This window comes from Gossypium raimondii, chromosome 1 (assembly GCF_025698545.1).
Source record: "Gossypium raimondii isolate GPD5lz chromosome 1, ASM2569854v1, whole genome shotgun sequence".
Lineage (NCBI taxonomy): Eukaryota > Viridiplantae > Streptophyta > Magnoliopsida > Malvales > Malvaceae > Gossypium > Gossypium raimondii.
Genome location: NC_068565.1, coordinates 27,215,707 through 27,287,795, shown reverse-complemented (window position 1 = coordinate 27,287,795; position 72,089 = coordinate 27,215,707). Strand labels below are relative to the sequence as shown.

The window sequence follows — 72,089 nt, the reverse complement described above, 5'->3', positions numbered from 1 at the left end:
GGCAATCTAGTAGTGGCGGTTCATCGACGGCACGATGTTGGTCCAGTGACGAAGGAGCGGTGGTCCAGCTATGAGTGAAGGGAAGAAACTAGAGGGGTTCAGCACAAAGGGAATGAGTAAAAAAATTAAAATTAAGGTGGAGAGAAATCCACGGTTTTCATAGTGGCAATCGATGATGGTGATGGAAAAAGAAAGAGGAGAGAAGGGGTAGTGTGACGGTGGCCAATGGTGTGGTGATATGTGATGCTAAGGTTGGTTGTGGTGTAAAAAGGGAACAAAAGAAGAAAAATAGAGAAGGTGGTCGTTAGAAAAAGGGAGAAAAATAGATGAGTATGGAGATAAAATGTGGAGGAGAGGATTTGGAACACCCCAAAATTTGAATGTCCAACCGTTAAGTTTCATTGTAATTAGGTCTCTGTATCTATGGTGTAACACCCCTTACCCGTATTCCTTACCGGAACAGAGTATGAGGTATTACTAAATTTATTTAAAAAAATTTCGACAGCATTCCTACTTATTTTTGCTTAAACCTCCTGCAAATTTACAACACATTCCAATATACCAACCAATTTCATTTGTATAAACACACATACAATTTAACTATTAATAAACACTACATTTAAAAGGGACCATAACATATATTTACATGATGATCCCACATTACATAAGTCGTCTATACATACCATAAAATTTCGGAACACTAGTAGTAAAATACCCCAAATGTGAAGGATAGTGTAGATGATTGTCTGACTTCGTTCCAATTTCCGAGTTGTTGGAAGTCACTAAAATCAAGAGAAAAATAAAAATCGAGTAAGCATATAGCTTAGTAAGTAAACACATGATAAATAAGTAATTACTCCCATAACTACACCAAAATATAAACTTATTCATGAATAACTTTACTGTTTAGGCAATTTCCAGCAAGCTGTTTTTCTGCATCATAGTCGCTAATTTATTTTTATCTGGAGCTACAGGGCTCCAAATTGAGTTCCGTAAATTTTCCCTGAAACCAGACTCATATACCATTTCACCAGAAAAATTTCAGAATTTTTTACCTAGCCAATTAGTACAGTTTATTCATTAAACCTTCCCCTGTTTCACTGCCCAACGGTTCTGACCCTTCCTCACTAAAATTCACTTAACTCTCTGTAAAAAATTTGAAAAATGGTTTTGCTTGTTTCTAATAAAAATACACTCAACAAGGATTCCAGGGATATAAATTTCATGCCATAATTATTTTTGTACAATTTTTGGTAATTTTCCAAAGTTAGAATAGGGGATCTCGAAATCAATCCAGCCCTGTTTCAGTAAAATTCAGATATCTCCAAAAATACAACTCTTTTGCTTATTCTATTTCTTTTATATGAGAATAGATACATTCAACTTCAATTTCATATATTATTCAGCTTCCCATTCATTTTCCACCATTTATGGTGATTTTCAAAGTTACCCAATTGCTGTTGTTCAACACCGTTTATAATTAAATCGTTCCTTTATGCTTTTGATATTTTCTCCCATCTCATACATGGGTCGATTTAGTATTCAACTCAATATTTACCCCATAAAATTTTCCACCATATGGCAATATTCACCTTCCACACTTTTTCGTTGAACACTGAATGTTAACCGTTATCGGTGGATCCCGCACTTAGCACCACCATTGAATCGGGAATCAGACACAACAACCCTTTTATATACAACATACTCCGCTTATTCCAGTGTTCAACCCATAAACCATATATTGCAACCCTTTATCACCTTTCCCGATTTAACAACATTTTTAGGATATTGCCAAACATTTATTTTAATTCCAAATAAATCTCAACATATATCAAATAATATCAAAATAATACATTAAGTCACGTGTTTACTTACCTCGGTGCAAAATATCGTAATTTTGCACTTTACTCTACTATCTTTTCTTTTCCCCGTTTGATATACTCTTCACGTCTTTCTTGATCTATAATAGCAAATTTAACTCGTTTAATATTCACATTTATTAAAATAACCCACCACCCAACTTTTTGAAAAATTATAATTTTGCCCCCAAACTTTTGCATAATTACACTTTTGTCCCCAAGCTCGGAAATTAAACTTCATCACTTATTCTTAAGTTTTATACTGAACATTTTTCCCTTCTATGGCAACATCAAATTCCCACTCCAACACATACTTTTAAATATTAATTATTTTTACCGATTATGTCTATTTACCCGTTTTCGCTTAAAATTGTTTAGCAAAAGTTGTTTAACATAATCTCTAGCTTCATATTCCACCATAAAACAGCAAAATAAACACATTTCACCTATGGGTATTTTTCCAAATATGAACCCTAACACGAATTAATGGTAGAATAAGCTAAACCAAGTTACCGGGATTCCAAAAATGCGAAGAACATTGAAAACGGGGCTTGGAATCACTTACTATGGAGCTTGAAAGCTTAAAAACCCTAAATATGGCTTCCCCCTTACTGATTTCGTTCACCATGAAGAAGATGAGCATATTTTGCCATCTTTTTCCCATTTAATTCTATTTAATAACCAAATGACTAAAATGCCCCCATTTAAAAAAAATCTATTTCACCCATTTCTTATGTCTATTTTTGTCCATCAACTAACTAATGGTCTAATTACCACATAAAGACCTCCAATTTAAAATTTCATAACAATTAGACACCTCAAAGATGTAGAACTCAACTTTTGACTATTTACAATTTAGTCCTTTTGACTAAATTGAGTGCCCAAACGTCGAAATTTTTGAACGAAATTTTACGAAAATTTTCCGTGAAATTGTAGACCATAAAATATAATAATAACCATATTTTCCTCGTCGGATTTGTGGTCCCGAAACCACTATTCCGACTAGACCCGAATCAGTCATTATAACTCTCCCCCTTAGGGATTTTCGTCCCCAAAAATCTTACCGGAAAAGAGGTTTGGGTACTGTTTCCTCATAATTTCCTCCGGTTCCCACGTAGCCTCTTCCATTCCATGTTTTTGCCACAACACTTTCACTAAGGCTACACTTTTATTCCTTAACTGTCTGACTTCTCGAGCCAAAATCTTTATTGGTTCTTCCTCATAAGTCATATCTGGTCGAACCTCAATCTCTGTAGGAGAAACTATATGTGAAGGATCCAAACGATAACGTCGCAACATCGACACATGAAATACATTATGTATCTTTTCCAACTCTGGCGGTAAAGCTAACCGATATGCTACAGGGCCAACTCTCTCGGTAACTTCATATGGTCCAATAAAACGTGGACTTAGTTTGCCTTTACGACCAAATCTCAAATCTTCTTCCATGGGGATACTTTCAAGAACACTTTATCACCCACTTGAAACTCAATTTCTTCTCTCTTTAAATCCGCATACGACTTTTGCCGATCTGAGGCAGCTTTTAGGCAATCACGGATTATTTTCACCTTTTTTTCAGTTTCTTTCACCAGGTCGACTCCATGAATCTGATTCTCACCGAGTTCAGTCCAATATAAAGGGGTTCTACATTTACGCCCATATAATGCTTCATACGGTGCCATTTGTATACTTGACTGATAACTATTATTATAAGCAAATTCAATCAGTGGTAGATATTTCTCCCAACTGCCCTTCATTTCTAAAATACAACACCGGAGCATGTCTTCAAGAACTTGAATCACCCTTTCTGATTGCCCGTCAGTTTGCGGATGAAATGCAGTACTGAAATTCAATTTTGTACCCAAAGCTTCCTGTAACTTTATCCAAAACCTCGAAGTAAATCTCAGATCTCTATCCGATATAATAGATTTAGGCACCCCATGTAATCTCACTATTTCAACAACATATAATTCCGCCAACCTGTCAAGTGAATAATCAATGCGTATCGGAATAAAATGAGCTGACTTTGTCAATCTATCAACAATTACCCAAATAGCATCTTTCTTCTTTGGAGTTAAAGGCAATCCTATCACAAAATCCATCGTAATACTGTCCCACTTCCATTCTAGAATCGTTATCGGTTGAAGTAAACCCGATGGCACTTGATGCTCAGCCTTCACTTGTTGATAGATTAAACACTTTGATACAAATTCCGAGATATCCTTTTTCATGCCCGGCCACCAATACAATTTCTTCAAATCATTATACATTTTCACACTACCCGGATGGACTGATAAATCACCACTGTGTGCCTCACCTAAAATAGTCCGAATTAGCTCATCATTTCTCGGTACGCATATCCTGTCCCTGAACATCAGGCAATCATCTGAGCCAATTTGAAAATCTGAGTCAACACCTACTTCACACTGAGCTCTCTTGGCTTGCAATTTACTATCATTCTTTTGAGATTCCCGAATTTGCTGAAGAAATAACGGACTAGCTCTCAATTCAACCAACATTGAGCCATCATCAGATAAAGTTAACATCGTACCCATAGCTCTCAAAGCAAATAAAGATTTTCTGCTCAAGGCATCAGCAACCACATTAGCTTTCCCGGGGTGATAATCAATCATCAGCTCATAGTCTTTGACTAGCTCGAGCCATCTTCGTTGCCGCAAATTCAAGTCTTTTTGACTCATCAAATATTTCAAACTCTTATGATCAGTGAAGATTCGGCACTTTTCACCATACAAATAATGACGCCAAATTTTTAAAGCAAAAACAATGGCACCAATTCTAAATCATGCGTCGATAATTCTTCTCATGCGGTTTCAACTGTCTCAAGCATAAGCTATTACTTTTCCCTCTTGCATTAACACACACCCAAGGCCATTCAACGATGCATCATCAGAATTACAAACTCCTTCCGGACTCAAAGTTGCACCAACACTGGCGCCTCGATCAATAATGCCTTCAACTTTTCAAAACTCGTTGACATTTATCGGTCCATTCAAACTTGACATTCTTCTGCAAGAACTTAGTCATAGGAGAAGCAATCATCGAGAATCCCTTGACAAACCGTCTGTAATACCCAGCTAAGCCCAGAAAGCTTCTAACTTCAGTCACATTCTTTGGTGGCTCCCAATCAACAATTGCTGAAATTTTACTTGGATCAACCCGAATACCTTCACTTGAAACTATATGTCCCAAGAATCCAACCTCACGAAGCCAAAACTAACTTTTGCTGAATTTAGCATACAATTTCTTTTCTCTCAGAATCTGCAACACAGTTCTCAAATGTTCTGCATGTTCCGATTCATCCCGAGAATAGATTAAAATATCATCTATGAACACTACCATGAACTTGTCTAAGTACGGTCGAAAAATTCGGTTCATCAAGTCCATAAAAATAGCTGGCGCATTTGTTAACCCAAAAGGCATTACCAGAAATTCATAGTGTCCATACCTCATTCTAAAGGCGGTTTTCGGCACATCAGACTCTTTAACTCTCAACTGATAGTAACCAGACCTCAGATCGATCTTGGAGAACATTGTTGCCCCTTTTAATTGATCAAAAAAATCATCAATTCTCGGCAAAGGATACTTGTTCTTTATGGTCACCTTATTGAGCTGACGATAGTCAATACAAAGTCTCATAGAGCCGTCCTTCTTTTTCACAAATAACACAGGAGCACCCCAAGGAGAAAAACTCGGTCTTACAAATCTTTTATCTGTCAACTCTTGTAATCGAGCTTTTAATTCCTTCAACTCGATCGAGCCATTCGACACGGTGCAATAGAAATCGGTGCGATGTAATGCAGATCAATAGAAAACTCAACTTCTCTAATCGGAGGTAACCTGCAATTCCTCCGAAATACATCCGAAATTCACAGACTATCTAAGACCGATTCAAGCTTCGACCCGCTTATATCAAGATTCAACACATAAGCAAGATAAACTTCACATCCCTTTCTCAAGTATTTACGAAAGACATGTGCGAAATCACCATAGGCAACTTATTCGCTCCTCTGTTTCAATCCAAGAATTTCACCATTTTCACACTTTAATTCAAGAATTTTCGTCTACAATTCACCTTGGCATCATGCAAGATCAACCAATCCATCCCCAAAATAACATCGAACTCATCAAATGGTAACAACATCAAATTAGCCAGGAAACAGTGACCTTGAATCATCGGGGACAATTCTCGCAAATCTTATCAACTAAGACATATTTGCCTAAAGGATTTGATACTTTAACTACATATTCAGTGTTTTCAACAGGCAATTTCTTACTAGATACCAATTTCATGCATACATATGAATGAGTAGAGCCGGGATTAATCAAAGCAATAACATCAATATCATGAAGAGAAAATGTACCAGTAATCACATCGGGAGATGAGGCATCCTCTCGAGCACGTATGGCATAAGTCCTGGCAGGCGCTCTAATTTCTGATCCTCCAGTTGCATCTTTTATCACACTTTTACCATCGACTTTGCTTCCCACATTTCTCGCGGTCTCCTCTACTAACAATATCACCCGATCCACTCTTGGCAAATTTTCTTCTCTCTCTCTCGTGGCAATCTCTTACATAATGCTCTTGGGAACCACACGAAACAAGCTTGTTTAAATCCCCAACACTCACCAATATGTCGCCGCCACACCTTTGTTGACATTCAGGTAGGGTGTTTCCTACATTGCCCACACTTGCTACAGAGGTAGCTCGAGTTGTAGCTCGAATCGACCTCCTCGGTCTCTGCGTGAATACCCAATCGAACCAGTTGGTCGTGGATCCATCCTTTAAACTTCTTGAATGAGATTGAAATGTTCGCCCATTGTCCTCTTCCTTACATCTCGAGATTCCATCTCTGTCCTTCTCTTTCTCTACTCGGTTCTTGACTTTTACAGGCCGATCAACTAACACCACAAATTCTTTTAACTCTAAAATCCCAACATGCAACTGATGTCTTCATTTAGCCCTCTTCAAATCTTTTACACATAATAGCCTCCAGAGGCACACATTCTGGGCACATTTACTAAGCCGAACAAACTCCCGCTCATATTCTCGCTACGGACATTCGCCCTGTTTCAACCCGAGAAACTCTTTGCGTTTTTATCAATAAATCGTTGGCTTACATATTTCTTTCTAAATTCTTCTGAAAGAATTCCCAAGTAACTCTTTCTTTTGGAACCACCGATATCAATGTTTTCCACCAACGATATGCGAATCCTTCAATAAAGACACAAGACATTTCAAACATTCTTCAGGGTGCAAGATAATTCATCAAATACCGAATAGTATTTTCAAGCCAAAACTCACTTTTTCCGGATCATCATCAACATTGGCCTCAAATCTTCAGCCCCATGCTTTCAATTCTATCAACAGTGGCTTACTTGATCTCACCAATTCGGCACTGTGGAGCTACGGGACCGGTTGAGGAATAGGAGGGTGGAGGAGGAGGAACATTCGGATTTTACGGACATATTCTATATACCAATCACTCATCATTCGGAGGAAGGCTTCCGAGCCTCATCCCGTCCATGTGTCTTATGTCTACTCTCTTCTGCGCGGTCCCTTGCGCGAGAGCCAAGCGTTACTTTCAACATCATCGCCACACTTGATCAGATCCATTTACTATATAAAACAAAATTTTAAATTGTCAGAAATCATCACACTATCACAATAATTTTATGGCATGTATAGACTGACTTCCACACGTATTTTATTGGTCCGAGAACCGACTAAACCGTAGCTCTGATACCACTAAAATGTAACACCCCTTACCCATATTCCTTACCGGAACAGAGTATGAGGTATTACTAAATTTTTTTAAAAAAATTTCGACAGCATTCCTACTTATTTTTGCTTAAACCTCCTGCAAATTTACAACACATTCCAATATACCAACCAATTTCATTTGTATAAACACACATACAATTTAACTATTAATAAACACTACATTTAAAAGGGAACCATAACATATATTTACATGATGATCCCACATTACATAAGTCGTCTATACATGCCATAAAATTTCGGAACACTAGTAGTAAAATACCCCAAATGTGAAGGATAGTGTAGATGATTGTCTGACTTCGTTCCAATTTCCGAGTTGTTGGAAGTCACTATAATCAAGAGAAAAATAAAAATCGAGTAAGCATATAGCTTAGTAAGTAAACACATGATAAATAAGTAATTACTCCCATAACTACACCAAAATATAAACTTATTCATGAATAACTTTATTGTTTAGGCAATTTCCAGCAAGTTGTTTTTCTGTGTCATAGTCGCTAATTTATTTTTATCTGGAGCTACAGGGCTCCAAATTGAGTTCCGTAAATTTTCCCTGAAACCAGACTCATATACCATTTCACCATAAAAATTTCAGAATTTTTTACCCAGCCAATTAGTAAAGTTTATTCATTAAACCTTCCCCTATTTCACTGCCCAATGGTTCTGACCCTTCCTCACTAAAATTCGCTTAACTCTCTGTACAAAATTTGAAAAATGGTTTTGCTTGTTTCTAATAAAAATAGACTCAATAAGGATTCCAGGGATATAAATTTCATGCCATAATTATTTTTGTAAAATTTTTCGTAATTTTCCAAAGTTAGAACAGGGGATCTCGAAATCAATCCAGCCCTGTTTCAGTAAAATTCAGATATCTCCAAAAATACAACTCTTTTGCTTATTCTATTTCTTTTATATGAGAATAGATACATTCAACTTCAATTTCATATATTATTCAGCTTCCCATTCATTTTCCACCATTTATGGTGATTTTTCAAAGTTACCCAATTGCTGTTGTTCAACACAATTTATAATTAAATCGTTCCTTTTGCGTTTTTGATATTTTCTCCCATCTCATACATGGGTCGATTTAGTATTCAACTCAATATTTACCCCATAAAATTTTCCACCATATGGAAATATTCACCTTCCACACTTTTTCGTTGAACACTCGGAATGTTAACCGTTATCGGTGGATCCCGCACTTAGCACCACCACTGAATCGGGGAATCAGCACACAGCAACCCCTTTTATATACATCACACTCCGGCTTATTCCGAGTGTTCAACCCATAAACCATATATTGCAACCCTTTATCACCTTTCCCGATTTAACAACATTTTTAGGATATTGCCAAACATTTATTTTAATTCCAAATAAATCTCAACATATATCAAATAATATCAAAATAATACATTAAGTCACGTGTTTACTTACCTCGGTGCAAAATATCGTAATTTTGCACTTTACTCCACTATCTTTTCTTTTCCCCGTTTGATATACTCTTCACGTCTTTCTTGATCTATAATAGTAAATTTAACTCGTTTAATATTCACATTTATTAAAATAACCCACCACCCAACTTTTTGAAAAATTACAATTTTGCCCCCAAACTTTTGCATAATTATACTTTTGTCCCCAAGCTCGGAAATTAAACTTCATCACTTATTCTTAAGTTTTATAACATGCTGAACATTTTTCCTTCTATGGCAACATCAAATTCCCACTCCAACACATACTTTTAAATATTAATTATTTTACCGATTATGTCTATTTACCTTTTAAGCTTAAAATTGTTTAGCCAAAGTTGTTTAACATAATCTCTAGCTTCATATTCCACCATAAAACAGAAAAATAAACACATTTCACCTATGGGTATTTTTCCAAATATGAACCCTAACACAATTCTTGGTAGAATAAGCTAAACCAAGTTCTTGGGATTCCAAAATGCGAAGAACATTAAAAGCGGGCTTGGAATCACTTACTATGGAGCTTGAAAGCTTAAAACCCTAAATATGGCTTCCCCTTGCTGATTTCGTTCACCATGAAGAAGATGAGCATATTTTGCCATCTTTTTCCCATTTAATTCTATTTAATAACCAAATGACTAAAATGCCCCCATTTAAAAAAATCTATTTCACCCATTTCTTATGTCTATTTTTGTCCATCAACTAACTAATGGTCTAATTACCACATAAAGACCTCCAATTTAAAATTTCATAACAATTAGACATCTCTAAGATGTAGAACTCAACTTTTGACTATTTACAATTTAGTCCTTTTGACTAAATTGAGTGCCCAAACGTCGAAATTTTCGAACGAAATTTTTACAAAAATTTTCCGTGAAATTGTAGACCATAAAAATATAATAATAACCATATTTTCCCTCGTCGGATTTGTGGTCCCGAAACCACTATTCCGACTAGACCTAGAATCGGGCTGTTACATATGGTTAAGGGGTTCTGCATAGGTGTTTGGGTAGTGTTTTCAGGAAGTTTTCCTAATTTATTTTAGATTAACCTCTAATCTTGAGCCACTGACTTAAATTTAATTATGTGTGAATCTGTGTCAATGATGAGCCAAGTGGTTCAATGGTTAAGCTTCTATAATTTCTCTGGTCCTGTGTTCGAGTGTAAGCGTATGCGTTACAAAAATTTTGCTAAATCTTAAAAGCTTGATTGGTGGTTAAAATAAAAGTTAACGTATTCCTTTCCTTCTTCATTTCTCCTTTCTTTCTTTTTCTTTCCTGTTTCTCTGTTCTTTTTATTTTTCTTTTTGATTGCATTAGTGAAGTGGCTATCGAAACTAATTGAGGGTTTAAGTTGTTCATTGTGTTGTTGGAAGATCTCTATGTAAGTTCTGTCATAAATTCTTGTGTTACCATGAAGTTTCTATTCATTTTTCATTTATGTGTAAAAATAAGGTTTCTAGGATTGTTCACTTGAAATCTATGCTAAGTTGTTCGTTGATCTCTTTTCTTTAGGTGAGAATACCAAGGGAAGTGATCCTCCTCGTGATGATTCAATTTAGTTCTATCGAGTTGTCGGTAAGCATCAGTTTTGTTAGAAGTTCGCGTTGAAGTTTCGACATAATTGGTTGAGTATTAGTTTGTGTGATTTTTGTTGTTTTAGTTGTTTGATTGGTTATTGGATGTTTGTTTTAGTCCTCAGGAGTCCTCTACGTTGATCCTACTCTGAAACTAATTTAGGTGCATATTGAAAACCAGACTTTCTACGAATCTCAGACACCAAAAAACATGGTTGGCGAAGGCTCACGCCCGTGTGCCAGGCCATGTGAACCATGGGCTAGGGACACGGGTATGTGTCCAGACCGTGTGTAGGAATAATTAGACAAAGGTTCACATGGGCAAGGGACACAGGCATGTGTCCAGGCAGTGTAACTCACTGTTTATGACTTAGAGACACATGGGTGTGTGTCCAGGCCGTGTGACTCACTGTTTACGTGTTAGGACCACACGGGCCACCGACATGGGCGTGTGTCAGGCTGTGTGAGACACATGGGCAAACACATGAGCATGTGCCACACCGTGTGAGGTCATACGGGCCATCTGTACAGGTCGTGTGAAACCATAGGGACATGTCGATCAAGAACTTAATTTTTCCCTTGGGATGTATACGTCGTTTTGAAATGAATTTCGGTCCTCTGTGGGGTTTGTATGAACTATATTGAATTGTGTAAATTGTTACTCTATGCTCCTAGATTGGGTATTCGATATCTATATGTGTATTACATGTGAAAATCGCTAGTGATGTTGATATATATATTTTGTATGAGCTTGATCTGTATCTGAATGGTTATATAAACTTTTTCATTAACCGTCACTTGAATTATGTATTTGCATTAGGTTGGGAACTATATATTGGAGGTTGTGATTTGCTATGAATCAGTGGCTAAGCCACGGAGATTGTAATTGAATTTGGTGTTTGACGCAATCTATACAACAACTAGGCTGCAAATATTCTAAAATGTGTCATACCAACACTATCTGGTGTGTAGGGCTTGATAGGTACTAAATATCTATTGCGGTGTGTTGGGTTGGACGGAGACGGTGTGTAGTAGATGGGGCTAGGAAACTACATTTGAATATGGTCTGTCCTGTATCTGAAATTGGTGACTCTGCTAAACATCTGTTCTGTTAAGTTGAATCGTACATTCTATTTCTGATTATGTATATGGTTGAGAAGTTATTTTTGCAGACATAATTCTATTGATTGTATTTGAGTTCGTTTGTTGAGTTAGGTTCTCATTTTGACTATTGATTGAGTTGTAGGTAACCCACAAGGTTGATCAGGTTGGCGAATCGGGAGCTTGGTCGTTCTACTTATTATCTTTTACGTTATTAGTAGTTTAATATGCTTTTCATAAATTCAATTTCCTGGGATGTTTAATCATGGATTGAACTTTATGTTTGTTATATTCCTTTGATTCTGAATGGTTTTAATAAAAAAACTAAACCCTAGAATTCGTGTTTTTGAGAAATCATCGATGTAATTCTCCAGACTTTGCCTTGTCGTCTAGGCCGGGTATGGGGCATTACATTTAATGGTATGAGAGCCAGGTTTATTTGCACTCAAGCTGTGTTCTGGGCTCTTAATTTAGGCAATAAAGTGTTTAAGAGAAAATAAGGTATTCGAGTAACTCTTAAGCCAATTTTGTAAAAAATTGAGTCTCCGACGCCGAACCTGTGAGTATTTTTGTTCGATTTTGTGATTGATTGAGAAACCGTAGTGACTGAATTGTTGTATGCTTACGTATTCTGAAATAAAATGGCATGAGATCTATGATAAAGACTCTAAACCGATCTGTGCACTTCTGATATTGTAGATAATCTAGTAGTATGAGTTCGCGCGGTAGTCATGGACATCGCAAGCGTTGAGGAGAAGCTCGGGCAGAGTAATCCTCTATGGGTAGTATGCCCAATCTAGAGACTAGTGATACTACTGGTACTCCAACTATTGGGACTAGGTCTCAGACTCTGACGGTTGGGGATGATGCACTATCCTAGGCCATGATTCGAGCATTAGAGAAGGTCATTGGGACCCATTCTGGACCTGGAGGCTGAGGGCCAGTTACTGAGCGGCTCCGGTCGAATGATGTTGAACTATTCAAGGGTGTCATTTGAGTCACCCCTACCGTGGCCGAGTATTGGTTAGAGGCCACTCAGCGTATTATGACCGATATTGGCTGCACTCCTACTCCGAAATCTAGGGGTGTTATATCCCTACTCTGGGATGAAGCCTATCAGTGGTCGCTGACGGTTGAGCAAGGTGCTTAGCCCGAATAGGTTAATTGGGACTACTTCAACAATGCTTTCTAGAGTAAGTATGTGGGGGTGAGTTGCATAGAGGCTCACCGACACTAGTTTATGAGTCTAGTTCAGGTCGATCGATCTGTGGTCGAGATAAGGTCAAGTTTCTAAAATTGAGCAGGTATGCACGGACTCTGGTAGCATCTAGTTATGACAAGTGTGTTAGATTCAAGCAAGGTTTGCGCTATGATCTGTAAGTCCTGATAGCTCCTCAGAGGGAACGGGTTTTTGCAATATTGGTTGATAAGGCTTAGATAGCGGAGGAGGTGAAGCGTAATAAGCGCGATAGGCGGATGTAAACGGAAAAATATATAGGATTTTTCCTATGTAACTTATCACCTTTTTACTTAAATTCGTTGTTAAAACTAAGTAATTGTTTAATAAATTAATGAAATATGTGAAAATATGAAATTAGGACATAGAAATTATTAAAATGTGATTTTATGCTTTATTATATAGTTTTCATGCAATAAATGGCTTATTTTATAATAATTTGAATATATTATATTTTTTAAGACATAAAGTGGGCCATGCATGATTAAATTAAATAATAAAATATAAAATTATATTTAATAATTCATTTTAAAATATTTCATTAATAATTTGGGTTTTTAATTAATTAATTTAATTGGATAAATTTTATTCTTTCGTCCTTTAACTTGTTGATTTAATCTAAACAGGTCTGATTGCTTTGTAGGATTTCAAAATCGTCCAAATTGGAGACCAAGTCAACCCCAAAATTTGGCTGCACATGGCTGTCCATAAACCACTCTTTGGTTTAATTGCACAAGGTCCTTGATGAGTTGAAGAAATTAGAGATTTACCTGAAGATTTGCACTTGACCGAGTTTCAGTCCTAAGTTGTTGTGGCACTCAAATTGACCAAAAATCAAGGAAAATCAGCTCCGCTTGCTCAATTTATGGCCGGGCATCCATGGAAGATGCTTCAAAAGATGAAAACTATTATTTTTAGCAAATTATCCCTCTATCCTCACCCATAAATAATACATTCTCATTCCTTCATTAATCATACCTGAAGCATCATTCTCTCTTTTCTCCAAATTCTCTTAGTCTTTTCCATTCCCACGACTAGCATCATCTCTTCATAGAGATTTTAGCAATTAAACCTCTTAAAGAACTCTTGGTTAGCCACCTTGGAGAGCCATCAGCAAAGGAACAAATGAGCCTCTCGGTTAGAGTCTTGGGTGACAGCCACTCTAAATTGGGTTTAATCTTCCTTTTCTTTAATTTAATATAAAGATGTTTGCTATGTGTTCTTTGTTCTTATTTATAACAATGTTAGCTTAATTTTATTTAAACTAGGATGATTGCTTTGATTAAATAATATTTATTTGATTCATGCTTATAATGTTTGTGCCTCAATCGATCATGTTTTCAATTAAAATAAAGTTTGTATTTCGTTCATACGTGATTGAAATGCACTTGAATTAGCTGAGCTATCCTGACTAGACGACGGCTAATGGACACATAATTCAAATGTGCATGCTCAATTTAGATCCTGACCTAATTAAATTGGAGGTTGCAAAACTTTGTTATCTGCATAGTTTTTAGATTTGTGTGATTAAATTGTTTCAAACCTGACACATCCCTATTACCTCACATGAATTCTAAGAAACCCTTAGTAAATAAGGATTAGTAAAATGCATATTTACTAAGTAAAGGATTCCGATAGGACCGAATGTGGTTTCCAAACCCATGAAAGATCGATTTGCCATGAAATGTTTTTCCGAATGTTATTAAACATGTTGATAATAAATTGAGTTTGATTAAAGTGATTATCCTAGTTTATTTATGTAATAATTGCTGCAAATTGTGTTTAATTTTACGAAAATCTATTTCATTCATATAGTTTGCATACTTAGGATAATTTGCATTAGGGATCATTGCATTTAGTTTAATATATTTTAATCACCACTTCTCAACTATATTGTGTTTTTATTTACCAAAGTTTTAATATAATTTTACAAATTAAGTGACTTAGCACAAATACAATCCCAGTGGAGACGATAACTCGATACTTACTTATTACTTGATAACGACTGTGTACACTTGCAGAAACCTATGCATTACAGCGGGACCGAGAGAGAGGTCAGGGTAAGGCCAAGAGGGATTCAGGTCCCCCTAGTTTTAAGCAGCACCCTATGAAATGGACGAGGTTTGATGGGCCTCCTAACGTAATCTCTGCCTAGTAGCTAAAAAGCTAGTTCAAAAAGGGGGCAAGGCATTCCTTGCTTTTGTGTCCAATTCTATACCTGCAAAGCTTTCTGTAAAGTATATTCGTACTGTAAGGGACTTTTCGGATGTTTTTCCTGAAGACTTGCCGATAGTACCTCCGAATAGGGAGGTTGAGTTTGGTATTAATCTGTTACCAAATACTGCCCCTGTTTCCGTTGTACTCTATGTATGGCACCAAAGGAGCTTGTAGAGCTAAAAGATCAACTCAAGGAACTTCTTGATTGAGGGTTCATTGGACCGAGTGTGTCTCCGTAGGGAGCACCAATCCTGTTTGTTAATAAGAAAGACGAATCGATGAGAATTTGTATAGATTACCGTCAGCTAAACAAGTTGACAGTAAAGATTAAGTATCCGTTATTGAGGATCGATGATTTATTTGATCAATTCTACAGGGCATCTATTTTCTCCAAGATTGATATTCGTTCTGGCAACCATCAGCTCAAGGTTAAAGAGACTGATGTGTACAAGATTGCTTTCAAGACCCATTATGGACATTACTAGTTCCTGGCATGCTTTTTAGGTTGACGAATGCTCCGGCCTCATTTATAGATTTGATAAATTGAGTGTTCCAACCGTATCTGGATCAGTTTGTTGTAGTCTTTATTTATGACTTATTGATTTATTCCAAGACCGATTCTAAGCACGATGAGCACCTTCGTACTGTTCTTCAGATACTTCGAGAGAAACAACTGTATGCTAAGTTTAGTAAGTGTGAATTTTGGTTGTAAGAGGTTTTCTTTCTAGGGCATGTGGTGACTGTTGAGGGGATCTGATTTGATCCTAAGAAATTAAGGCTGTAGTCGAGTGGAAATAGCCAAAAAATGTGCTTGAACTTTGGAGTTTCCTAGGTTTGGTGGGTTACTACCGAAGGTGTGTCTAGCGATTTTTCATGATTGCATCACTTTTGAGGAAGCTACTGCGTAAGAACACTCCATTTGTGTAGTCTTATGAGCAGCACACTAGCTTCAAAAAGCTCAAGTCTATTCTGACACAAGCTCCTATTTTGGTTCAGCCCGAATCAGGCTAAGAGTTTGTGGTTTATAGTGACGTGTCACACGTCGGTCTAGGATTTGTTCTAATACAATATGGTAAAGTGGTGGCTTACGTGTCCTAGTAGTTGAAGTCACACAAGGGTAACTATCCTACCCACGATCTTAAGTTGGTTGCAGACATGTTTGCCCTGAAAATCTGGAAGCACTACTTGTATGGTGAGAAGTGTATCATTTACACCAACCATAAGAGCCTTAAATATTTGTTAACTCAAAAGGAGTTGAATCTTAGGTAGGGACGGTGGGTTGAGTTGCTTAAGGATTATGACTGCGGGATAGAGTATCATCTCGGTAAGGCTAATGTGGTAGTCGATGCTCTTAGTCGTAGAGTGATGACTGATCTGGGAGCGGTGTTCGCTCGTCTGAGTTTGTGCGAGGATGGGAGTCTGCTAGCTGAACTGCAAGTTAAACTAGATTGGGTCGATCAAATTCGAGTTAAGCAGTTAAGTGATGAGTCTCTAGTTCAGCACTTGCGTTAGATTGATTCAGGTGAAACCTCTGATTTTAGTTTGAATAGCGATAAGGTTTTGTATTTCAGGGGTCGAATTTGTGTACCTAATGATAAGGATTTGAGGAGATTGATTCTCGAGGAGGCCCATAGTAGGCATTATGCTATGCATCCTGGTGGGAATAAAATGTACCGAGACCTCTGAGAACTTTACTAGTGGGCTGGTCTGAAATGAGAAGTGACTACCTTTGTGTCTCACTATCTGACGTGTCAAAAGGTTAAAGTTGAACATCAGTTGCCCTCTGGGTTGCCCTTAACTTGCACTAAGAAAGATTCAGTTTGGGTTATCCTTGATTGATTGACCAAGTCCACTCATTTTCTTCCTATCAGGATAAATTACTTGTTGCAGAAGCTAGCTAAGTTTTATGTTTCGAAAATTGTAAGACTGCTTGAAGTTCCAGTCACGATTATTTCGGACTAAGATTTGTATTTTACTTCTTGGTTTTGAAAGAAGCTTCACAAGGCATTTGGTACTCGATTGGATTTTAGTATTGCGTATCATCCCCAAATTGATGGACAGCCTGAACGGCTTATTCAAATTTTGGAAGATATGCTTCAGGGATGTGTAATTGATTCCTAGGGCAGTTGGGAATAGTATCTACCTCTTGTTGAATTTGTGTACAACAATAGTTTCTAGTTTAGTATTCAGATGGCACCTTACGAAGCTCTGTATGGTCGTAAGTGTTGTACCCTTCTATGTTGGACTAAGTTGGGTGAACGTCAGGTTTTAGGTCTCGAGCTAGTTTCTGAGACCAAGAATATTGTTAAGTTAATCCGAGATTGACTTAAGGGTGCTTTTGACTGACAGAAATCATATGCTGACTTAAAGAGGAAATATATTGAGTATTCTGTAGGTGAACAGGTGTTTTTGAAAGTTTTCTCGTGGAAAAAGGTTTTTCGATTCGGACGAAAGGGCAAGTTGAGTTTGAGGTTCATTAGACCTTACTAAATTCTAAAATGTGCCGGACCTATTACTTATCAGCTAGACTTACCTCCAAAGCTAGGTTGAATTCATGATGTGTTCCACATCTCGATGTTGAGGCGGTATCGGTCTAATCCATTACACATTGTCCCTATTGAAGAAATTGAAGTACGACCGGATCTGACTTTTGAGGTGGAACCTGTTCAGATACTGGATCGCGACATTAAGTTATTGAGAAAGAAAACTGTCCCTCTGGTTAAGGTTCTGTGGCAGAATCATGGCATTAAGGAAGCCACTTGGGAACCCAAAGATTCGATCCATCAATAATACTCGTATCAATTTGAGTTATGTAAATTTCGAGGCCAAATTTTTTTTAGTGTGAGAGAGTTGTAACGCCCCAAAATTTGAATGTCTAATCGTTGAGTTCCGTCATAATTAAGTCTTTGTATCTATGGTTAAGGGGTTCTACATAGGTGTTTGAGGTCATGGGTTCGAGTAGTGTTTCTAGGAAGTTTTGCTACTTTATTTTAGATTAACCTTTAATCTTGAGTCATTGCCTAGTGGTTCAGTGGTTAAGCTTCTATAATTTCTCTAGTCCTATGTTCGAGTCTCGGTGTATGCATTACAAATATTTTGCTAAATGTTAGAAGTCTGAGTGGTGGTTAAAATAAAAGTTAACATATTCATTTCCTTCTTCATTTCTTCTTTTTTTCTTTTTTTTCCTGTTTCTCCTTTCTTTTTATTTTTCTTTTTGATTGCATTAGTGAAGTGGCTATCAAAATAATTAAGGGTTTAAGTTGTTCATTGTGTCGTTGGAAGATCTCTGTGTAAGTTTTGTCGTAAATTCTTGTGTTTTCATGAAGTTTCTGTTGATTTTCATTTATGTGTAAAAATGGGGTTTCTAGGATTGTTCACTTGAAATCTCTGCTAAGTAGTTCATTGATCTCTTTTCTTTAAGCAAGAATACCGAGGGAAGTGATCCTCCTCATCTTGTTTCGAGTTAGTTTCGTCGAGTTGTCGGTAAGTGTTGGTTTTGTTGGAAGTTCGCGTTGAAGTCTCGACATAATTGGTTGAGTATTAGTTTGTGCGATTTTCATCATTTTAGTTGTTTGATTAGTTATTGAATATTTATTTTAGGTCTCAAGAGTCCTCTACGTTAACCCTACTTTGAAACTACTTCAGGTGCATATTGGAAACCCGACTTCCTGCTAATCTCAGACACTGAAAAACATGGTTGTCGATGCCACACAGTCGTATGCCAAGCCATGTGAACCACATGGCCGTGTATCAGGCCGTCTGGCAAACTGTGTAATCCACTGTTCATCAATTAGAGACACACGGGCTAGGGACATGGGCGTGTCTCCCGACTATTTGTGGGAATAATTAGTCCAGGGTTCAAACGGGCTAGGGACACGGGCATGGGTAAAGGACACGTAACTCACTATTCACGACCTAGAGATACACGGGACAGAGACATGGGCGTGTGTCCAAGATGTGTGACTCATTTTTTGCGTGTTTGGACCACATGGGCTGTCGACACGGGTGTGTGTCAGGCCGTGTGAGACACATGGGTAGACACATGAGCATGTGCTAGACTATGTGAGGCCACACGGGCATGTGGATCAAGAACTAGATTTTTCCCTTGGGCTACGTGCGTCATTTTGAAACAAATGTCGATCCTCTATGGGGTTCATATGAACTACATTGAATTGTGTAAATTGCTATTTGGTGATCCTAAATTGGGTACTGGATATCTGTATGGGTATTGCATGTGGAAATCGTTAGTAATGTTGATATATATTTTTTATGAGCTTGATCTGTATCTAGATGGTTATATAAACTTCTGCATTAATTGTCACTTGAATTCTGTATTTGCATTGGGTTGGAAACTGTATATTGGAGGTAGTGATCTACTCTAAATCAGTGGCTAAGCTACAGAGATTGTAATTGAATTTGGCAATTGACGCAATCTATACAGCAGCTAGGTTACAAATATTCTGAAATGTGTCATATCGCACTATGTGGTGTGTTGGGTTGGACGGAGACGGTGTGTAGTGGATAGGGATAGGAAACCGCATTTTAATCTAGTCTGTCCCGTATCTGAAATTGGTGACTCTGCTAAACATCTATTCTATTTATGTATATGGTTGAGAAGTTACTTTTGTAGACATAATTCTATTGATTGTATTTTGAATTCGTTTGTTGAGTTTGTTACTCATTTTGACTGTTGATTGAACTATAGGTAACCCATAAGGTTGATCAAGTCGATGAATCGGGAGCTCGATCATTCTACTTATTATCTTTTACGTTATTAGTAGTTTAATGTGCTTTTCGTAAATTTGATTTCCTAGGATGTTTAATCATAGATTGAACTTTATGTTTGTTAAGTTCCTTTGATTCTGAATGGTTTTAATAAAAAAAAACTAAACTCTGAAATTTGTGTTTCTGAGAAATCATTAATGTAATTCTCCAGACTTGGCCTTATCGTCTAGGCCGGGTATGGGGCATTACAAGGGTAGGGGCAAAAAAGGGGGTTCGAAGTGAGAGGAATTGTTTGGTCAATAATGACTAGGTTCATTGAACCTCTACTAAAGGCAAGGTATGAAGTTTTGCAAGAGAGGGAGACGTGGAGTTAAAAATGGATCATGCACCCTCAAAAAGGTAAGTTTGACTCTTAAATGAGGAAAGGAATCCACCTAAATATGGTGACTATAGGGTGTACAGCAACTCCTTAATTTACATGGAAAAATTTGTAAAAATTTAATTGAAGAGGTGTAACACCCCTTACTCGAGACCGTTTCCGGAGTCGAGCACGAGGCGTTACTTGACTTAACTTACTAGATCGGAGCATAAAAATTTACTTTTCAAAATTAATTCACTTACGTTCATTTAATATGTCCCTAAAAAGGACACCCGAGACCCTAAATCATGAAACATAAACGGTTCGGGTCCAAACCGAGAACATTAAAAATTTTTCGAATACTTAAACAAATCAAAATAATTTATTTCACTATTCACAGTAACAGTCACTAATTTAATTATAACTCGAGTTACGAAACTTGAAATTTAGATCTGTAAATTTTCACTGAAACTAGACTCATATATTCTTATCATAAAATTTCCAGAACTTTTGGGTTAGCCAAATAGTACAGTTTATTCGTTAAAGTCTCCCCTGTTTCACTATCTAATGGTTCTGACCTCTATTCACTAAAAATCAATTATCTCATTGTACGAGCTTTATATGATGCTTCTAGTTGTTTATATTGAAAATAGACTCACTAAGGAATCTAGAAATATAAATTATGACCCATAATACTTTCTGTACAATTTTTAATGATTTCCTAAATTCAGAACAGGGGACTTCAAAAACCATTCTGACCTTGTCTCACTAAAATTCAAATATTACAAAATATAAAATTCCTCTGCCTACACCGTTTCTTTAATGTGAAATTAGACTCAGTAAGCTTTAATTCTATATCTCATTAAATCTCTAATTCCATTTCTACTATCCTTGGTGATTTTTCAAAATCACGTCAATGCTGCTGTCCAAAAACTGTCCATTGCAAATTTTTACTCTTTTATAATTTCTTTGTATTAGCTATCATTTAGGCATACATAACACCAAAACATGTTCTTAAATAGCCATTTAAATAGCTAATCATTATTGAGTATTTACATGCTACTCATTAGCCATATCATAAGGACACACACACAAAATGACTAAGTCCCTATACATGTCATAACTTAAGATGTTTCGAATCACAAAATACTGAGATGATCTGTTGATAGTGTGAAACGATCTCCGATGTCCTTACGATCCCTGAATTGGCTTGGCGATACTATAAAAAAGAAGGAAAATAAAGGGAGTAAGCATAAAGCTTAGTAAGTTTACAAGCAAATAAATAACAACATTTATTATAAATAATTATACTTATAAATTATCATCAAGTATCATGATCTTTACTTTTTTCTTTACTTACTCTCTTACTTGTTTACTTACTTGCTTACTTAAATAAATCATGATCATAACTTACTCCTCCCTTGCTGAAATTTCTTTCTCAACTGATAACTGAGATATTCTTAACTCTTATAACTCACCTGAATCTATTTATTATGCTTTTACCTGATCTTTCATGTAACATAGTCTATTTACTAGCCCGTTGAACCACTTGGAATACTAAGGATACTCGAGTCTCCTGTCTGATAATAACATGTCAAAACCATGTCCCAGAAATGGTCTTACATGGGATGTTTACAGTACTGCAAATGTCATATCCCAGATATGGTCTTACATGAGAGTTCTCATATCGATGCCCATGCCATGTCCCAGACATGGTCCTACGGGGGACCTCTCATCTTGGTACCAACGCCATGTCCCAGGCATGGTCTTATGTGGGACCTCTCATAATCTCAATAATGCCAATGCCATGTCCCAGATATGGTCTTACATGGGATCTCATTCCCTTAATATCATGACATTTGTATTCGATACATTCCTAATGTTTCATCGGGACTTTTTAACACTGATTCTCTATCATCTCATACTTGAGCCAACATTAAATAATTTCATGAAATAAGTACATAATTGCTAGAAAATAAAAACATTAATAATAATTATTGAAATATTGCATTTATTTACCGTAAACTTACCCCGGTACAAAATATGATCAAATCTAGCAACTTAGTCCTCAATGTTTTTCTTTCCCCGGTCTAACTCCGAATTTCGTTCCTCTTGATCTATAATAGCAAATTTAGCTTATTTAATACTCACATTCATCAAAACAGTCATTGACTCGAACTTTGGAAAAATTACAATCTTTTTCCCCAAAGCTCGAAAATTAAACTTCATCCCTTATTCTTATGTTTTATGACATGCTGAACATATTTCCCTTCTATGGCAACATCAAATTCTCACTCTAGCATTTACTTATGAACATTAGGTATTTTTACCGATTACGTCATTTTACTCGTTTTCACTTAAAATCGCCTAGCAAAAGTTGTTTAACATAATTTCAAGTTTCATATGCTACCATAAAAAATCAAAATAAACACATTTCACCTATGGGTATTTTTCCAAATATGAACCCTAACATGAATTAATGGTAGAATAAGCTAAATCAAGCTATGAGGACTCCAAAAACGTAAAAAAAATGAAAAACGGGGCTTGGATGCACGTACTATGAGTTTGAGAAAGTGAAGAAACCCTAGCTATGGAGTCCCTTGAAGTTTTAGCCCTTATGGAGAAGATGAGCACATTTTGCCATCTTTTTCCCTTTTAATTCTTTTTATTACTAAATGACTAAAATGCCCTTCATTAAAATTTTAGTTATTTTTATCTATGCATGCCCATTTATGTCCATGAAAATCTAATGGTCTAATTATCATTTAAGGGCCTCTACTTCAATTATTCACTTCTATTAAATCCTTTATCATCTAAAGCTCATATTTACCCACTTTTGCAATTAAACCCTAATATGCAATTCAGACATGCAATCGCTGAAATTTCTTATTGGTATTCTAACACATGCATCCAATCAATCTGTAAATCATAAAAATTAATCATAATAAAATTTTCTATCTCAGATTTGTGGTTTTACAACCACTATTCCATTTAGGCCCTATTTCAGGATGTTACAAGAGGTGTGAACGGGACTTGAACCTTGGACCACTAGGATAGCTAAGGAGTTATTAAACCACTAGACTACACACTTTCTTGTTCTCAAACTTGCGCAAATAATAATAATAATAATATGAGATGTGACAACATTTCCAGTAGTAAATGTCACAATAGTACTTATATGCGGATACAAAGTAAAAGGAATGACAGTAAGATTATTAATTTGTCACAATTTATATTGACCTTATTAGTACAATTGAAATGCATGTTAAAAGTAAACTAGAAGTTTACTGATACAAATGAATTTACTACTTGGCGTGACCAGTTAGACCATCTTGGATCATATATGATGCAAAAATTAATTGAGAATTCATATGGACGTTTATTAAAGAACTTAAAGAATTCTCATTTGTTACTTGTTCTCAATGAAAATTGCTTATTAGAAACTCACTAGTTAAAGTTGAGATTTATTGTCTTGTATTTCTAAAATTAATATGGACCCATTCATCCACCATGTGGATGGTTTTGATATTATATGATTTTTGTAGATGCATCTATAAAATAAACACATACGTGTTATCAACTTGCAACCTGTTGTTTGCAAGATTGTTTGTTTAAATAATTAATTTCAAATCATGCAATTGTTTGTTTAAATAATTAATTTCAAGTCATGAAATTAAGATAATTCATCTTGCTACTACTGATGAGTTTATATCTCAGTCTTTTATTGATTGAGTTTGAAAAGCTTTTGTAAAAGTTTGTTATTTATGCACATAATGGTTTAGAGAAATTATTGATTGAACGCATCTTATTAATGACTAAACCAGTACTTATGAGAACTAAACTTTCTCTTACAACATGAGATTATGCTAATTTATGTGTTGTACGCATCAAGCCAATAAGTTATACATATTCCCCATTACAATTGGCTTTAGGTAGAGAGCTAAATTTTCTCATCTTTTAACTTTTGTATATGCGTATATATTTCAATTGATCCACCACAACGCACAAATATGAGTGAATCCTCAAAAAAGTTGGAAATATATATTAATTACGAGTGTCCTTGTATTATTATATTTTTTAAATGTTTTGGAGATTCAATTATGACATGATTTGTTATTACTATTTTGATTCGATAGTTTTCCCGACATTAGGGGGAGAGAAATAATAACTTGTAATGAGTTAGGGGGAGAGTAATTTGAACCAGAAGTTCAACAAGGATAACTCATTACAAGTTCAAAATATGAAAATTCTCATAAAAGAAAATAATAAATCTAGATGGTTATATAGTGAAGGCGAGTGCTTTAGAAGAGACCCAAGATATAACTAATAAGTAAAACTGTAGAAGAGATTTAGGTACCTAAATTTGAAGATTAAAATAGTGAAAATAAGAGATTTTGATAAGTTATGTCAATTCAAGAAAATGTGGAACCGAATAATAAAAGTGGTCGATTATGGTTTTGCATGCAACATTATTGTTGAAATGAAAGGAGAATCTTGAATAAATCTATTGAGAAATATATATATGGAATAGATTGGTTAAAATAGAAAGACCCAACTCAAATTCATGGAGTTTTTGGACCAACAATCCAAATATCTTAAGGTATAAAGCCAGTGAAGGTACAAATGAAATAGTTTAGCAAAACGAAATTAAAATATGAAGTTTTTCACTAAGTCTTGGCATCGATTATGAAAAGATATAATATTATTTGTGGTGGATACAATAACCTTTAGATATATTATTAAACCGACAGTTCATAAAAGATTTAACTTACTTCTAATGGTTGTTGTTACAATCTTTTATATGAATTGAAATAATTAAACATATGTGGTAAATTTAACTTAGTCAATAATAGTTGAAAGAGGATTATAAAATGATCCAAAATACCTATGTATATTTTTATAGAGGATTGTGATTAAAGTTTGTTACTGATTATTTTGAAACTTCTAAAGAGATCAAAATATATTTTTCCCAAAATTTTCCCTCACTCATGACTTTCAAAAGATTGTTGATATAAATGCTTAGCAAATATGTTCAAATGATTATTTGAAAAGCTAGAATTTAAGATTGAATACATATAATATGAGGTATTATGTGATGTTTTCATGAGGGGGAGTAAATACGTGTTGTACTCTTTTTCCTTTAACTGAGGTTTTGTCCCATTGGGTTTTCCTAATAAGGTTTTTAATGAGACAGCACATTGTGCATATTATAGATATGTGTACTCTTTTTCCTTCACTAGAATTTTTTTCCCTAAGGGTTTTTATCTTAGTAAGGTTTTAACGAGACTCATTATCTACCAATGGACATCCAAGGGGGAGTGTTATGAATATCTTATTAAGTGGATGTCCATCAAGATCAAGATAAGTTTTGATGTACTTTAAATTCTAATAGTCATTAGAAGTAGATCTCTACTTCATTTATACTTCTTATGCCTATAAATAGAGACTTTGGAGAAACTTTGTAAATATTCCGATTGATCAATAAAAATACGCTCTCTATTTTGCCATCCTATTTTCTTTGTTCTTTACTTTATGCATTTTTATTTTATAGCAATATTAAATTAATAAAAACTAAATCTTGTAATGCGGATCATATCCTTAGTATAATGATAAACAATATTCACAATTATGTAAATATTATTAAAATAAAATAATAGTAAAACTATTGAATATCAAATAATAACTAAACATCTCATATAATAATGAAAATCATAATTTTTTTGTGATGGAAATAAAATCTAAAATGTGATTTTTCTAGTAACTTTATAATATTCTTTTGAATTAAAATGCCCAACTAATTCATACATTTATAGTGTTAAAATTAGTTTTAATTGATATATAATTGTAACACTAATTAAGTAATAATTAATCTAAAATAATAAGTGTAATTTAATATGGATCCAAAGTCTAATTTAATGATAACAACTATTACATTGATAATGAAAACATTATTAATAAATAAATAAATAAATTTACACATTATAGATTAGACTACCAATATATTGATATTATCTTTTATATATAATGTTAATCTCATACATTTTATTTTATTAATTATACAAAATTGATTTTAATATTATTAATTGTTATCATATTTATATATAAAATTATATTTATTTTATTCAAAATGGATTTATATTTTTAAATTTATCCATTTATGTTTATAGTTTTACTAATTAATAATATATTATGTTATTTATTTAAGTAGAGCTTTTAAAATATATGGCCAAAATACATTAATATACTATCATATTAATTAATATTGTTTTTATTATTATCACATAATAATACAAATAAATTACTATTCTAATGTCAATTTAGTAATATAATTAATAATAAAGGGCTTTTTAAATCGGTTCAAAAGTTTTTCCAAACTCATGCTTTTTATATATATTATAGATAAAAATCAAGAAAATAGTCAAAGAGTCAAAGCCCACTTTTTCTTTTATTTATTCGTGTGTTTAGAATTTAATCAAGGTACCAAAATAAGATCTAATGGCTCAAATTTCATCTCATTACCATACACACTTATTAATTTTAATATTTTATTAATAATGTATGTTAAATGCCAAAAATACTCTCGTCGAGAAATTTACCATTTTTCCCCTCACTTTAATGTCACATCCCGAAAACCGGGTTGGAAGAAATTGTAATGTGAAATTATGTTAAAGGAAATTAATTTGGTTTAGTGGTTAAGTGTTATGCTTATGTGTGTGAGATCCTGAGTTCAAATCTTATTCCATGAATTTTGTTAATTTTTGCCCAAACTCCTATCGTTGAGCTTATAGGTTAAGTATTATTTTTGCTCAACTGATGATAAGAAAGAGCTTATTGATTTAGTGGTAAGGTGTCAACTTACCCTTTGGTCTTGTGTTTGAATCTCTAAATATGCAAAGTAGGAATTATTTTTGTTTTAAACTCTGGGTAAATTCTGATAAGGATAACTAATCAGATTTATTAGAAGTCAGTGGGTGTTTAAAAAAAAAGAATTATCTCCTAACTTCTCTTCCATGTTTCCCACTTCCCCACTTTTTCCCATATTTTGTTTTTCACGTTAGTTTTCTAGAGTTGTTGAAATTAATCTAACATTTTCTTTTCCCAAAATATTCCTTCTTCTTTTCTCTATTTTGTTTCCAATTATTATTATGGAGACTCTATTTTTCTGTTGACCCTTGTGTTGTGCGTTTTGGATGAGAGTTAACAGGTTCATCATTGTGTACATGTCATTCACGTTCTTTTCTTTTTTTTCCCATAATATGTTATTTATTTTTTTGGTTTTGTGTAAGATGGATGGTTCTAGTGCGTCTTTAGTTCTATTTTGATTGTTAATGGCCTATTGTAGGTGAGGATTGTTTTAGCATTTACTTATTCAGCGTATAATGAGCTTTAGGAAATACTGCTGCAAGCGTGGTAAGCAATCGAATGCTTTGAAGGGACTATTATGTTTGGTGTTAAGGTCGAATTTAGTGTTTGAATTTGGTATATCATCGTTCATTGATTTTTTTGGATGACGTTTTAAGGTGTTGGAATTGCGTTTGTTAAATTGGCGTCAAAAAACGACTAGGTGTTTAACAAAAACCCGAGAAAATAGCGAACAACAAAAGCTGAAAATTGGGACTGTTGGCGCCACACGGCCATGTGCTAGTGTGCCAAACCATGTGAGTCACATTGTCTGAGCTAATTGGGCCGTGTTGGCTACATGGTCTAACCTTGTAGGCCACACGGGTGTGTGAACCCAAAAACTAGAATTTTTCCTAGAGCCGTATTCAATGTATGAGTCGAATGTGGGCTTCCTGTAGGGTTCGTATGATATAAATTAGGCCATAAATCATGATTTTTGATATTCTATTTGCATAAAATATAAATTATGTACGCATGCTAACAAGATATATGTTAAGTATGATACTCTAACAACCTAATTTTCAGTTGTGACGAAATAGTGGTTCCAGGACCACAAATTTCCATCGTGTTGACTCGTAAATATTATTTATAGAATATTTACGGAATCATTAGTGATGTGTGCTCGTATTCGTGAATTCAATTACAAGGCGCTGAATTTTTCGATCGTCTAATTTCAGTATAGTTTCAAGTTGGAATTTAAAATGAAATTGTGAGTAATGGAAACTAGGTTGAATGAAAACAACAAAGAAGGTTTCGAGAGGATGACTTGCACGAATTAAACACTTAGAAAAGAACCATCGATATAAATGATCGTGACCCAATTTCTATATAGTGAAATAACAAACAAGTCTTTGAAGAAGAATTAAACTATGACCCGCTATTTAGCAAAATAGGAACCAATAGTATGTTAGAACGCCACACTTCAGAACAAAGAAAGAAAGGATAGAAGTGATAAGTTCAAAAAGAAAGGGTTTGACGCCACAAGGAGAACCTTGATAAGTCCAAGTAAGTTAGACCAAGAACAAAAGATAGAATTCTCACACAAAACTCAAAAAAATTCAATCAACATTTATTTAACATAGTCTTACCTTAACATTGTCCTTTTACAAGCTATTTACAGGCACAAATATGACTATTCAAATTCAACATTCATACCAGCTATTAACGAAATACTAAAATTTGGTTATAACTCTTAATGGGAAACAAAAGAGTCATGTGTTTTCACTTGATTCATGCATAGCTGAAAAGTCATGCCTCTTCACTTGATGAAGGCTTAATGGTCCTTTAAATGTGTTGCTTGATGTCCCTTCATTTTCCCTTAACCAAATGACTTAATGCTTGTATATTCATCTCTTTTATTGGCACCATAACTAGCTTTGAGTACATGAAACCGATCAGACTTGAAGAGTCACTCTTGGTCCCTTTGAACAACCACCATAATGAGCTTTGAGTGCTTCAATATCCACTAAAAACATTCCTTTTATTAAGTGACCAAATGCACACTCTTTTATGCCAAAACTGAACAGCCATTTGAATGTGATAGTATTTGATTCTTCTTGGCAAACGAACAGCCTTATTATAGCTTTAAAATATGTTACCAACCTTTTGGACTTTCCTACAACAAACTATTGAACACACAATTAATTTCTTTAAGAAAAATTAAACACACTATAACTTATGCATTAAAAAGTAACAGCCAAATTAAATAACATACTTATATAAACAAACTCAAACATATTTAACAACTAAGATGCTTAAATGCATGGTTTAAGATGTAAACTAAATGAACAAATGAGTTACTGAATGCATGACTTAATTTAGTGATGCAAACTTTAACTAACATGGGAGTTACATAATGCATGTCATAATTTATGATGTAAACTTAAATAATATGAGAGTTACATAATGCATGACTTTATTAAATGCGAACACATAGTGCATGTCACAATTAAAAGACGTTGATTAATAATGCAAAACATTAATTAAAGATGCATATAATAAACAAGACATAATTAAAAGCTGAAAAATTAATTAAACTAAACAAACAGCCACATGCAAAACATTGTATGGACATGGGATGTTATTTTAGGTCCAATAAGGGTTGGACATCTCATGTTCAGCCCAAACTTGTTGAATTAGGCCCATCATCGCCCCTTTAAACTTCTTTGATCTAGCACATGTTATAAACCTGATGAGAATTTCAATTGGATCCTCTCTTGAAATAGGTAACTTAGAGTTTAGTCCACTTAATGAACTCGAATGCACTTCAATCGTTCACGTGCGTGTATCAATTAGAGTCGTGTTAAAATTTGGTTAAGATATTTTAACGTTTAGATAGCTAATTAAAGAAAAAGGACTAAATTGTAAAATGCGCAAAACTTAGTAATTATTGCATTTAGATGATTTAATAGCTTAACTAATAAATGTGGAAGGGCTAATAAGGAAATTAGACCTTTTTGCTAGTAGTGGACGGTTAAATGTTAAATTATAATATATATGTATGTTATAATATTATTATTAGTTAATTATATGATAAAATTTAAACAAATAAAAAAAAGAAAAGAAAAAAATGTCATTCATCATCTTCTTTCTTCCATTTTCATGATCGAACACCAAAGCTAAGGAGAGGAAGTTTCGATTGTGTAATTCTCCTTGTATGTAAGTGAAATTAATACCCGTTTCTTATAATTTTTATGTTTTTGAGATCGTTGCAACTAGGTCCAAATTTCTAGATTTTATCTACGGATAATCGAGTAACCGTCATAGGTAAAGGATTTTGAGGACCCAGGGGTGTCGTAGGAGGCACAATAAGGGGTAGAGGTGGCAAAGTTGCAAGATTTGCTTGCTTGAATTCATTGAACCACTGGTTCATCATTCCGAGAAACATATTTTTCATTTTGTCACTAAAGGACTGTGGAATCAACGCACTATTACTTTGCTTTAGGGTTCGAAGATTGAACATTACTTTCAGCTTTGTTAACTACAACCCAATTCGACTCAGTTGACATCTTGAATATATAAGAAATACAATATTAGAGAAGATCAAAAGCATCACACTATCACAGGGTTTATGTGGCATGTATATACTAAACTCAACTCTACTATGTTAGTCCTAGAACTAACTAAATTGTAGCTCTGATACCACTAAATGTAAAACCCCTAACCCATCTCTGTCGTGGGGTAACCCGTTACCCCGTCTCCGTTGCCGGATTAAGGTTACAGAGCATTACCATACAATTAGAAACATTTAAACATCATAACATTCAATAATCTAAAATATATTATAAACCATTCATTCTCATACATTTTATCCCTAAATCGAGCCCTCGAGGCCCTAGAAATAACTTTGAAGCAATTCAGGACTAATTTGAAACAAAATGGAAAGTTTAAGAAAAAGTTACAAAAATTGGAAACAGGGATCACACGGCCGTGTGATATCACCCCAGGCCATGTAACTTTCGAACAAGGGACACACAGTCATGTCCCATACCGTGTCCTCACCCGTGTAACTCACTGAGTAGGGTCACACGGCCATGTCACACGCCCGTGTGCCAGGCCGTGTAACTCTCTGAGTTGCCCCACATGTCTGCGTGCCAGACCGTGTGCTAGGTTGTATAACTCACTGACTTGAACCCTAAGAAATTCTCAGATGACACACGACTGTGTTGCCAAGTCGTGTGCCTCATACGGTCCTATGACAACCACTGTCCCAATTCCTGTGAACCTAAAATTTACCTATAATCAAGCCATTTCACAATCAATTCACACCTAACCAATCTAACCATCTAAGCATACATCCAAAGGACTTAAACATAATTCACAATCACATAAACATGCCATTTTAGACACCCTAAAACAACTAACCAATGTGCCATTGAAATACACGACAATTATGTCAACACATCAACTATCAAAACATGTCAATATTGTCTCATTTTATACATGATAACCTAATTCAAATATGTAACAGCCCGTTTTCAGTGAAATCAAAATAGTGATTTTGGGACCACAAATCTAACGTTAAAAAAATTTATTTTAATATTATTTTAATTTTTACAGCATGTTAGTAAGGTCGTGTAAAATTTTCGTGAAGAGATTTTATCGTTTGCATGCTTAATTTTATATAAAGAACTAAACACGTAAAGTACAAAACTTAGGTTCTATTAAAAAAATGTGTTAATTTGCTATGAAATTAAAAAATGAGTGGCCTTAAATGGTAATTAGACCATAATTATTTTTAGTGGACAAAGTTGGACATTAATTAAGCATTATAAAGGATTATAAGTAAGGTTATTAGGGTAATTAATAAAAAAACTAAAATTAAATTAAGAAAAAGAAAGACATCATCTTTCTTCTTCATTTTACCATCCGAATATTAGCTTGGGAAGCCATTAAAGACCACCCAAGCATTCGGCCATCCTTAATTCTCATGTATGTGAGTATTTTTTGTCACGTTTTTAATGATTTCTATGTTTTAGAGTCGTTGTAGCTTAATCTAGCTATCCCAGGGACTAATTTGCAAAAATGTTAAAATTCTAGGGTTTTACCATGAATGTATGTTAGTTGTTTTTTTTTATGTTTGATGAATGAAAATGAATATTGGATGATGGTTGAACAAGTTTTGTTAAGGAATTTTTGATGAATTTGTCATTTTGGGATTAAATTGAAAATAAGAAAATGTCTATGGTGAAAATGTGAAATAATTGAAATCTAGGGCTTGCTAAGGGCTTAGATGATATTCAGCTAGCGTGGGTTGGGACTAAATTGCATGAATTTTCATTTTTATAAGCTAGAGACTAAATTGTAGTGAACTCAAATTTAAGGGGCAAAAGCATAATTTTGTAAAAATATGATTTATTTTTTATTAAATTAAATATAATGAAATTTGAATGAACTACATTTGATTACATAGATCAAGAAAAGCAACGTATAGATTTAAAGCGGGGAAAAGAAAAAATATTGGATTAATCGATCGTATTCCTCCGTTCGTGTTTGAGGTAAGTTCGTTAATTTAAATAACATTGAATTATCTTTGATTTAATTGTTTCATATTATGCATACTGAAATTACGACTCTACGAAAATATCCAATGAGGTTTCAACGACTTTCAGATCCCGTTTGAACCTTAAGAATATATAGGATACAAATGACATGTCATTAGGGGTTACTGTGTTTTGGATGTTGGTTTGTACGTCCTACCGGTGGCTGAGTTTCCAGCATGTGTTGCGATTACTTGACAGCTTGTGTGAATAGCACCATGTAGCTACATCCTGACTGATAGCTTGTGTGAGCAGACCCATTTATGACTCGAGAGAGAGCATTGATACGAGATATGAGATAGTAGTGGTTTCGACTATATGATGGCACATAATGTGTGAGATTCCCGCATATCCAATATTATTCTAGTGGTTCAACGGGTATGAAAAGGGGAAGGTTCAACAAATGCTTCAATAAGTGTTGCTATGAAAGTATGAAAAGGTATGGGTTGATGATGTTTGAAATATGCTTAGCCATATGCTTGAAAATATGAATGCTTATAAGTAGTGTGTACAAAAGCTATGATGTTTTGAGATGATTTACTAAGCTATGTGATTGTCTAATTTGAAAGGTTGTTGTTGCTTGGGCTAATGCCAAGTCATGTTGGATTATCTCAAATTGCTTTTATGATTATAAATTGAAATGGTAAGCTTTATTTATGAATTACGAACTTACTAAGCATTATATGCTTACTTTGTGTTATTTTCCTTTGTGTTTCTAGATAATCGGAAGCTCGTTCGGATTGGAAGTTGTCAGAGATTCATCACAATATCCATCGGTTATATCGGTATATTTTGATGATTTTGAGTCATGGTTATAAAGGCATGTATAGGCATTTTGTTTAATGATTTTAGCCATTATGTGTGGCTTGTATATGTGTTATTTTGGTTGATGAACTAGTTGGTATGATATTAAGATTATATGGTATTATGTGTGGATGTTAATTTGATGTTTGTGTTAGTTAAGTTGATGGCAATAAAATGTTGATGGGAATGGTATGGTAGCTTTGAATGTAATTGGTTTTGGTCCAATTGGTAAGATGCATGATAGGTAAGCGAATAGTTATAATGGTACTTATTGTGTATATATATTTTTGGTGCATGAACAATATGGAAAATGTGGCTTTATGGTTGTTCAATTGGTATGATTTAAACATGAATTAATTGGATAGTTGTTTAGGTAAATTTGATTGTGGAAGTTGAGGTGCCATTTTAGGTTGTTTAAGTTTGAATTTTGCATATGTCAAGTGAGTTTTGGATGCTTGGTTATAGATGTTTTTGGCTTATAGAAGTGGTATGAATTTGGGTGAGAAAAATGGCTTGAAAATGGCATATTTTTTGTCCACACGGGTAGAGACACAGGCGTGTATCTCAGCCATGTGTGACACACTGTTAGGTGACACGGCCGTGTGTCCCCTGTAGCTTTCAAAGGGTTACAAGTCAGGTTGTGACACGGCCTAGCACACAGCCTGGCACACAGGCATGTGAGGTTATTTCGAAGGGTACACGGCCTGGCACACAGGCGTCTGGCACACAGTATGGGACATGCCCGTGTGTCCCTATTTCAAATACCCACACGGCCTACGACATGGGCATGTCTCTTTGAAATATTTTAACTTTTTCCAAAAATTTTCATGTGTTTTCGATTTAGTCTCGATTCGTTCCTAATGTCTTTTTAGAGCCTCGAGGGCTCATAAAAGGGACCATATGCATGATTTATAGTTGATGTTGCTATGATTTATGTGATGAATTGTTAATGTTATCTAAATGTTCATTGTATGATGTTATGCTCCGGTAACACTTCGCAGCCCTAATCCGACGACGGATACGGACTAGGAGTGTTACAAAATATGTACTAAAGCATACCACAAATAATCATCTTCAAACCACTCGATTACACAAAAAAAGAACCTTATTTACAAGTATATTAAAATAACCAAGTGACATAATTTGATAAAGTATCAAAGTGTACCAAACTAACACATTTATCTATATATACATGTCACTACCCTAGGAGACACAAAAACTACCAACTTAGATGGATAATGTGAACCGGTTGAATGATCCTTCCAAACTCTCAGCAACGTTATCTACAAAACAATCCATAAGAATTGATAAGCTTATAAAGCTTAGTACGGACATAGTATAACATTTAATCCAAAACCAAATAAATATAGTTTATATACTATTTGATTCAGAGTTACCGAAGTATAAACAGGGGCACGAATGTGCATTCAAGGTATCGAAGTACAAATAGGAGCACGTATGTGCATTCAGGGGTACCGAAGTACAAACAGGGGCACGTATGCAATAATTTTCTATAAACATATTAATTAAAGAATATTAATATAAGAACACAAATAGAAATTAAATTACATATTGAAATACCATGAACTTACCTACTATTCGATTCTGACCAACACGCAGGAACTAATCCGCTATTTTCTCTTTTCCTCGGTTATTGTCTTTTTTATCCAAGTTTTGATCTATGTAATGATTAAATGCAATATATTAATCTCATACATATTTCACATTCCATTCAATGTATATGACCATTAACTTTTCATTAATTACACATTTTCCCTAAACTTTTACAACTTTTGCAATTTAGTCCTCTAACTCGGTATTCATCTAATTGACCAATTTCTAAGAACCAAATTACAATAAAATATTCCAGGCTCTTTAAAAGTCCTTATTATACCTCAAATTCACTATCAAACTTTGAAATTTTGACATTTTAACAATTTAATCCTTAAACCAAAATCTGACAAAAAGCACTTCACAAAACAACCAAATACCAAAATCAAAGCTTCAAACACATAGCTATCATCAAAAAAATTCAAGATTCATCAATGGAAACTTCTAAAAATTTTAATATATTAACAAATGGAGGTGCGAGCTAGCTGGACTTAGTTGTAACGATCACAAAAACATAAAAATTACAAGAAATGGGCATCAATTTCACTTACATGCAAAATATCAGTCTTGGTCGATTCTTCAAGTACTCTTTCATGGTATTTTGGCAAAGATGAAGAAGAATGAATATGAGAATGCCTTTTACTTCATTTAATTTTGTTTTAATTTTATAATATTTTACCATTTTGCCTTTGAAACTTGTATTATTTTATGATTTTCATCCATAATGTTGTCCAACATTATAAAATAGGGACTAATTGCTACATAGGTCCTTCCTCATTTATTAATTAAGCTATTTAATCACTTAAATACAATAATTACTAAGTTTTGTACTTTTTATAATTTAGTCCTTTTTCTTTAATTAACTATCTAAACAATAAAATTTCTTAGCCAAATTTTAATACGACACATATGAATGCATAAATATTATATAAATAATATTTACAGGCCAACACGATTAAAATTTTTGGTCCCGAAACCACTGTTCTGTCACCACTAAAAAACGAGATGTTACAAAAGTTGCCTTGGTTCTATGTTAACATAATTAAGGGACGAGATTGTTCGGAATACCTTTTGGATATGACAGTAAATTTTTAAGCTCATAAGGTTATATAATGACATGTAATTATAGAGTAATTAGTATATATACGTGGCCCAAGTGGGAGATTGTTCGAAAATATGGACATGGCATATATAATAAGGGTAATTGCATGTTATTATTTACTTTCATAATAGGTTAGCCTAATTTAAAAGTGATCTAATTTGGTTAAGGTTTATTAAGCTTTAATTATTAAATAAAGTATGAGTCAAATATGTGCAGATACTCTAGTAACTAATTTCTAATTAATGACGGGTTGATTAGAAATTAGGGTTAATATGCAAAAGTTATATATTAGGGTTATGGTCCCCAAATTACACATAAGATAACTTTTCTAATATCCCATCTTTAGAAAAGAGAGTCATCTTCTTTAGATTACTTATATGGTAATTTGGAATATTAAAATCGCAAGATCCATAGATTTTAAGAAATCAATGAATTCAGGTACGCTTCCGCATCTAATTTTATTCTTGATTTATTCTTGATGATTTGACATGACAGATCATGGTTTATGGTTTTTTAAGTTTTATATCATATATTATTTTACGATTCTAACATCCTTGAGATTGGAAAATTGATATGAGATGTGGTAATTGATGTTGAGATGACAAATGGACATGAAATGGAAGAAAAATGTCAATTGGAATGTCTATTTGTGACATGAGTTGAACAATGGTAGATATGCTCATTGAATACATGGAATTGGAAATTGAGATACCAAATGGTATGCGAAGTGGATTGCTATGTATTTATATTAACAAGATGTGTTAGTTTGAACAAAGAATATATGTGAATTGACATTAATGACATGTTAATTGCATATTACCATTCATTTTTAGCTTATGCATTTAAAAATGATTTATGTTATGTTTATTGTTCGGATTATAGGAATACCATGGAGTTATACTCAACATACGGTTTTATTTTCCGTGCGTAGGTTAGGAACTTTACGATTCGATCGTCAACTTAGCATCTAGTAGTAATCCCAGACTCAAGTGTTGGTGATGATTTATTTTGGTCTTGCCATGCACCTAAGAATTCTTATGGTTATATGATGTACATTTTGAATTTTGTTGGCATTTTGAGATTCATATGTATATACATGTGCGTGATGGCAATGATCATGATAATGATATTTTGTTAACTAGTTGGTATGTATGTTATTTGGTTATAAGGTAATTAGGTGATATGCCATGGAACAAATAGAGAAATATGATGTCTATGCCTATGTCATGCTTGAAATGATTTGGTAGATTTAGTTAATAAGTTATAAGGTTGATTTGGAGCAAATTGTGAGATGGTTTGAATGGTAAAATGAATGCATGTTTGGTTTGTTGTTTTGATGTGCCATTGAAGGCATATTGGTATGGTTGAATGTGGTCATTTGGTTGATTTTGAATTGTTGATTGAGGTGCCAATTATAGCATATAGGTTAGGCACTTAGGATGATATTTATAAGTGACATTTTTTTTATGATTTTGATGTTTTTGAATTGGTTGAGATATGTCATAATGGTTGCTTGAAGTCTAAGTGAATTAAAGTTAGAAAACTTGTATTGAAAGGTATTTTCAGGTACACACAGCCCGACACACGGTTGTGCACCATACACCGCATATGGCATGGTTGTGTGATCTATGTTTTTGAGTTTTTTTTGGTGCACACGGCCACATTTTGTTACAAGGCCCAACGACACGGTCGTGTAACATATTTGGTATATTTACACTTCTGACCCATACGACATTAGTGAGTTACACAGTTTGTTCGCAAGACCGCGTGACTCCAACCTACACAGCATCAGGCTGTTACACGAATTGCCCACATGGTCATGTGATCCACCCCACATGCCCTCAGCCTTCCACAGGGTGAGGGGACACGGCCATGTGACACCTGTTTGCAGCTTTTTCCTATCTTTTTGTTTTTGTTTCAAAATTTTCCTTGTTTGATACCGGGTTGGTTTTAAGCTTTCATAAGCTCGATATAAACCCAAAATTGATTGAATTACATGTTATACTTGATCATATGTGATGTAATGATATTTAATTGAGATTTTGGTTAATAAATTGCATGTAATTGTTTTGTATTTGTTTGTAGCATTCTATTACTTGGGTTCGACAACCAGACCGGGTAAAGGGGTGTTACAAGACAATACATTTCCTTTTAGTATAATTTAATATAAAATTTTTAATGAAAATTCTAATTATTTTATAATTTCCTTCGTTGATCAAACCCCAAAAGGTGTTTGAATTTCATAAATTGAAAAGGACTTTCGACAACCACAATTGAATTTGATTTAATTATCTGTGCATTTTAAGAAGATGTGGATTTAATTAAATCTAAAAGAAGTTAGTATTAATTTGTTCATTTTTATAAAAAAATAAATTTAGTTTTTAATAATTGTATTATACTTTATATTCATCTTCAAAGAAGCAAAAATGTAAATTGATATAGTTATTGATGTGTGTATATATAAATATAATGTTTGCGGGTTTGTTTAATTTGGAAGGAAGCAGTTTGAGCTGGAGCAAAAATAATTTGTTTTCTTGAAAGTTTCTTCTATTTGGGTTCCAAGCCCGTGGATAGTTTTTTTTTTTTTTTTGTGGAAACTTTAGATGGACCAAGTATGCAAAATATATTTGCTCTTTAGAAAAGTGCTAACTTTCATTCCCCTTATTTTTCCTTATTTTGTTTCATTGTACATACCAGTTTTTTTTTCTTCCATTTTGTTTCATTGTACATACCACAGTTTTTTCTTCCATTTTGTTTATTCAACATAAGTATACACATTTTTGAATATATATTACATATTAGACTAAAACAATAAATTTTATAAATATTGAGAGCCAAATTTATTATTAGACTAATAAAAATTTAAATAAGTACTTTCAACAAAATTCAAACTGCCATTAATATTTGGTGATCAAAAATTTAATTTGAATAGTTTAATAATTAAAAAATTAAATCAAATAATTTAATAACTAAAAAATAAAAGTTTAATGAACGAAATATAACAATAATTTAATGATATTTTTTACTTTACTTTTTCTTTTTTTAAGTGTAGAGTTAACAACTTTATTCTTCATTTTCAATAATATTATATATGATAATCTTAAGAAGGTAGCGAAATCCTTATAGGAATTTGCCCTCCCAAACTTGAACTAGAACCATAAAACCCCCTTCTTGCTTATCAGGAATCGGCTATTGTCCATGTCATATCATTCTCAAATATCCAATGACAAACTTCTATTCGACCCGGACCCGAACCTAAAGCCAAGAAAGCTCCATGACCCGAACTCCAACTAGATGTGTCCAAATGACAGATGGCAACACCATGGTTAATCTTCTCCATTGAATTTGGATCCAGAATATCAGCTTCATAGACCCGGACCTTGGGAACCGAGTGGCAATAGTAAAGTAAATACGGGTACAAACTCTGGTGACACGAAACAGATTTAGTCACTTTCCCACCATTGATTTTTCCAACACTTCCTATCATTATATTCTTCTTTGACCCATTAACGTTTTGGGTGGTACGAACCTCCACGTTCCGCCCCAGAACAGAGGTGGCGAAGTCGACCATGTCCTCGGCCGAGCCCACGCAGCGCTTCGTCTCGCCCGGGCTCGGCGGTCGCTCGCACTCTTTTAAAGCATCCAGCATTATGGTCCCCAGTGTGGAGTTGTCCCCTGCGTGGAATATCCATTTCAGTTGGTCAATCTCGGAAGACGAAAAGGGTATTTTGGAAAGGATAGTCCGTGGCAAAAACGACCTCGCCGGCATCTTATCCTTAATGTCCGGCATTGGAATCACCTTTCCTCGCTTCAACATCTTTTCCCGGAAGAACTTACCCGGCTCCACCCACTTACTTACCACAACTTTACCTGAAGCTGTTGAACTCTCATTGCTGTATCTACTGAAAGTGACACCCTTCTTTGTATAATCCTTGAAAGTGGTGTTTCTTCCATAGATCTTGAATCCTATGGACTGCCCATCGGCTCCTTGCCCATATCCAGTGAATTTTTCGGTTCCTTCGTTGAAAGATTGGCCATAGTTGTCGAAATCAACTTTCGCTCCGTTAGAACTTTTGGCATAAGATTGGAAAGAGCTGTCACCCACATTGGATTGGTCCCGGTAACTTGAGAAACTGTCAACAGCCGCATTGCCACCGTCTCCATAACTCTTGAAACCATTTACAGGATTATTGGAATCGAATGCATACGAAGTGAAAGTATCTTTAGCTCCATTCGCCGTTTTTCCATAGCCAGAAAAGTCCGACCCCATCACATTCGAATCTTTACCGTAACTTGTAAAGTCGTTAGGGACGCCATTACCGTTTTTGCCGTAATTTGAAAATGACTGCTGCCCGGCGTTGGTCTCCTCTGTGTAGTGCGTGAATGTCTGCCCATGCCCGTTAGAATCATCCGAATACGAAGTGAATCGGAGGTTAGGGACGTTGACTTCATGGTTGTAGTTGTTGAAGTTCCCGGAACCACCAGTGGCGGCTCCGCCGTAGGTGTTGAAGCTCTGGTCGACGACATTTGATGCACTGGCGTAATTGGAGAATTGGTCCTTGTGACCCGCGGAGTCCCGGCTGTAGCGACGAAAAGAGTCAACGACAACGTTGTCGTTTTCAGAGTAGTTCTTGAAGGAGTCGAGTCCAGCGAGTCGATCGGAGCCGTAATTAGTGAAGTTCCTGTCGAGGTAGAAGGCGAAGTTAACGTCTTTGGAATGTTTCTCGAGACTGGACGATAAGTCGGGGAAGCAAAAGAGTTTAGCGGAGGAACAAAAGGAAGGAAGACGAGAAGCGAGGTTGTTGTGGGCGGCGAGTTTCGAGAAACTGGCGGAGTCGACGGCAGTTAATGGTGAAACTTTAGAGAGTAAAAAATGGGTGTTGGGTATTTCCTTGTGGACCTCTTTGTTCCAATAACGAATGAAGGAGGATTTTGGAGTAAATGGGTTTCCCGACACCCCACCCAAAGTAACCTGCAATTAACCCATGAAAATAAGTAAATATTATAACCAAAATAAAATGAAAATAGAAAACAATATGATTACACTGAATGATGAGAAATGAACAAAGGAGAGGAAGAGAAGATTCCATAGATTAAGCATTTCCCTGCTTTCTTTCTTTTTTTAATTTCCCAGAGAGAGAATGGTGGTGCGCTTGTTTGTTGCGTTGGAAGAGAGGAATTTATAGAAAGAAAAAGAGAGGGTGCACTGTGGTGGGGAGACTTCTTTTGGGTTCTTTTAGCTAATATGTTTTACGGTGACCACTATATTGGAGTCGTATTTTTTTAATTTATTTAAAAATTAATTAAATTAGTTTATGTATATTAAATTAAAAATAAATTAAATTTTTATTGTTAAAAATTAATATAATTGATAGAATAATTAAATAATAATATATGACGTGTTACATTTATATCTACATAAATTAATTTTAATAATATAAATATATAAAATTTATTAAAAGTATCAATTAATTTTTGATAAAAGTATAATTTATTATTTTTAAATAAAAAATAGAATTCGCAATACATCAATTTTACTTTAACCCAACTAACATTTGCTTAAAAGTTTATATTTTGCAACTTTATTTTAAATCTTTTGTATGAATATTGATAAAACTTTTCTCCGTTTAAAGTTAAACTCCACTCACCATACTGACAGTTCTACAGACACAAATATTATAAATATAGGAACAAATATAAATGATGATAATTGCAGTGGGGAAAAGCCATCACAGTGTTTGGATTGAATAAGAATAAATAATGAGTTTTCTTGGCCAATACGTATGAAAATTCGTTACTTTTCTAAATCAAACAAAATCGTCACAAGCTTTTTCTTTTAAACACAAATAGGCATCATGTGGCGATATTCCTTTTTTAAGTTACTCTCTGGTATCCAAACTCATAAAATACAACTTACATAGTTTGTACTTTATACAAATTTTTTAAAGCAAATTTCCTAATATATTTTTACGTTTATTTATAAATCCTATTGTAAATATTATATTGGATTCTTTTTTTCATAAAGTCAAAACTATGGTTATTGGCTTTGTCTTTTTGCCGTAAGTCAAATATCAAAATTAAGGTTTATGATTGAGAATTATGTGAAAGGCTTAAATGCTAATAACCCAATTTTCAGTAGTGCTAAAAATAGTGGTTCGAGACTACTAAATCTGACGAACAAGTTCGTAAATTTTATTATTTAATATTTACAAGTCAAATATGGTTTTAAAAAGATTTTTGAATTAATAATTTCTATCTTATAAAGAATTATTAGATTCGAGTGATAAAATCTTAGTTCAAGTGGTTTTAAAAAATGAGGTATCGGGATCTTATTTCTATAAACCGAGTCGTAAATATTTTTATAAATATTTACGGAGTGTCATTAAAGTGGTATTAAAGTTTTATGGAAAATTTTTAACATTTTGATAGTGAATTAAGAATAATTAGGTATAAGGACTAAATTGCATAAAGGGTGAAAGTTGAGTTATAGATTAAAGAAAATTAAAGAGACTAAAGAAGCAATGATGCCATTGTTTCTTTATGAGGTAACATAAGGTAGATTTTTTGTGAATTTATTATATATATTATAAAGTAAACCTTAAGTGTTAAGTATATATATTATATTATATTAAAGAGACTAAAGAAAATTAAAGAGACTAAAGAAGCAATTATGCCATTGTTTCTTTATGAGGCGGCATAAGGTAGATTTTTTGTGAATTTATTATATATATTATAAAATAAACCTTAAGTGTTAAGTATATATATTATATTATATTATAATATATTAATATATAATAAAACAAAATAATAAAATAAAAGAATTAAAAAGAAACAAAGTAAAAACAAAAGAAGAAAAAAGAAAGAAAGAATGAAAAAGAAAAGGGAGAAAGAAGGAGACGAAGGCCTTAGGGGTTTCAAAGTTCCAAGTTCAATTGGTTAGTTAATTTAGTCTCTTTTTCTTGTAATTTTTATGTTTTTGAGATTGTTACAATTAGGTCCAACTAAACATTACCTTTGTTTTTTATTTTGTTAAAGATTTTGGATGTTTCCATTGATGAATCTATATGATTTTTGATGTTAAATGATGAATTTTAGATATTAGTTGCTAATTAAAAGTATTTTGTTAAGTGATTTTGATAAATTTTTCGATTAAGGATTAATTTGTTAAGTTAGTAAAAATACAAGGGTTTTTTTGTGAAATTATTGCAAAAATGGGCTGCATTGAATGCTATCAATATTCAGCTAGCATGGGTTTGCCTTAAAAATGGTTAATTTGCATGTTTTGGGTTCAGGGACTAAATTGAATAAAAGTAAAACTTTAGGGGCAATTTTGTAAAAATTTCAAAAATGACCAAATTGCATGAAATAAATTGTTTTATCGTCTAAATTAATATATTGAATGAAATTATTAATTTAGATCAAGATCGGGTGAAAAATCGAGGAAAATAAAAAATTTCCAAAATGCCCCTAAATTTTGGTATTTCTACAATTTAGCCAAGTAAGTTCGTGTAATTAAATTGTATATTTATATGTTTTAAATTTAATGTTGTGTATGTGATTTGTGTAAATTTCCATGTATGAAATTAATCACATATCCGACAATGATTGACTAAGCGTGTGTGTGAGATTTTAAGGTTTAGTATGGTGGTGTGTTGGGATCAGAGTTGCGTAGTGGGAGCGTAGTGGTGAGATTTTTGCATTTAGGTGACTGCTCAGTAGTAGAAAATTTTGGGGACAAAATTTATTTAAGAAGGGTTGAGTTGTAACACCCCAACATTTAGGGTTAGAAGTTTTAAGGTTTGTAGTTTGGGTATGTGAGTAGGGTAAGCAGTTGAGTTTATTATCGCATTTTAGTGTCAGAATGAGTTTACTGGTTTGGTGGTAGTGGGTGTGTTAGTTTATCTTTGGGTCCTTGTAACACCCGTAACTTGTATCCGTCACCGGAATAGGGTTACGGAGCATTACCATAAAATTGTAACTTAAAACATTCAATTTAAAAAATTTCATAAATCAAAATATAATTTATCCAAACTCATGCATAAAGTCCCTTATTCGAGTCTTTGAGGCCCTAGAAACACTTTAGAATCGATTTGGGACTAAATCAGAAACATTTAGAATTTTATAGAAAAAGATAAAAAAAAAGTCATACTGTAGGGGTCACATGGCTGTGTGGCTAGGCCGTGTAACTCACACAGTTGAGACACACGCCCATGTCTCACGTCGTGTGGACATTTAAAATAGGGCCACACAGCCGTGTCCCAGCTCGTGTCTGTACCCGTGTAACTCGCTGACTTGGCTTACACGGCCAAGCCACACGCCCGTGTGCTAGGCCGTGTAACTCTCGAATTTGCCTCACATGCCAGTTTGCCAGGCCGTGTGCTAGGCTGTGTAACTGCCTGACTTGAAATCCTTTAAAACCTACAGGGGAGACACGACCGTGTTGCATGGCCATGTGTCACACACGGCTGAGACACACGCATGTGTCTTAGGCCATGCAGACAAGAAATAGGTCAATTTCAAGCCATTTCTTTCACCCAAATCAAGCTTACACCTACAAGCCATTTGTACAACCAATCAAGCTTCAAAACATACCTATAACATGCATAATAAAAGGTAATTCAATATGACATCAATCCATACAACCATTATGCCAAAAGGCACCTCAATCTCAACAATCAAATATACTTAAACACATGCATAATTTAGCCATTCATCAACCATACATTTATAACCTAATTCCATACGAAAATTACCACAATGACCACATGCCAAACTCACATTCAAACATACCAAATTGGTCATCCAAAACATAACTTCACTTGACCATTTCAACACCAACCATCAAAGCATTAAAATGCTAAAAGTTCATCAACCAATGATACCACATTTACAAGCCGAACATAATGGCAATCTCATCAAGCACAATTAACCTATATATTCCATTATAACCATGACTCAAAACATCAAAATCTACTAAGATAGTTGCTGGATAGTGTGATAGGTCTCCAACGAGCTTCCAAACTGATCGAGCTTTCGATGATCTATAAAACATAGAAAAGAAAAACGACGTAAGCAGACAATGCTTAGTAAGTTCGTAAATCATGAACAAAACTTACCATTTCAATGCATAATCATAAAAATAGACATGAATCAATCCAACACAAGCTTGACACAAGCCTAAGCATCACCAACAACACAAGTTAGTACTTAATCACATATCTTAGCAAAATTCATCACATGGTAAGGTAAATCTCATAATCATAATGCATATGAATTCATCCTTTTCATAACATGGCTATACATACTTTGTTCATCAAGACTTTATAAATTTCTATAATTTCATAGTGTAATCGATCGGAACCCTTACTGGTTCATCCCTTTACACGCCCGTTGAACCACTTAGCATAATATCAAATACACGGGAATCTCACACAAAGTGTGCTAACACATGGTCAAAACCATTCCTTTCTTTTTCCTTTACGTAAACGCTCATACGAGCCATAAATGGGCCTACTCACACAAGCTAACGGTCGAAACGTAGCTATACAATGCCGCTCACACAAGCTGATGAGTATTCGAAACAAATGCCGGAACTCAGCCATCGGTAGGACGTTTAGGACCAACACCTGAAACATGGTAACCCTAATGACATGTCATTTGTATCCTATATATTTCTATGTCTCAAACGGGGCTCGATAGTCTCTGTAACGTCGTTGGATTGTTTTTCGAAGCATAATATGATAAATAACAGAATAGCATTTAAATTAAATACATTAAAACACTATTTAAACATACAAACTTATCTCGATCACAAAACCGACGAAATAGGATTGACTAGTCCGATACTTTATCTTTCCCTCGATCTAGATCTATACGAGGCTTAACTTGATCTAAATAATCAAATTCAATCCATTCAATGTTCATTCTACTCAATTCAGTCCAAAATACACACTTTTGCAAATTTACACTTTTATCCCTAATATGAAATTCATGCAATTTCATCCACATACAAAGCTAGCCGAATTCAATATACACTCATAGCAACTCATACAATTCATTATTTCATAATTTCACCTTTTATTTTACACATTTTGCAAATAAATCCCTAATCGACATTTTCAACAAAAAATAATTTACAAAAGTTGTTTATAAATCACCAAGGATTCATTTTCTTCCATCAAACATCAAAAACCACATGATACATTCACGGTAAAACCCTAACCTTTTTAAAATTTTGCAAATTAGTCCCTGGGCTAGATAGATTAAGTTACGACGACTTTAAAAACATAAAAATAATTTAAAACGAGATGAAAACTCACTCACATGCACAAGGTAGAGCTTGGCCGAACCTTCAAGCTTCTTTAATGGCTTTTCTTAGGTCTATTTTAGTGGTAGTGATGAACAAACAAATATGATAACTTTGTTTTGATTATTTTACTTAACTTATTAATTAAATTACCTATATAACCTTATACATTAACCTTTTAAATCATTTAAATGATGTCCATAAAAGTCCACTCATAATAGAAATGGTCTAATTACAACATAAATCCCTTAACCATTTAATAGCATAACCATTTAGTACCTTTAACTTATACAACTCTAATTTTGCACCTTTTATAATTTAGTCATTTTTCCTTAATTAAGCATGCAAACGTCAAAATTTCATAATGAAATTTTTATACGACCTTACTAATATTCTGTAGACATTAAAATAATAATAAAATAAATATTTTTACGTTAGATTTGTGGTTTCAAAACTACTATTCTGATTTCACTAAAAATAGGCTGTTATAATCCCGGGTTCGAGCCGTCATGTGTGTTTAGAGGAGTTAATTTTGTTTTAGATTTGTTTTTAAGTTTAAATGCATATTTATTTTTATTTAATTTTAATTTCTAATTTGGAATAGGGAGTTATCCCAAAAATTTTATTTTCACGTTCCTCTTTTCTCTCCCTCTTTCTCATTTATTTATTTTCTTTCTTTTCTCCTAGATTTCTAAAATTTTACATTTCTTTCCCCTTGAATTCTCTTTATCGTCACTTTTGTTTTGTTCTCCTTTGAATTTTTGTTGGAAATCATTGGGTTTCATTTGATTTCATTGATTGGTGTTCGGGTAATTCAAGAAATTGAAGTGGAAGTAGAGTAAGAAGTGTTCTCTGATTTTTTTAGAACAACTTTTTGTTAGTTCTTTTGTGTTACTTTGGTATGATAATAATAGATTGGTGTGTTTGTGGAGGCAAATCAGTCAGTTTTTGGTGCTTGAGATCCCAATTTAAGGTGAGTTTCTGAACCATTAGTGATTAGGGTCTGTTTTACTGTTGCAAATTCTCAGTTTCAGCTGTTTCAGTATGATTTTGTGACCACACAGGTGGCCACACAGGCGTGCGCCGCACACAGGCGGTCCACACGGCTATGTGACTTTGGGAGATTAGGGTTGTCGATGAGTTTTAGTGCCGTGTGGCACTGTTTGGGGAAATGTTGATTTTCACACGAGCATGTGCCTAGGGCACAAGTCGTGTCCCTTAGCCACACGGGCATGTTAGTTTCCCCACGTCCATGTCAACTCTGCTCCTTAATTTGGCATTTTTGGATAGTGAGTTACACGGGCTACTCACACGGCCATGTAACTCAAACACACGGGTGTGTGTCTCCTCCACACGGTCGTGTGCTTCTTCCACACGGACGTGTGTTTCTTGTACACGAGTGTGTGCCTCTTTCACGAAGCCATGTTGTTCTTCATATGGCCTAGATCCTTCTACACGGCCGTGTGGCCCTATTTTGTAAATTTTTGTTTTGTGTCGTAAATTGACCCGTTTCAATTACTGTGTAGTCCAACGTTCGTTGAGGCCTCTGTAAATTTTTCGCTTAGATTTGAGTGTGTATTTACAATTACATGATTTAATTTAATTGTTTGCTCATGTGTTTAGGTGATGTGATAAATGAATTTGAGATATTTTTGTTATCGTTAAATATTAATTGTAATACAAGTAAAACTAATTCTGAAATTGATCGACTGAATATGAGTTTCTGTATCTATGAGACTATTAGTGTTTGGTGTGCATTCATATATTTGCATAAAATTGGGGTTTTTGGTTCCAAAGAGAAGGATGACTAATTCGGCAGTTCAGTTGTAATATTTCTGTACAACGGATTACCGCATGATTTATACATATGTCAACTCGACTGCATATCTTAATTCGAGTGGCTTAGTTCCACATTTGTAGGGTGGATGGACCTGATATGGTCCTATGTGATGTTCAGGGTGGATAGGGCTTTCTTTAGTCCAATTATGGTGTGTAGGGTGGTCGGAGTGGTGTTTGGTTGGTTGGGTGGGATTTTTATTCTGTTGCACTAATTTCACATTTGGGTATAAGTTTGTCTGTATGGTTGAGGGGTTAATTGCATAATAATTTGAATAGTCCGACATGTCTTGTAACTAATGAGTTTAATGATAATATCTCTATGTTATGTTTGTTAATGGACTGCTCATAAGACTGTTTACTGTTATAAGTTATTTGTTCACTGTCTGTGTGCACACATCGAAATTATTCTCTTTGCTACTTTGTCAACTAATTTTTTTTTGATTTCGAACTCACACTGAGCTCGAGTAGCTCACCCCCTCTTAGTTTTCTTTATTTTAGGTATTTCGCGAGACTAAGCTATGGACTAGGCACATGGGAGGTCTCAGAAAGTTTGGTTTGATTTGGTTTAGTTAAAATTTTCATAATTTTTATACGGTTGGTTTTAAGATTATTTGTAAAGCGATTATATAAACTGTGGTATGGGTTAAGGTTTGAACTTTTCGTTAAACTACGTGATTTCAGGTTTGAACAACATTTTGAAAGTTTCACGCGCTGGTTTTAATTGGGTTTTCTGCTATTGTTTCAAAGTTCACACACATTTGAGAAAACAACATATTTTTCGCACAATTTCTAATCTGAAATTTCAAGTTACATTTTGGAAAAATTGATGTATTTTGAAACTTTACAAGAAACGTTAAATTGTTTTATTCCTAATTTTTTTAATGCCACTTAATTATTGTTTCAAAACATAAATAGTTAGACAATTTAGTTCTATTTTAGCAAACTGTATTCGGAATAAGTTTTAAACAATTCTTTTTGTAAATTACTGTAGGATCACTTCGGTGGTTAATGTAATGTCCGAGATTCGATAGAAACTTTTGGGTTGGGTTTTGGGGTGTTACACTCTTTTTGGTGGATTCATACCTCACAATGTACTCCTAAGATATTAGTTCTCCTTGTCCAATCTTCTAAGAGATTGAGTTCAATAGATAACTCTCAACAAATTATGTCTTCTGCTACTTCCTAGTAGACTGTCCACCCAAGGTAGCCCTTAGCAGACTTCCTCGACTGATAGCCACCATGGACTATTATGTGTTACATAGTACTAGGCATACATCCTTTCTCTCTGTAGATCTTTGGTGGACTCTATCAGTCAGATTGTTTGGGAGATCATCGCCTCCAAGTGAACTAACCGCCTATAAATGTGTAATCGTTTATAGTTAAATATCACACCAAAAATATATTAAATTAATTCGACGGTGTTCACAAGTGTACGGGTCAAATTGTAATATAGTAAGTATTACAAACGTAACACGGGTAAGTACTACGAGGATTATACCCAACGGATTGCAGATTGGAGAAATTAATATTAAATTAATTACAAAAAATTATTACTAATCTAATCGAGTAATAAATTAGTAGTGTGAATCTAAATTGATATTTTAATTAAAAAAATTAAATTAACTAATCTAAATTAACCTAATAGACTTTCCTATTCCTAATGTCGACAATGTGAGCCTCTAGCCTATGATCAATTAAATCCCTAATTTTCTAATTAAATAATTAATTATCCTAAATTGAGTTATTTATCACCCTTAGCTAAGGCTACCCTCTCAGTTCATCTTTATTAAGGATTACCACCTAAGTCACCCTTCCAGTCTCTTCCTAGGCTTATGGATACCCTTTTGATCTCATCGCTTGGCACAAGTTATACACAATAGGATACCCTTCTAGTCTCACCTATCTTGATATTCTATCAGGGATGTCACTTTCTAATATACTAAGTACCCTTGAATAAACAACCAATTTTGGATAAATAATAACTTAACAAATTAATTATTTTATTAATCAAATCATGCAAGATATGAAATAAGTGCAAGAAATCATTCAATTATTTATACAAATGCTAATTGATCAAAGAAACAAAATATAAATAAAATAATAATAGAGAGATAGGAGAATACTCATTGATAAATATATTGAAGCGTGGATTTGGAGTAATCCTCGCTCATGATTATCTTCACTTAGGAATAGAAAAGTTTTGATTACACAAACATGAGAAGAAAATAAAACAAAAAAAATTGTGTTTAATGAATGGGTTGATTAATTGATGCCTCTTATTTATAGGCTAAGAGATGTGCACTTTATGCCCGATATGCCCCCGATAATTTGGGTGCAGGTAAGAAATAAAATCTCTGAGAATCTGAAAAAAATACAATTACCGATGTCATCCTTACTTGTAGCCCACATCAAGGCTTATGGCTCAACACAAGGCTATTGTGGCTCAACACAAGGCTATGTGTTGCAACACACACATTGTGTGTCATGCCACGCAAGGCATTTTGTGGCTTTGGACATTTTCTCATGCTTTCACGGCTCAGAAGCTTGTGCATCACTCACCCCAAGTTCCTATGTTAATTGGGCCTAAAATTAAGCCTCCTGCACATTTAAATACCCAAATTAAACCTACCTAATGCCCGTATCGGCCTAATAGGTCATCAACACCAAAAACTGTGTTTAAAATACTTATTTTTATTAACTTTTAATCTTAAGCTAAAAATGCAATATTAAATATTAAATTGGCTAGAAAACAAACTCCTTAAGTGTGGAATTGACTCAAATTAGCTACTACATTTGACAACAAGTTAAATACCCTCACACTTAAGTTTTTGGTTGTCCTCAAGCAAACTAAACAAAACAAAATAACAATTGAAACTAAAATTGAAAACAAGAAATAAACATGCAAAGACAATAAAATGTACTTGAACTAGCTTGATATAAGAAATTAGATCGGAGCATCGACACTAGGAAGATTTGCCTAAATATATAACTCTAACTAGAAATTTAAACAATTCAAAGTCATTTACACGTAAACAAATTAGTTCAATAAATTACAAAATAAACAAGTTAAAAAATTAAATATATAGCTCCATCAAAATGTATATATGAATCTAGTATTTATTTTTGTAGAGTATAGTTAGTTTGAATATTTTTCTTTCCTACTCGGTTTATTTTTATCCATGCTTTGAAATCTAATGCGTAATATTTCCTTGATAGCCCTTATTTTTTATTTTCTTTTTTTTATTTGTGCCAATACGATTAATAATTTTTCTTGGGCACTTTTTGTAAGGGTTAACTAGTCATACTGCACCATTTCAATAACCATGGATTTTACTGAGTATTTTCTTTTTAATTGAACATCCTATACTTCTATAAATATAATTACCTATTCACACCTACCTTTATCACTTGGTATTTTTAATCTCTTTTTCCTATTTATAGTTTAATAAACTGAACTAATTATTCTAAATATAAACAACATAAATTAATTAATTTCAGGCTAAATTTACAATATAAACAAACAATCTAGGTTAATGCTCCTGACATTCTTGTATTTCTACAAGCTCAAGCACACACATAACACACAAAATAAAAAAATTTAAAACGAATGAAAACAACACAAAATAAAAAAATATTTAAATTTTCCTATGTCACCCCTACACTTTATTCGGCACATTGTCCCTAATGACTCGATTTTGTTTATTCAAAATAAATATGTATCATGATTTGAGTTAATTTGTTTTGTATTTTGAATATTTTGTGCAAATGACTATTTCATTCATTTAGGTTTAATTCATGTTAATACTTGTAAAAGTATGGCCAACAATTGTAGGCTAATGAATTAACTATTTAATCTGAGAAAAGGTAAATGGTTAATTGACAACAGACCTAAATGGTGCATATCATGTCGATATCGAAAGATGATTGTTGTATGTATAAACTGTAATAATGCCTGAAAAGGTGATTTCTAGGTTAGTTTTGACATAGACATATGCGGAATAACTTAAGTACATAGTAGCACTTCGAGAGAAATCTATGCCTTAATTAAAATTGGGTTTAACGAATTTTCATATTGCCATGATCCTTTTGTGATATTCTTTTTATGAGTGCCAATAAACTCTTGTTAAGTGAAATATTTATTTTAGTCTATTCATGTTGTGTTTTATTAAATCTTGTGTTTAATCTTTCTATTGTGATTATTTTTTGCAAGATGTTTTGTTTAACTTTGTGGGTATTTGGCTTCTGATTACATTACTTATAGATTTTTCTCTCAACAATTAAATCTTTTTATTATTTTGTCTAATCAAATTGTTTTTAAACTTTACAAATAATTCACACAACAGCCCTTGTGTACACTTGAACGTAATCATGCGACACAAGTTTTTGGTGTTGTTGTCAAGGATTGTATTTTGTCAATATTTGTGAAGATAATTGTTTTTCAATTTGGTTTATTATTTTTGTGATTTTTTAGGGTTTATAACATAGACCGAGTTATCAATCAATAGCCAATTGACCCAAAAATTGAATGCACTTTTAGGCAAAGAAGAAGGGAATGGTTAGTCCAAAGACATGTCAAAGAAATGAATCAAAATCTAAGAGAAGACATAGCCTGTAGTACTCGTAATCTGATTCTTGTTGCTGATGACAGAGATCGAGCTATTCGGTAGCATGTTGTGCCCCTATTTAGTGAACTCAATCTAGGGAATATAAGACCCGAGATTGAGGCCCCTCAATTCGGGTTAAAACCAGTGATGTTCTAGATGTTGCAAACAATGAGATAATTCAGTGGGATGCCTACTGAAGATCCGCATTTACTCCTCTGCTTATTTATGGAAGTAAGCGACTTTTTTAAGTTATCAAGAGTATCTAAAGATGCCTTAAGATTGAAGCTTTTCTCATATTCAATGCGATATTATGCATGAGCATGGTTGAATTCCTTATCGCTTGGTTCTATTTCCACATGGCAAGAATTGGCGAAACGTTTTTTGATGAAGTTTTTTCCACCAAGTAAGAATTATAAGCTCAGAAATGAAATTACTACTTTTTAATAATCTGAGGACGAGTCCTTGTATGATGCTTGGGAATGATTTAATTAATTATTATTAAAATCCCTTCATCATGGTATTCCTCATTGCATCTAATTGGAGACTTTTTACAATGGTCTCAATGCTCACACAAGAATGGTGATAGACACTTCAGCTAACGAAGTTCTTCTTTCAAACTCATACAATGAAGCATATGATATTCTTGAAAGAATTTCAAGTAATAACTATCAGTAGCCAACCAATCGAGCAGCCATAAGAAGAAAAGTGGCAGGAGTTCATGAAGTCGACGCTCTTACGTCTTTAGTAGCTCAAGTATCTACTATGACTTTCATGCTTAAAAATATTTCTATTAATCGTTGCAACACTAACATGATAGGTCAACAACAAATTTAGTTTGAGAACATCGCGTATGTATACTATGGTTATGGTCATGCATTTGAAGATTATCCGTCAAACCCAGAATCTATCTACTATGTAGGAAACCAACATCAAAATAGGAATGGCCCAAGTCCATAATCAAAGCATTACAATCCTACATGGAAAAATCATCCTAATTTCTCTTGGAGTAATCAAGGGGCCAGTCTAGGTGATTCCTATATGCCTTCACGATCAAATCATTTGCCAGGGTTTTCTCAAGAGACACAGAAACCTCAGCTAGCTGAGTCTTCAAATAGTTTGGAGAAGCTATTGAAAAAAATATGGCTAATAACAATGCAACTCTAAGGAATATAGAGAACCAGATGAGACAGTTAGCCAACGAGCTAAGAAAAAGACCTCAGGTTGCTTTGCTATGTGATATAAAGAATCCCACTAGCATAGGTAAAAAGCAGTGTAAAACTATCACTTTGAGGAGTGGAAAGGTGTTGGAACCAATAACTATTAAAACTAAAAGTGAGCTTGTTATTGTCCAAAATTAGAAGGAAGTTCAATAAGAAGTTGAATCTCCCACAGTGAAAAATCCTATTCTTGTGATCCCTATTGAGGCACAACCGTAGCAGAGTAGTTTGAAGAATCAACACCCATGATGAATACAGAACCAACACCAAAAAGTTGTCCAGTTAAGGTTAAAACTCCACCACATTTTTATGGTCTAAAAACACACGACACTTTTCCACATAAAGGTAGTGTGTCTAGATCTTTAATGCCAACACTACCATTGCAAGCTTTAAGTCATTGTTTGGAAAATTCTTTTCATGCGGCTTGAGCTGGCAAGATGCATATGTCACAACCTTTCCTTCTTGCATAAGCACACATCCTAACCCAATAAAGGATGCGTCAGTATACATAGTATACTCCACACCAGATTCTGGTTGGGCTAATATTGGAGCCTTGATTAGAATAACTTTCAACTTATGAAAACACTTCTGACATGCCTTTGTCCATTCAAACATTTCCTTCCTCCTTAGCAAACATGTGAGAGGTGTTGAAAACATGGCGAATCCTTTAACCTGCCAAATCCAAGAAGCTACGTACCTTAGTGACGTTCTTTGACAGATTCCAATCAAGCACGACTTTAACTTTATCAGGGTCTACCTTAATATCTTCAGTAGAAATAACATGACCAAGAAAATAAACTTCTCTCAGCCAAAAATCACATTTGCTGAATTTGGCGTACAACTTGTTCTCGCGCAATGTTCTTAGCACAATCCTTAGATGTTCCACATAACTAGCCACGCTTTTAGAGTAGACTAAAATATCATCGATTTAGACTTCAAAAAACTTATCCAAGTAAGGTTGAAATACCCTATTCATCAAATCCATAAATACCATTGGTGCATTCGCTAATCCAAACAGCATCACCAAAATTTCATAATGCCCATAACATGGACGAAATGAAGTTTTTAGAGCATCATCACCTCCAATCTTCACATGATAGGAGCCAATACCCAAATCAATTTTAGAGAATATTGTAGTTCCAATTAACTACTCAAGCAAATCTTCAATTTGAGGTAATGGATACTTATTCTTCACATTCACTTTGTTCAGTTGGTGGTAATCAATGCATAGGCGAAGTGTCCCATCCTTCTTCTTTACAAACAAGGTTGGTGCACCCCAAGGTGAAACACTTGGTTGGATAAATCCCTTGTCCAATAGATCCTATAGTTGTGTCTTTAATTCCTTCAATTCTAATGGCGTCATTCTATAGGGGGCATAGGATATGGGCACAGTACCAGGCTCTAACTCAATAAAAAATTCTACCTCTCTATCTAGTGGCATACTTGAAAGTTCTTCCAAAAACACATCAGAAAACTCTTTTACAATCGAATCTTGGCTAATATTCATTCTTAACTAAGAAGAATCCATAATATATGCCAAGTAAGCATCTATGCCCTTAACCTAAAACTTTCTGGCGGATACTACAAAAATTATTCTACTCGCCAAACTAGTTTGTACACTACCAGGCAACAACACTTCTTTCCTTTCTATAGTTAACAATTGTACTCCTCTAGCTCAACAGTCAACTATGGCGTAGTGTCTAGTTAAGCAATCTAACCCAAGAATAGTGTCAAACTCATGGAAACTTAATAGCAACAAGTTTGCTAAAAAGTTGTGCTCGCCAAAAAATAACGAACAGTTCTTAATCACTCTATTAACCATCATACTTTGACCAAGGGGTTGGTCACTAATACATTTGTCTTAGAGTAAACAACTTCAAGACTCATACATTCTATGAGTTTGGTACAGATGTACGAATTGGTTGACCCTAGATCTATTAATGCATAATTGTTATTCCCAAGAAAAGAAAATTTACCCGTTATAACCTCTAGAAAATTAGCATCTTCTTTGGCTTTCATCCAATACACTCTGGTGGTCACTCTACAGCCGTGCTTAGTATAGCTCTTTTTTAGAGCCCCCTAAACTGATCCTAACTTTCCTGCCACTCCCGATCTCACTTCATGCTAAATAATTTCAGGCCCACGTATAGATTGTTTTGAATTTCAACCTTAGAGGGACACTTTCTAAGTTGATGATCCATAAACCCAAATCCAAAACAAGCTCCAAAATGTTTCCAATATTCTCCTCTATGATTTCTCCCATAGTGCTCATAGACAGATTTTCTCATCATTTTGGATCCAACTGTACTCGTCATCGAGGTATGTAATGCGTAGGTTTGTACAAGAGTACACAATCGTTATCAAGTAATAAGTAAGTATCGAGTTATCATCTCCACAGGGATTGTATTTGTGCTGAGTCACTTTATTTGTAAAATTATAAAAACACAATATAGTTGAAAAGTGGTGATTAAAATATATTAAAATAAATGCAATGATCCTTAATGCAAATTATCCTAAGTATGCAAACTATATGAATGAAATAGATTTTAGTAAAATTAAATACAATTTGCAACAATTATAACATAAATAAACTAGGACAATTACTTTAATTAAACTTAATTTATTATCAACATGCTTAATAACATTCGGAAAAACATTCCATTGCAACTTGATCTTTCATGAGTTTTGAAACGACATTAGGTCCTTTCGGAATCCTTTACTTAGTAAATACACATTTTACTGATCCTTATTTACTAAGGGTTTCTTAGCATTCGTGTGAGGTAACATGGACAAGTCAGGTTTGAAACAATTTAATCACACAAATCTAAAAACTATGCAGATAACAGAGCTTGGTCAGAGTTGTTATGCAACCTTCAATTTAATCGGGTCAGGATCTAAATTGAGCATGCACATTTCAATTATGTGTCCATTAGCCGTCGTCTAGTCAGGATCGCTCAGCTAATTTAGATGCATTTCAATCACGTATGAATGAACTATAGACTTGATTTTGATTGAAAACATGATCGATTGAGGCACAAACATTATAAGCATGAATCAAATAAATATTATTTAATCAAAGCAATCATCCTAGCTTAAATAAAATTAAGCTAACATTGTTGTAAACAAGAACAAAGAATACATAGCAAACATCTTTATATTAAATTATAGAAAAGGAAGATTAAACCCAATTCAGAGTGGCTGTCACCCAAGACTCTGACTAACGAGGCTCCTTTGTTCCTTTACTTTGCTCCTTTGCTGATGACTCTCCAAGGTGGCCGACCAAGGGTTCTTTAAGAGGCTTAATTGCTAAAAACTCTATGAAGAGATGATGCTAGGCGTGGGAATGGAAAAGGCTAAGAGAATTTGGAGAAAATAGAGAATGATGAGAATTAATAAGGAATGATTAAGGGATGCTTGAGGAATGATGAATGAAGAAATGAGGGGGTCTTATTTATAGGTGAGGAGAGGGGGATAATTTGCTTAAAATAGTGGATGTTAACCTCTTCAAATCTCCTCAAATTGTGGCTGGCCATGCTTAGTGGCTTTTGACTTGATTTTCTGCTTGATTTTTAAGCAATTTTGGATGCCACACAACTCAGGACTGAGACTTGGTCAATCGTAAATCTTCGGGCAAATCTCTAATTTCTTCAACACTGGAAGGACCTTGTGTAATTAAACCAAAGAATGGTTTAAATGGACAACCATGTGTAGCCAAATATTGGGTTGACTTGGTCTCTAATTTGGACGGTTTTGTAATCCAACAAAGCTATCAGACCTATCCAGAATAAATCAACAAGTTAAAGGACCAAAGAATAAAGTTTATCCAATTTAATTAATTAATTAAAACCTAAATGATTAATGAAATATTTTAAAATGAATTATTAAATATAATTTTACATTTTATTATTTAATTTAATCATGTATGGCCCACTTTGTGTCTTAAAAAATATAATATATTCCAATTAATATAAAATAAGCCATTTATTGCATGAAAACTATATAATAAAACATAAAATCACATTTTAATAATTTCTATGTCCTAATTTCATATTTTCACATATTTTATTAATTTATTAAACAATTACTTAGTTTTAACAATGGATTTAAGTAAAAAGGTGATAAATTACATAGGAAAAATCCTATATATTTTTCCGTTTACACACCCCCAAATATAAATCATTGCTTGTCCTGAGTAATGTTTATGCGTAGCAAAAGGTCTTGCTAAGGCAAAATTGCTAATTGTGTAAGCAGCATCAATCTTTGTCCCATAATCATGCATTAATAACTTCATGCTTATCGAACTTCTTTATTAACAAGTAATTCATATGCAAACATTCCTTAAGATTATACTAAGCTTCAAAATATGCCAACATGAATCATAGTTTGCATGTATGTCACAACCATAGATAACATTCTTCATTCAACATGATTTCCTATCAATCAAGCAAACAATCATAAGGCTTATTTATGATCTTCACATGTTGAACTGAGGACTTCCTCGCCTTTAATGTAGGTGACATAATCATCAAATCAATTGGTCTTTTATAAGGTTGTAATGGGGCTCAATTAAAGGTAGGGATTTTAAAAGATGGGACATTTTGGTTTTAAAAATCTTAACCTTTAAATTTGTCTTGGTTTTCTCGTAATACAACCTTTTTCTTTAAGTGAACCTTTGGAACAGCCCCAAACTTATTTTGAACTCAAGCTCATACATTTTTTCTTTTTGAAGACTGAGCGAATTTTTCATGGCAAACATTACTAAAGCTAAGATCATACAAGCATTCCATTCTTTATAATAACATACTTTCACTTAGATAAAATCATCATTCATACTTACATACAAACTATCTCAGTAAAAAAAATCTCTAAACATTTATTTATTAAAACATACTTATGAAAGAAATAATTGAAGCATACTTGAAAAAAAATTAAAAGTTTGAGTAATTTATTTGCCTTACCCCCTTTAAAAAGAAGCAATGTTCTCATTGCAAGAACAAAGTAATGAATGAAAACTGAACACCAGGTAGGGTTGTAAAGAAAAAGAGGCGAGTCATTAATTAAGACTACTTAAATACTAAGTCTTCCCTAATAACCCAATCCTAGACATGTTCATTCCCATTACCACATCACTTAGTCTTATTCTTTCTAAAGAAGTGTTAAGTTTGTTCATGCTTGCTATGTTTTATTCTATAGAAATTAAATCCTAATTACGAAAAATAAATTCCTAAAGACCTAAAAATAATTAAATAAATAACAGGACAAGAATCCCCCTTTTATTTTTCTGATTTATTCCCCTTGTCTTCTTTAGCTTCATCTCCGCTTGCATCGTCAGCATCTTCCGTTCATGTCTCAAAGATAACATCTGGGAACTCAGGAACAAAAGTATTAAAGATATTTTTAAAAGTATTTCAAATTGAGTCATCTTTTTTTTTTTGCATATCTCTAGTAAGTTTGTTGTTGGTTGTGCATGAACTTGCACATATCCATCAAAATTGACAACTCTAATTTCCTTGAAGTACTTGCAGAAGTGGGCATGAGAGTTGTATATTTAGGTTCAATACTTAGCTTGACTGGTTCATCTTCTGGCTCAACCCTTTGATACGAGCTCGGTTATGGATGTCTCGAGTCGTATGTATTGCCCAATCGTGAATTGGAGTAAGAAGTGGCTTGTTCTAGAGTCGCTTAGTTTTGGTAGCAAAAAATAATTGCTAAATCGGATGGAAAGGTTTTCAAATGAAAGTTGAAAGATGAATAATGGGATGGGTAGATGGAATTTCGGCTAAGGCCAAAGAAAGAACCAACAATGGAGAAATTGTTGACCCGAATCTTAACAGGACACTTAGGTAAAACTTTGGTTTGAATTGGAAGATTAAACCTTGACCCTCTACCAAGAATGATAGGAACTAGAGGTATAGGAATGCCACACCAATAAAGGTGATAAGTTCGGTTTCAAGGAAAAGAATTGACGCCACAAGAAAGTTGATAAGTCGATTCAGTTCCAGAAAAGAACAAGGAGAATTGGATAATCTCTCAAGTCTCAAATTTAACATAAATTTAGCAAAAGTCCCTCCAACAAGCCATTTACAACATATTTATAGCCTATAATGTGCCCAGCCGAATGGCCACAAAAATTCAGATTAAATGTGTAACACCCCTTACCCGTATCCAATGCTGGAACAGGGTACGAGGTGTTACCAGACTTAAAATTTCTTAAACATATAAGACTGGGTCATAAAATTTCGTGAACATGTATCAGACTATAATTGGACATCCGAATATCCAATTTTACATTCACATTCCCATACACATCGTCATTCATGAAATCATTTGTAAACCACCTCAACAACATTCAATTATGCAATTACCACATACATGAATAACCATATCATAGGCGTATAACAACCGTCAATATTGGCCATAAGATATATGACATATATGACAAAACGACCAAACCTACTATACATGCCATAACCCAAAAATTTATGTATCTAGATATACCAAGTGTTCTAATTGATAGTGTGAGCGAATCTCCGACGTCCACCAATCCCCGAGCTAACTTGGCGATACTATAAGGTAAAGGAAAAGAGAGAGGAAGTAAGCATAAATGCTTAGTAAGTTCATATGAAAATAATGAGAAATTATTAAACTTGTGTGGACAAATCCTCGCAATAATTTCTTATGATGATATAGTCATTATATCACATGCTTACACTTTATTACTAATATTCACATTAATCTGTCTACTTGAGTCACTGTCACTAAATTATTTATTTCTCGAGCTACAGAACTCCAAATGAAAAACCGTAGATTTTCCCTGAAACTAGACTCACATAATCTCTTACCAATTAATACATTTTATTCATTAAATATTCCCCTATTTCACTGTTCGACAACTCTGACCCCTCTTCACTAAAAATTAATTATCTCATTGAACGAAATTCAAATGATGTCCCCACTTGTTTCTCTTGATAGTAGACTCATTTATAAATTTAAGCATGTAAATTACAAACTATAATTATTTTTGTACAATTTTTTAATAATTTTCCAAAGTTGGAACAGGGGATTTCGAATTCATTCTATCCCTGTCTCGCTAGAATTCAAATATCTCAAAATATATATCTCTTTTGCTTACTCTATTTCCTTTATATGAAAATAGACTCCTTCAGCTTTAATTTCATGTCTCATACAACCTCTAATTCAATTTCCACCATTTTTGGTGATTTTTCAAAGTCACACAATTGTTTCTGTCCTAAACTGTTTTGTTGTTAAATTTACTCATTCTTAATTTCAATGCCTCATTTCATCATGCCAAAGGGTTGATTAAAGATCGAACACATTGTTCGTAACATATGTTTTCACTTAATTAGTTTCCCAATAAACACATTGAAATAATCTCAGTTACACGGTGGATCAGCACACAACACCACCCTTATAATCAATAGTACTCAGAGAAATCAGCACATAGCAACTACCTTTATACTCAATGGTACAGGGTGAATTCAGCACATAGTAATCACTTATATAACCATTGGTATCCAGTGAAATCAGCACATAGCAATCACCTTTATTTTCATTAATATCCGGTGGAATCAGCAAATAGCATTCACCTATATTTCCAACGATATCCGATCCATTCCGAAGGTTCAACCACAAATTCTCATATATATATATATTTAAACCTTTTTCCAACTCTTCCATATTCAACCGTAATTCATTATTCACCTCAAGTAATTATTCCATATTCAATCATATCTCATAAAAAATGTTAAAATGTAAGTAAAAACAAGGAATTAATCACATACAAACTTACTCGTTTGCATCCTTATTAATAATGCATCATAATCTGAGCACATTATTTATGAGTCTCATATACATACCTGTGCCTAGTCATAATACTCACATATCCTACTCTTACTTATCTTGAGCATACTCCTTAAATTTCCCGTTGAACTACTTGTAATATTAGGGATGTTTGGGATATTTCGTACACCTAGTAGGACGCCAATGCCATATCCCAGATATGGTCTTACATGGAATCACATATCGATGCCGATGCCATGTCCCAGACATGGTCTTACTCTGGCCCTCATCTCGAGCCGATGCCATGTCCCAGACATGGTCTTACACTGGCTCTCATCTTGAGCCGATGCCATGTCCCAGACATGGTCTTACACTCGAGCCGATGCCATGTCCCAGACATGGTCTTACACTGGCTCTCCTATGTCCGTGCCGATGCCATGTCCCAGACATGGTCTTACACTAGCACTCATCGGTCTGTGCCGATGCCATGTCCCAGACATGGTCTTACACTGCACACTCACTGCCATGGTCCAACCATGGTCTTTTCCATCAATTCATCATGAGTTGTAGTACGAATGTACTTGACCCTGCATTTCTCACGATTGATCCTTCAATCTAATCTTGTACTTGCATAAAGTCATGATTAAATAACAAATATATATATAAAATAAAACATCATCTTAATTCAAATTTAATAATCGATCACTTAGACTAACCATATGAACTTACCTCAACGCGAATCGATCATTTTGATTTATATTTCCCCGTACTTAGTCCAAATCTGGATTTCTTCGATCTAAAATGTCACATTTCACTTAATTATCACTCACATTACTCATTTTAATATAAAAATCATACTACGAAAAATTTACAATTTTGCCCCTAAACTTTCTCATAATTACAATTTTGCCCCTAGGCTCGTAATATGATTTTTATTCAATTTCCATAACATTCAAGGTCAGCCAAACCTTTTTCTCTTCTAAAGCAACCTCAAATTCTTATTATTTACAACTTTTAGGAGCATTTACAACTTTTACTAATTAACCCGTTTTAACCATTTTCAACGAAAATCACTTAGCAAAAATCGTTCTCCTAACCTCGTGCACCATTATTCTATCATTAAACATCAAAATGCACAAATATCTAGCATGGGTAAATTTTTAAACTTCATTTTTCATGCAAATAAATAGTAAAAATAGAAAGGTTAAGCTTCTAGGATCTCAAAAATACGAAGAACATTAAAAGCGGGCTCAAATGCACTTACAATTGAACTTTGAAAAGCTTGAAACCCTAGCCATGGCTTTCTGAAAGTTTGGCAGTATGGAGAAGAGAATGAGCAGATTTTGGGTTTCAATTTTGTCTTTTATGCCTTAAAACACCCAAATGACAAAAATGCCCTTTTTACTATACCTTCAATTTTTACCCTCCCATGACTAGTTTTGTCCATAACAAAATATGATGGTCTATTTTTCATTTAAAGACCTCTAATTTAAACCCCCATTTAAAACAAGTACTTATGTTCTAGAACTCATATTTTGCAATTAATACAATTGAATCCCAATAATAAAATTGGCCATTTTATCGATAAAATTTCTTAACAAAATTTGCACACCATCACCCAAACATATCATAGACTCTAAAATAATTATAAATTAAATATTTCTACTTCGAGTTTTTTTTTGAAACTACTGTTCCGACTAGGCCCTATTTTGGGCTGTTACAAAATGAGCTAATTTAATGAGCTAAAATAGCTTAAGAGCTAAGTTCACTCCTTTGAAGAATCCTAGACCTTGGGGACGGCAATGGCATCAAAAATCTTTAAGGTCCTTCAATAATCAGCCTTGGAAATTCGGATGGCCAGCAGCAGCTTTAAATGACGTCTTGGGCACACAAATAGCTCCTAAATACTTTCAATCAACTTAAATGAGCTGGACTAAATTTGCAAGTCCTTTGGTGCATCAGCTTTGGAACCTGAAGATGGCTTTTAATGCTCCTTGGAAGCATGAAACGTCAGCCTTGGTTTAAACTCACTTTGGAAATTCACAAACAGGTGCTCTTTGCTGTACCCGAAGCAAAACCAGCTGGAATTAATTCCTTGAGCATTGGTCTCCACGAAAAAGGAAGAAAGAAAATTCGGCTGCTTTAATGGTGTTCAAGAACGTCCCCAACATGCTAGACTTTTTAATTGCTTTGCTGCACATTGAAAATCAGCAAACATGCCCATTAATGCCGTCCATGCACCAAGCATACCACCTGCATTTTAACATTAAAAATTCGGTTAGGCATGTTAAATAAACTCAATTAAGTTGTCTTAACTCAAGACACTTTAAATGGCTGCAAACAAGACAAATTAAATTAGTTGAAGACAACTTAATTTGCTGTAGTAATCTAGACAAACTAAATAACTTAAACACTCATATTGCTGTACTAATTTAGACAAATTAAATAAAATAGTTTATCAAACAAATTAAACACATTAAATAAACTAAATTAACTAATTTTTATTCCAGCAAATTAAATGAACTAGAATGAACTAATTAAGCTAAAATTCAGCTTGAAGTAAACTGCATGGGACTCCTAAGGAGCTGGTCTAAGCTTGATCGATTGATTTAGCAACTGATTCTCCCCACGCTCGGTCCACACAGCTTGATAATGCCTCTTGTAACTTCTTTGCTCGAGACCTAGTGATAGATCCTTGGGGCAGCTCAATATGATCAATGGAAGATTCACAAACTGAGTTTGCATCATTCCCCCCTTCTTCGACGCGATTTGTCCCCAAATTGTCACCTACATCGAAAAGGGATAAGTCAGCAACATTGAAAGTAGCACTCACCCCATACTCACCAGGTAAATCAAGCTTGTAGGCATTGTCGTTAATTTTTTTCAAAATCTGAAAAGGACCATCTCCCCTTGGCAAAAGTTTGGACCGCCTTTGATTTGGAAATCTCTCATTGCGCATGTGGATCCAAACCCAATCTCCGGGTTTGAACGTCACTCGCTTGCGTCCCTTGTTGGCTTGACGAGCATATTGCTCGATTCTTCGCTCAATATTATCCCTTACTCGTTGGTGTAATTGTTTCACAAAATCAGCCTTTTTCTTTCCGTCTACATGCACCAATTGATTAGAAGGTAAAGGTAACAAGTCTAACGGAGTTAAGGGATTGAAACCATATACCACTTCAAACGGAGAATGCTTAGTTGAGGAATGCACCGATCGATTATATGCAAACTCTACATGAGGTAAACACTCCTCCCAAGTCTTTAAGTTCTTCCGAATGATTGCTCGAAGAAGTTAGATAAAACTCGGTTTACAACCTCCGTTTGGCCATCAGTTTGGGGATGGCATGTCGTTGAAAGCAATAGTTTGGTTCCAAGTTTGCCCTATAAGGTTCTCCAAAAATGACTTAGGAATTTTGCGTCTCGGTCCGACACAATGGTCCTTGGAACTCCATGTATCCGCACGACTTCCCTAAAAAATAAATTAGCAATATTCAAGGCATCGTCAGTTTTATTGCATGCTATAAAATGGGCTATTTTTGAAAATCCATCTACTACAACAAACACTAAATCTTTGCCATTCTTGGTTCTAGGAAGCCCTAGAACGAAGTCCATTGAGATATCCATCCATGGAGCTTCCGGGATTGGTAATGGCGTGTATAGCCCATGGGGTTGGATTTTTGATTTCGCCTTTTTACAAACAAGGCAGCGCTCGCATACTTTAGCAACGTCACGCTTCATCTTCGACCAATAAAAATGTTCTTGAAGTACGGCCAAGGTCTTGGCTATGCCGAAGTGACCCATTAAACCTCCTCCATATGCCTCATGAATGAACACGTCTCTAGTGGAGCCTTGGGGTATACATAACCTATTTTCTCAGAAAAGAAATCCATCTTGCTGGAAATATTTGTCAAATGCTCCTTGCACACATAACTTATACATCTCTCCAAAATCAGAATCGTTAGCATACAATTCCTTTAAATGAGCAAAACCAAGTAATTTAGCATCCAAACAATTTAAAAGAGTGTACCTTCGTGATAACGCGTCAGCCACTATATTCTCCTTACCTTGCTTGTATTTGATCACGTACGGGAACGACTCTAAAAATTCAACCCATTTGGTGTGGCGTTTATTTAGCTTAGTTTGCCCTTTTAGATGCTTCAAGGATTCATGGTCCGTATGTATAACAAACTCTTTTGGCCAGAGATAGTGCTGCCAAGTTTCTAATGCACGAATTAACGCGTACATTTCTTTGTCGTAGGTGGGATAATTGAGCGTGGCCCCGTTAAGCTTTTCACTAAAATATGCCACCGGACGCCCATCTTGAGTTAGGACAGCACCTATACCTATGCCAGAGGCATCACATTCGACCTCGAAGGTTTTATTAAAATCAGGTAAACAAAGAAGTGGGGCATTAGTTAAACATTCCTTAATTTTAATAAAAGCTGACTCTTGCTCATTAGACCAATTAAAGGGAGAGTTCTTTTTGATGATACCGGTTAATGGTGCTGCAAGGGTGCTAAAATTTGGCACAAACCTACGATAGAAGCTCGCGAGACCGTGAAAGCTCCTAACTTGGCTGATATTGCTTGGCCGGGGCCATTCTTGGATTGCCTTGATTTTTTCTTGATCCACCTCGAGTCCATTTGCACTCACAACAAAGCCTAAAAAAACAACTTTGTTAGTACAAAAACTACATTTCTTTAGATTAGCATAAAGTACCTCCTTATACAGAACTTCTAATACCGCTCGCAAGTGCTGAACATGTTCTTCTAACGACCTACTGTAAATCAAAATATCATCAAAATAAACCACGCAAAATTTTCCAATAAAGGCTCGCAATACATGGTTCATTAACCTCATAAACGTACTAGGGGCATTCGAAAGACCGAATGGCATTACCAACCATTCATACAAACCATACTTCGTCTTAAATGTTGTCTTCCATTCGTCTCCCTCCCGCATGCGAATCTGATGATACCCGCTCTTTAGATCGATCTTTGAGAATAATTGAGCTCCGCTTAGTTCATCGAGCATATCGTCAAGTCGGGGAATGGAGTGCCTATACTTGATGGTTATCTTATTGATGGCGCAGCAGTCAACGCACATTCGCCACGATCCGTCCTTTTTAGGTACTAACAGCACAGGTACCGCACACGGACTCAAACTTTCTCGGATGTAACCTTTCTCCATCAATTCAGACACTTGCTTTTGCAATTCTTTCGTCTCTTCGGGGTTGCTCCGATAAGCTGGTCGATTGGGTATTGTGGCGCCAGGCACGAAATCTATTTGATGCTCGGTGCCTCGGATGGGGGGTAAACCACTAGGCACTTCTTCCGGAAATACGTCTTCAAATTCCTGTAACAATGAAATAACAGAAGAAGGCAAAGAATTTTCTATTTCGTTAGTATCAAATAAGCACTCCTTGTACATAAGTACAAGCACAGGTTGGCGCATAAGCAAAGATTTCCTCACTTCTCTCTTCCTCGCAAATACACTCATTTTTCCATTTTCTTTTTCTTTTAGACATTCTTTTTCCTCTCGTGCTTTTACCTCCACTTTCTCACTTCTTTTTTTCTTTTTCTCATCATTCTTTTCTTTTTCTTTTTCAACCTTTTCTTTCGTTTTTTCCATGGGCTCTTTTAATTTGATTTGATCATGATACACTTGTTTTGGGGTAAGTGGGGCTAATGTGACATTCTTGCCTAAATGCTTAAACGTGTATCGGTTTGTGTATCCGTCATGAATTACACGTTTGTCAAATTGCCATGGACGGCCCAATAGAAGGTGACCCGCATGCATTGGAACTACGCCACACACCACTTCGTCTTGGTACTTTCCGATGGAAAATGCTATCACGGCTTGCTTCGTTACCTTAAGTTCCCCTCTGTCGTTCAACCATTGCAACTTATACGGGGCTGGATGCTTCGTCGTAGCTATCCCGAGCTTTTCAACTAACATGCTACTAGCGACGTTAGTACAACTTCCACCGTCGATAATCATGCTACACACCTTACCTTGGATATGGCACCGGGTGTGAAAGATATTTTCCCTTTGCTGTTCGGTTTCGGCACTTTGGATGCTAAGGCTTCTTTTTACCATAAAGATTTCTCCTTCAACCGGATACTCCAAAGTTTCTTCTTCATCCGATTTTTTTCAGAATCATTTTCAATTTCCTCCTCGGACTCAAATTCACCATCGGCCCGAATCACCATAACCTTTCAGTTTGGGCATTGACTTGCGATATGCCCTCGTCCTTGGCACTTGAAGCATTTGATGTCCCTCGTGCGACTTGTTACAGATTCATTTCTATTTCTACTTGGTTCACCAGAGGGCGAATTAGACTTACCCGGAATAGCAGGCTCCTTGGCTCGAATGGTGGGTTTACTAGTGCCTTGACTCCATTTATTGATGGATGGATTGGTGTACGAACGGCTCATTCCTTTTCGTTTAAGTTGCTTCTCAACTTTTATGGCCATGTGAACCATATCTGTTACCTCGACATAGTGTTGGAGTTCGACTATGTTGGCAATGTCCCGGTTTAGGCCCGCAAGAAATCTCGCCATTGTCGTTTCTCGATCTTCCTCGATGTCAGCCCAAATAATCGCTACTTCCATTTCTTTATAATAATCTTCAACACTCCGATTACCTTGGGTAAGGCTTTGAAGTCGTTGATAGAGGTCGCGATGGTAGTACGAGGGAATAAATCGCTTTCACATAACGGATTTCATTTCAGCCCATGTAGATATAGGTCTCTCACCGTTTCGTCTTCGGCTCGTCAAGATTTGGTCCCACCATACAATAGCATAATCTAAAAATTCAATAGCCGTAAGTTTCACCTTTTTATTCTCCAAATTGTTATGGCAATCGAAGACTAATTCGATCTTCTTTTCCCACTCCAAGTATGCTTCGGGATCATTCTTGCCTTGAAAATGGGGTATAGCCAATTTGATATTTTTAAGGCTATCGTCTTCATGTTCTCTTCCTCGTTACCTTCGGTTTCTTTGACCTTGTTGACGAACACTTTGGATGGAAGAATTTTCGCTCTCATGGTCGCTAAGCTCGCATAGGTCTTCTCGATTTGGTCTAGGACGACCTCGTCCTCGCCTTTGGTGTTGAGGGGTTCCTTCACGTTGTACTTGCTCATCTAATTGTTCCAAATGTTCTTGGATTGGTTCTACGGCTTCTCGGAGCATCCTTTGAAATTCACGTAGCATGGCTTGTTGCGTCAAATCGGGAACTCCACCACCTTGGCCAACGGTTTGGTTTCTTTCTGGACTTCTTGACATGTTCAAACTCTCCACAAAAACCTCACAAATCCTCTCACAAAGAAGTCACTACCTTGGCTTTTTTTTTACACTCGATTGTTCTCACAACTCACTTGCCTTTTTCCTCTCAATCCTTTTCTCGAAGTTCTTTAAGGGGACTACTTGGACTTAACAACGATCTATAGTGGGTCGGCTTGCAATGATAATTGATGTGATTGGGATGGTTGATGTCGGTTTTAGGGTAGGTTAGAAATAATGAAGGCCGGTATTGAGTGTGGCTATGTAGCAAAATCAATAGACCACTTTAGGCAGTAGGTAAAGCTCTTGAAATTTCGTAACAAATAACCTTTTTTTATAAATTCTTCATATAATGGAAGAAACGAAATTCATTTTTTTTGATTTTTTTACAATACCGTATACTGAAAATGTCGGTCTTACTCCGATTCAACTAGCTCTGATACCAAATGATACGAGCTCGGTTATGGATGTCTCGAGTCGTATGTATTGCCCAATCGTGAATTGGAGTAAGAAGTGGCTTGTTCTAGAGTCGCTTAGTTTTGGTAGCAAAAAATAATTGCTAAATCGGATGGAAAGGTTTTCAAATGAAAGTTGAAAGATGAATAATGGGATGGGTAGATGGAATTTCGGCTAAGGCCAAAGAAAGAACCAACAGTGGAGAAATTGTTGACCCGAATCTTAACAGGACACTTAGGTAAAACTTTGGTTTAAATTGGAAGATTAAACCTTGACCCTCTACCAAGAATGATAGGAACCAGAGGTATAGGAACGCCACACCAATAAAGGTGATTAGTTCGGTTTCAAGGAAAAGAATTGACGCCACAAGAAAGTTGATAAGTCGATTCAGTTCCAGAAAAGAACAAGGAGAATTGGATAATCTCTCAAGTCTCAAATTTAACATAAATTTAGCAAAAGTCCCTCCAACAAGCCATTTACAACATATTTATAGCCTATAATGTGCCCAGCCGAATGGTCACAAAAATTCAGATTAAATGAGCTAATTTAATGAGCTAAAATAGCTTAAGAGCTAAGTTCACTCCTTTGAAGAATCCTAGACCTTAGGGACGACAATGGCATCAAAAATCTTTAAGGTCCTTCAATAATCAGCCTTGGAAATTCGGATGGCCAGCAGCAGCTTTAAATGACGTCTTGGGCACACAAATAGCTCCTAAATACTTTCAATCAACTTAAATGAGCTGGACTAAATTTGCAAGTCCTTTGGTGTGTTCAAGACAGCAATAAACATCATCTTTGGAACCTGAAGATGGCCTTTAATGCTCCTTGGAAGCATGAAACGTCAGCCTTGGTTTAAACAGCAAGCATGCTTTGGCGTCACTTTGGAAATTCACAAACAGCTGCTCTTTGCTGTACCCGAAGCAAAACCAGCTGGAATTAATTCCTTGAGCATTGGTCTCCACGAAAAAGGAAGAAAGAAAATTCGGCTGCTTTAATGGTGTTCAAGAACGTCCCCAACATGCTGGACATATTTTTAATTGCTTTGCTGTACATTGAAAATCAGCAAACATGCCTATTAATGCCGTCCATGCACCAAGCATACCACCTGCATTTTAACATTAAAAATTCGGTTACGCATGTTAAATAAACTCAATTAAGTTGTCTTAACTCAAGACACTTTAAATGGCTGCAAACAAGACAAATTAAATTAGTTGAAGACAACTTAATTTGCTGTAGTAATCTAGACAAACTAAATAACTTAAACACTCATATTGCTGTAATAATTTAGACAAATTAAGTAAAATATTTTATCAAACAAATTAAACACATTAAATCAACTAAATTACTAATTTTTATTCCAGCAAATTAAGTGAACTAATTAAGCTAAAATTCAGCTTGATGTAAGCTGCATGGGACGCCTAAGGAGCTGCTCCAAACTTGATTGATTGATTCCGCAACTGGTTCTCCCCACGCTCGGTCCACGTAACTTGATAACGCCTCTTGTAACTTCTTTGCTCGAGACCCAATGATAGGTCCTTGGGGCAGCTCAATATGATCAATGGAAGATTCACAAACTGAGTTTGCATCACCCTTGGTTAAGGAATGTTCGGTTCCTTCTCAGATTCTTCCTCTTCAGTGTCTGTGACTGAATTAGCTTCAGTTTCAGTTCCATCTGTTGACTCCTCTGTATCTGGCTCAGTTGGCTCTTCTTGCTCACCTTGATTCAGTTCATGCACCCTCTCTACTAATCTTTCAAGATCATAATTTGAAATGAATCCTTGAACATATCGCCCTTTTAGATTTGCTTGTGTTTTAACACGGGCCTTTAAGGAAAGTGAAGTGATTAATGATGGGAAATAAGCACTTCCTGCCTTCTTTTTATCACAATCGTGAATCTCCTTGAGGAGAATTTTCCCAACATTAATGGACTTTTCTGTCAAAATTGCATATAACAAAAGTATCTATTCCATTAAGATGGTGGAACTATGTGAAATAGGCATAAAACTGTAGCGAACGAAAGAAAACTATACCTTTTGCTACTCGTTTTAAGTATTCTCTTCGACAAGAATGGCTCCCATACTTTCTTATAATCCATTAGGATCTCAGATTTGTCACAACATCAAGCACGTGTTGAAGAAAATCCCAATTGATATTGTTCATCATAGGGTAGTACTCATCTTCTTCAACATCAGGTAAATTAAACAAATCATTGATGGACTTAGAAGTAAGAGGTACCTTTTTCTTTTGAACGATGACTTCAGTAGCATCTTGCATAGTCAAACTAGCATAGA

The 72,089-nt window shown here is 34.7% G+C and overlaps 1 protein-coding gene and 1 non-coding gene across 2 annotated transcripts; both read right to left on the bottom strand.

The window, feature by feature from the left end:
- Positions 1 to 39,292: 39,292 nt before the first annotated feature.
- LOC105785504 (polygalacturonase 1 beta-like protein 3) lies at positions 39,293 to 41,490 on the bottom strand. Its single transcript, XM_012611602.2, has 2 exons — positions 41,338 to 41,490; positions 39,293 to 41,265 (listed from the first exon to the last, which is right to left on the bottom strand). Exons 1-2 carry the CDS (start codon positions 41,392 to 41,394, stop codon positions 39,472 to 39,474), a joined length of 1,851 nt encoding a protein of 616 aa, XP_012467056.1. The 5' UTR covers positions 41,395 to 41,490; the 3' UTR covers positions 39,293 to 39,471.
- An 11,966-nt stretch (positions 41,491 to 53,456) lies between these two features.
- LOC128032774 (small nucleolar RNA R71) lies at positions 53,457 to 53,563 on the bottom strand. The gene has a single exon (XR_008189093.1). It is a non-coding gene; the product is annotated as a small nucleolar RNA R71 (small nucleolar RNA).
- Positions 53,564 to 72,089: the final 18,526 nt, after the last annotated feature.

What these genes read in the sequence shown, in the direction of transcription:
- LOC105785504 (XM_012611602.2), bottom strand. Translation starts at nt 41,394, where the DNA reads ATGCTTAATCTATGGAATCTTCTCTTCCTCTCCTTTGTTCATTTCTCA. An exon ending in TTCATTTCTCATCATTCAGT is followed by an intron (nt 41,266 to 41,337) that starts GTAATCATATTG and finishes GGTTAATTGCAG; the next exon opens with GTTACTTTGGGTGGGGTGTC.